Raw genomic sequence first — 72,089 nt, forward strand, 5'->3', positions numbered from 1 at the left:
GTTTTTAAATATTCATATATTTGAATATCTGTGAAATTTGTAATCAATTAGAAAGGGCCCTAGGTTGTGAATTTCTAATTGTGAAGTTTAAAAATAGGACATACGTAACCTAAGAAGAGTTTTTTAAATACCCAATTCACCCCCCTCTTGGGAATACACCTAAAATCACAAGATGGTTGATCGAATTGTGACTTACTTTCTTAGTTTTATTAAATACCATATTTAATAACATATTAATTTAATAGAATCAAGAAAAGTCAATGAATTGTTTCGAACAAAGGTCAACCAATTAATATAAATTTGAATTTTCTTTATCCATTGAACATTTATATACTAAAAAACTAATTAACATCCAATTTTATAATTTAGTTTATAATTTTTTTGATATTTTATTTTATCTTTTTTTAACACTATTTTTTTTTATAAATGCTTGAATTAAAAATATCCAACTGTGTTTTATTTACTTTATGATGTATTTAGTCATTAAATATTTATGAAAATTATATCTAACAATTTTGATATTATAATTATTAGATATTTTATGATTTATTATTTTTTATATATTTTTTCAAATTTGTTTGAAATAATTATAGAACTTTTTGTTATGATGGTCAATTGGTTGATTTAAAATAATTATACCGGATAGACTAATTAATATGAGAATCAATTAGGCTTTCAATTCTCTTTATTTTAAAAATATTATGCTGTCTAATTTTTTTTAATTTAATTTATAAATTTGGTGTCATTTTTAAATAGTCATTTAATTTAATTTTTTTATATATATACTTAATATTTGACTAACATCAACTAATAAAATGTTCGTCTTATTAAGAAAATTAAATTTAAAAAAAAGAAAATTGAATTTAAATTTTTTTTATATACTTTTTGAAAATTGAGATGGTGAAATATCATATTTAAAAAATTAAAGAGGTGTTGTGGAATTTTATTCAAAATTTAGGTTTCAAACTTAATTTATTTATCATTTATATAATTATATTAGCGCCTTGATCAACGACTTCAAGCTAGAAATGGATTTACTCGAGTTTTTTCCCGTTTTATTATTAAAATAAATTAAATATTAAATAATACTTTATTTGGGAAAAAAATTTTCAAACTGATGCTCACGTAATCTCACAGCACCAAACTGCGAGATTTAATGCTCGAGTGAATGGGTCACAAACTGCCTACGAAATCAATGCAACAGTCCAGCTGCATCCCCAGGTTGGGTCTTTCTCGGACACCTTGTGCGATTATGTCCTTCTTGATGACATATACTGCATGTGCTCCTCTTCCTACCTTCCCTTGCGTCCATCTCATTGTATATACGAGAGCTCCTTGGATAACCTTTATGTTGAGCATATGCTGGATTTGCCTGTATAGTCGGCAACAAGGATGCTGGCCAGTACGCCTCGTGCATAATCAGATGAAAATCCGCCGCATATGTCGCATAGTGCTTGGCAGTGCTCCAACATGACTCAACGTATTGCATAGCATTCAGTCGTATCTCCGCACATGCAGCGAGAAGGTGGGAGCATGGAAAGTGTAACGCTTGCCACTTCCCACATGCGCATTCGCGCCTATCTTGAATGCTCAAAGTTTGCACATTGTTTCCTTTATGGGGTCCCAACTACGCGATCGTGACATTAAAAGTACCCCTAGATCGATTGAACGTAGTCACGCGCTCTCTGGTTGCCTTCAACTTCCTTCTTTCCATCGCTAGCAATATATGAGAAGTGAATGCATTTTCTCCCGATATAGTGTTACGAGCAGCCTTCCGTCGGCTGTTGAAATAATGTGCAACGCAATAAAATGTCAGTTGCACAAGAGCCATGATTGGGAGGCTACGAGCGCCCTTTAGGATGGTGTTGAAACATTTGACGAGGTTAGTCGTCATGTTCCTATACCTTCTGCTACCGTCGTGGCACTGAGTCCACATATGAGGAGGGATTTGATCAAAAAACATCTTCGTGGGTCTATCCTTATATAATACAGTTTATATAGTTTCTGACGATACATTGCACGCACTCTCCAACTACAATCAGAGTTCTTAAACCTAACAACCCATAACAATGTGGTAGACTGCATGATATGGAAGTCATGGTGTGCTTGAGCGTAGTATATTCAAATTGTCACTATCAACTGATCTTTTGACCCGAATAGCATCCCCTTCTCAGCTCAGACGATTCATCCCAACGAGTTATCCATATAGGGAGCTCCTAATCACATGATAAATCTGCAGCATCTACGTCAATTACACCATACATAGGGAGTTCATCCATGAACTAAACGTTGTACGTGGCATCATTCGTTTCACCGGGGGGGGGGGGGAGGTGGGTTGACATCATCGGGGAACTCATTCGTCCCTTCACCAATTTCCTTCTCGTATGTGTCATCTTGTAAATGAACATCATTCATGATGTTCATTCCCTTGTCTAACGCATTGTTCGCAATGGCGAACAACGATCCTGGACATTCTACTGGAACTTCTTTGCAAACACCATGATCATTCGTGCCAAGAATAGGTCTTTCGTACGTGTGCGGCTCGAACGACGATCCCGGACATTCGTTCATATCCACAATAGGCATCCCACCAACATTTGCACTCGTGTATGGTTCAATATTTTCTTCCTCCACTTCAACCACATGCTCAACAGATGTTCCCGTCTGCCCATCCGCGGCAACACCTATGTAAGGAATGATTTCGACATATAATTGCACGGTTAAATATGTCGTCGCTACGCAGTGTGCATCAAACACAATGTGCAGACCATAATTGTTAGTTACGGGAACAGCCTCATAGAGGACTGTATCATGATGCCCTTGCATAGGATATCTTGCTGTTACTCGCAATGCATATTGATTTGGATCAATATGCAAATACTTGTATATCTTCATATACAATTTAATTAATTTACACTTATGGCCAATTCGAATAGGTCGAACTGGTGGAATACTATAACTAACACTAGTTGGTCCGATGATAATGTCCCCCCCTATGTACAACAATACCGTCACCAAAGTACTGCTTGAACTTCTTGCCATTTCGATCGACACTCGAAAAAGAAAAAAGACCTACGAAAAACAACAATTGTATGTATAAGTGATATGCTACGTCAATAGTAATCAAGAATTAATTTCACTATGTTCATGAGCATACAATCTTCCCTAAATGTTTCACTCGTCACTTTAAAACAATTGTTACATGCACGCAATACTTTTTTGGGAAAAGTCATACAGAAATTTGGCAGCATGCCGTTTATAATTTGAACATTTTCTCATTTTTACCATGTCCCTAAACGTTTGCAAACAATGTAATAATCCAGTCTGAGCATGCGAGAACCTGTAATATCTACCAGTATGTAATTCACATCATTGCATCAGCCATGTATGAGGTATTCAGATCAATATGTCACTCAAATTTATTATTAATTTTTTGTTCGATTAAGAATTAAATAAGTTATATTAAAAATAAGTTGCTTGATTTTTAATTTTTAAATGAAAGCTCTAAACTGAATAAATAATTTTCACCCCTTCACTTTATCACCTAAGTACCAACAATCTTGATACGTAACTTAAATAGATGAGAAATGAAATCTTGACAACTTTACGGAACTTCTAATAAAATTATGACATTAACATGAGGATACACAGTTCAATCAGGCATGATTCACATTCTACTTATAATTTGTCATGAAACTAGTCATTCTTTCAAACACATGTATAGAATATAATTAAGAAGAATGTGATTGAATTTGCTATTTATTTTTACATGTTTACATATTTATTACATATAAATACAATATAATTTAAAATAATTAAACTACAATTTGAGAAGTTTTAAGCCATTTATATAAACTCATTTCGAAAAATATAATTCAATTAGCACTTTATCACTTTAATCTACCATAGGATCAAACATAAGATGGAATTCATAGACACTAAAAATATGAAATATAAGATCAAACAAACTATTCAAGAAACAAAAATCCATTGGAAATGGAGTTCCTATAGTATATATATACATATGCACAAGATATGACAATCACAGTATCTAATTCATACATATAAAATATGACAATCACATGTTATATATATACATCAAGAATAAGATTATTTTTTATTACAGAATAATATATTTATTATTATCATTTAATAAAAACATTTTAATGTTAGTTAAAATAATAAGAACATAATTATCAATTAAAATTTTAATTAAAAATATTTTCAATTTTAGTGTAAAACATATTAGAAACTAATTATATATTTTAAATATTATTTATTGATGCAATATAATTCAATTTTAAAATTAAGAAAAAAATCATCTATTAATTATTGGATCTAAAATTATCAATATATCATCTCTTGATTGTTGAACTATATGCATTGGATCTAAAATTATCAATATGGAAAACTGAATAAAATTAAAATACAAACCTCAAACTGAAAAATTAAATGGAAAACTAAACAAAATTAAAATACATACCTCAAATTTGGGAGTTTGAAATAAAAACCTTCAATCAACGAATTGAAGGTAATTTAGACTAAATAATGCACACTAACAAATCAACCAATTAATCAAAGAATATGTATTTTCAATTCAAAAAATCATGAGTTTAAGGTTTCAAAGGCCTTACCCCATCTTCCCCTTTTATAATCTTCCTTCTCAAGCAACTCTTGCCAGCAACGTTCACGAGCAGCAACGGTAACCCAGCAACGTTCGCTAATGGTAACCTGCAGCGTCTGGCCTCTGCTCTCTGCTGCACTAGTGCTGATTGCTTTGCTGCACTGATGCTGGCTGCTCTGCAACATGAAGAAAATTGAAGGAGAAAGAGGCAGAAGAATGGGCGAAGCAAATCTTGCAAGACCAACTTGCGAGATTTGCTACACGTTAGCTCACAGAACTTATGCGTAGCAAATCTCGCAACTTGGTCCTATGAAATTTGTTCAGCCCCGTGCCACGTGTAACCTTCACGCTCGCTGGAGCTTTAAAGCTACGAGATTTACTCAGTCCCATGCCACGCGTCACCTTCACACTCGCTCGAGCATTAAATCTTGCAGTACCAAATTGCGAGATTACGTAAGTATTGATTTGGAAAATTTTTTCTTAAATAGAGTATTATTTAATATTTTATTTTATTTTAATAATAAAACGGGAAAAAATTCGGATTTATTCGGTTGGTTTCGATGAAAACAATGATTTGGCTTTTATTTTTTTAATCTCTTCTTTTTTTTGAAAAATTGATTTGGATTCATGAATATAATCAATATAAAATTTCAGCTTCGGAGCCTGCACCTACAATTTTTGAGACGCAACATCATGGGGCGGAGGCAAGTGGGTTTTGTCACGGATGAATGCAGTGATTTTGTGATCTTGGTGTTTGATTTTATTATGAGGATCAGACAAAGCTGGTGTTATTAACAGAGCAGGATCATGGAGATTGTCGTCTTCGCGATACTATCGGTACTGATAATCTGTCTTTTGATCACAGTTCATGCTTGTATCCTTGGGAGGGTTTTTGGGAGAGGCAACGAAAATGGGATATGGTTTACGAAAGGGGAAACTCAAGGTAAGAAGCTTCCTTGCTTTAATTACAGGGAAGGGGATGAAGAAAATGGCCCTACGGATTGTGCTGTGTGCTTGGAAAATTTTAAGACAGGCGAAGAATGCAGGTTACTGCCAAACTGCAGGCACAGCTTCCACCGTCAATGCATAGATTTGTGGTTGTTGAAGACACCCATTTGCCCAATTCGCAGAACATCCGCCATGGCTGAGAAGATCTGTGGACTTCCAGGGACAGAAAGTAGCATTTCCAGCAATGTTGGGATTGAATTGGCACAGAGGTAAACCACTTTTGTTTGGGACTGCACATCCTCGTTCCCTGTCTCTGGTGCTTCTCAATGCTGGAGCCCTGAGCTTCTTATTTTGTTCCTTGCCTTACAAATCCCATTGCCGGTAAAAGTTTTTTTGGCTTTTTTGTTTTTTACACTGTTGTTTGGGCTTTTTGTCATAGATTCAGATTAGATCTAGTGCTAGGTTGTGCTTAATGAGAACATTATCATGATTTCTGTCAAATTTTGCCATTGAAATGTGATTTTGAGAGTGAAAACTTGCCACATAGCCTCTGCCGTGACAATTTCATGCATACCCACAATGTAAAGAAAACATTCTTGAGATTTTTATAGTGCTTCTGTCCTTAGATGTTGGGTTTTGCTTTGAACAATGACTTGAAATCTGCAACGGTTTATATGATTTATATAATCACGATTACTGCAACACTAATAAAATTTATTAAAAGTAATTGTTCTCCTTTTTTGCTGCTTTCTTGAAAACCTTAGTGTCTTTGGAATTTTTGTTGTACACTCGCACACAAAAAAAGCAATTGCAGTTGTGGAAGTGCCGACAATTCCAGCGAAAAATGAATTGGAGAAAATTGGGATTTTTAAACAGTGTATCAAAATGGATAAGAAGCATTTTGAATTTCTGAGACCTGAGATGTTCTTAAATTTGAATCAGTCATACTTAGCGGTTATAATAGGAGCACTCTTCTATATAAACTTTCTTAAATAATGTTCTCATAACATTTCATTTTGACCCTTTTTTTGTTCTTTCTTTGTTGAGGTTAAATGACGTGTTGTTTCTGTGTCAATTTTAGCAATCTAAAGTGCTTGTTGGAATTTGGACACTTTTGAGGATGTTTCTTGGAAACTTTAGAATGTTTGACGTGTATGTGGGCCATTTTCCACATAGGGGCAATTTCTCACAAGACAAATTCATTATTTGTGTTTCTCAACACTCTCCATCTCACTTATGAGTTGCAGCTTTCAACTTAGTGTCCTTTGAATGGAAGCTATTCTTGCGCCACACAAGCAACCAAAAGTCATTACTCAACCATAGGAATGCTAGGGAAGCATGGGAGTCCATTCTGATACAGGATTAGCATTCATAGGATCCACCACTCATTTTCTACCAGTCTACATCAGCAGGATCAGATGCATGAACCCATAAGCCCATTGGACTGTTGACTCTAAATACTCTAATTACATGAGTGAGAACCAACTTGACCCAAAAGCTTTAGCTGTCTAGGGCCTATTCATATACATAAGCCACTTATTATCTATTCAATTTTCCAATATGGGACAAACATACCAGCGAAATTTCCTGCATTAAGAAATTCCACTTGCAAGTTTGTCCCACATTGACAAAGTGAGTGGATGATCACATACATGTGGACGTGATAGAATAGATGAAGCCTTCTCCTAATTGGAGTCCATGATGGGAAATGACTCTAGTTAAGGTGAAGCATTATTCTAATTATATCCAAAGGAATGATTCTGATTGAGGTATGACGCGAACTCTATAAAAGGCTTCGTTTAATCCTCCTCTCCTGTATGCAATTCCATAGAGAAGAGGGAAGGGAAAAAGTTATTTGTTGGGTTTGATGAGCCATATATATGTGGAGTGGTTCAGTTGGATGTCTTGGTTTGTGATCAAGTGGAATCCATGCTCAAGTGGAAGAAGGTGTTAATCTGTGGTAGTTCACTTGGATGTGTTGGTTTGTGCATGCTGCAGAGGGAAAGGGTTGCTGAAAATTCTGGGTTCAAGGGGCTGTACATGTTGTCAGCTTGTTCTTGACAATTAGATGAACTGAATGGCGAGTACTCATCTGATTGAGTTGAAATTTTAACACCATATTTGTGATTTACCCTTTTCTCTTTTTTCATTGTAGAATTGGAGTTCTTTAGAGCTAGCTAGTTTTGCTGCTGGACAGTAGCTTCTGGTTTTTGTGTTAAACCTGTCCATATTTGATTCTAGTTTGATTTTACCTTGTTGGTGATGATTTATATCTGTTTTGTTACCAAGAATTTGTTTTCTCAATGATTGTGATTGATATATGCTTCTAATCTTTGGTAGGGAAGACTTTTATTTTTGATAGCTAAAGAAAATTATATTAATGGGAAAAGAATTTACAAGAGGGAGAACAAAAAATCTCCCAAATAAAATCTGGAACAAACCAGAAAAAACAACAAAAACCTACAGAAAAAAGAAAACCCAACAAGCCAACACATTCCTCCAATCTCTTTGAATCTCCTTGAAACTATTTCCTCCAAAAAACCAAATCCAACACACTACAGTGATTCTAAGAACTGGATTTTATCCTAGAGCAAATCTCAAATTATTTTTTTCCTGGATAATATTTGTGCGTTCCATTCCATCCATATCCCCTATAAAATTACAAGTACACCACACCTCCATAAGGTTGCCCTATCGTTCCTACTATCAAAACCTGTGAAAACAATGACTAATAAATCTTCCACCGACGCAAGGCATATCTAGTTCTCCCTTATTATACCAAACAACTTATTCATGCAAAGGCGCAGTGTAAAAGGAGATGAGAAGCTGTCTCAAGAGTCCTTAAAATAGAGCACTCAAAACATCAGAAGAAAGATCCTTCAAAGGTCTTATAATTTGCAACAAGTTATTAGTATTTATTTTATTAAGCATGACCAACCAAGCGAAAACCATAATTTTTGAGGGAGCCCTAGCCTTCCAAATTATAGGAAAGAGCGGAAATGAAGAATTAGAACGGATCCAGGGACCAAGTGCGAATATCCCTCCTCATTGAAAGGTTATTTCCGTTCAATAAAGATAGCAAAGAAGACAACTCCTCCATATCCCTATCAATAAGAGGTCTCCTGAGATGAAGATTCTAGGAAACCATAAGACTACTCAAGTCCCCAACAAAAAAAAGATATGGCTCTATTTTGCTCAGCACACAAATGAAAGAGATGAGGGAAAGAAGTGGATAGAACTTCATTACCTAGCAAGGGTCTGTCCAAAAGTTGATACGTGACCCCCCTTCCTACCACTAGATTAGCGTGAGGCGAAAAGGAAGGATACATCTGAGAAATGGACTTCCACAGACTCCCCAAAGAACATCTTAGATTACTATTAGTATCCCACTCATTCTCATCTAACCAACTTGGTTCTTATCACTCGATGAATTCTTCTAGAGGGAAGCGCCATAACTGTAGGTTTTTTGAGTCTGATCCCTATTTTGACGCTGACAAACCACTAGTATCTTATGTGTGCATTTAGTGTGTAAACAGGTTTTAATTTCAGCACGAACATAAGATACCGGAAAATGGAAGTTCAGACAGGATTTAAAGCATACACACAACTTGACATATCTCATGAAGAAAGAGCAAAAGACGAAGACATTTATTGTATTTGTATATGCATTTAATTTTTTATCTTTGGTTTGTAATAATGCATGCATTTGCATGATATGTTTGAATGCTCAGTAATGACCGTAGATAGACTTTAGGGCTGACTTCGGTCTACTTTCGGTCGACCGACGCCAAATTTTTTAGGTTAAATTAAAGAGCCTTGACCTTAAATAGAACCTAGGCCCCGATATGTAACTTTAAACTCAAATCAGGCCTTAAATGCACACTTTAAGTGTGTTCGGTCGACCGATCCCGAATCACATAGAAGCTTTGGTCGACTAAACCTAACAGGGTCAGCAGGTTGACTATTTGGTCGACCATTTTAAAATGAACTTGAACTGTATGGTTGATCGAATTGACACGTGGGGAATTCCCAACGCCCTGGTCGACCGAACCTCTAGTTATAAAATGACCTGATCGACTGAACCTCAGAATTTGGTCAACCGAACTTTCCCTGGTCAACAGAACCTCAGAGGGTTCAAAATTGCTCTATTATGGTCGACTGAAACCTTAGTTCAAAAATGCCACGGTCAATCGGACTTAGTAATACGGTCGACCGAACCTTAAATATGGTTGATCAAACCTCTCGGGTTGGAAATTTTTTAGGGGCTAAAATGTCATTAATTTTTTAATTAAACTTTTCCAAAATATCGAATGTGTCTCCAACGGTCATAATTTTTGTAAAATTTATAAATACCCATTTATTTGCTTTGATTAACAACTTTGATTAACTCTAAATTTCTCTCTAATCCTTTGTTAATCAAAGTTCCCCCAAACCATTTTTTATTGCAAAAATCATTCCTTTGGGGCAAATGTTGTAAACAAACTCTCCAACTCTCTTTCCATTCACTTATTTCAAAATCACTTTGGAAGAGAGTATGCTTATTTTGGGCATTTCATTTGTATTCACATGCACATACTCTCACTTGTTATTTATTTTCTGAAAATCATTTTAAGAGTATTGCTTAGGTTTTCTTCCTGTTATTTCTTTGATAAATATTTTTGGGGAGAAAGTTATTTACAACACAAATATTTTCTTAAACTCAAATTCTTAGATTCTCCAAATATTCTTTATTTGCAAAAATATTTATAGGTGAACAATAATACTCATTTTTCATATACATTTTATTTGTGCAAAATTATTTGATAACACCTTTACTCTACTGAGCATAATGTATATCATCAGAGAGTGCATATATTTGAGTTTTAATGTGTATATCTCTGCTTGTATTTCAAAAGTATGTTTAATGTACAAAAATGTTTTCATGTATCGGTTGGATTCAACCCGTAATTGAACTGGAGAGTTTCAGCCCTGTAAGTGAGACTGGTTCGGTTCAGTCCGAAAATTGAATTGAGGTTTTCCTCGCACCGTAAAGAGAGGATGTAAACGGCTTTTGCTCCGCGTGTTTAAGTGAGTAGGTTTAGTGCAATCCTTGGGGGTATGCCCAAGGCGGGGACATAGGCTGGTTTGGCCGAACCTCGATAACAAATATCGTGTGTAGCTTTCTCTCTCTATCTATCTCATTTATTTATTGCACTTTAATTTCCATATGTGTATGCTTGCTTTTTCACTGCCACAATTATTTGCATGCACACATTTACATTAAATGAGATACACGTGTATGTCTACACATATTGCTCATTCAGTTTTACATACATGACCATAATTAAAATGGGATATGATATGTGGTGAATCGGCGAAACGTTTAAATTAGTTGAAAAGTTTTAAAACCCAATTCACCCCCCTCTTAGGAATAACCATTTAGCTGAAAGGGCGGTGTTTGTAAACACTAACTTACCTAGACGTAACCTACCCTCCTTTTTCAACTTACAAACCTTATCCCATCTAACTAAGTGATCCCTATGAACCCCTCCCCCCCCACTCCCCCAAAACTTTAGACCACAAAATGTCTCATGATTTTTTCAAGTTTACTAGCAATCCCTGTCAAAATCTTAAAAACAAACAAAAAGTAAAGGGGAATGCTTGAAAGGCGAGCCTAACTTACAGTAAGTCTTCCCCCTAAAGAGAAGATTCATTGTAATTTTGTAGTTTGATGTAGTTGAAGATTGGAAGCGAACTTGGTCCAATAATTTCCCCCTTAACACCAAAGGTTTTTTCATGCAAATCTCGGTGTCTTTTTTCTCATGTTTGTGTGTGGCTCACTTGTGTTGTTGATTGATTATCATTTGAAATATTTGGTCATTGATTATTCTACTTAGCTTTGATTTGAATAAGGGAAAAAATTTTTTGGCCTATTGTATGTTGGCCATGACCTCCATGTATCCTTGACTAGCATGAATATGGGTCAAATACTAACTTACTTTGCCATTAGATTTAGATATGAAAGTAATTTCTAAAGGCTTGTTACTTTACCCAAGGGATTTCAATATTCCTTTGTTGCTTGCAAGCAAGGACTTAAATTTCAATTTCGATGGAAATTTCGATGGTCTCAATTTACGGAAATTTCGATTTCGATTTAAAGAAATTACGGAAATTTATAGTAAATGATGGAAATTTACAATAAAACTTTAGGAAATATTAGAATAGATGATTATGCTTAATATGGTATCAAAATACATTAAAAAAAAATGCATATATGACAAGTTTTTAGTGTGTAGGATATTAAACTGCATATCGCGAAACAAACTATGAATTGAAGAACATTCAAATGATTATAAAGTTTTGAAGCTATTCCTTTAAGATTTAAGACAGCAAATTATCATTTAAACAACTACATTTTCAATAAAAATTATACATATAATGATCTAATACCACATGGACTTTCTTGGTGGCTCAAAGTCATCTCTCCTATCCCTATCATTAGGATTTTGAGGTGACATATATTGTTTACAATAATCACTCCATATCATATAATTTCCAAAATATTGAGTATAGGTGTACATGCGTTGTTGATACTCCTCCGTAGTCACTTGGTTCATGGCAGTTTCTACTCGGCTAGAAGATCTTCGTGTACTAGGATTTCTACTTGCAAGTTCTACTTGTTGTGTATGTCCATAGGATTGTTTTGCCTTTGCATACTGGTCATACTTATACCCATATTCTTGGTCTGTTTGTCCATACCTATAGGCATGTGGTTGCCAATTTCCATATTGTTGTGCCTGCTCATTTGCATATGAAAACGGTTGGTTATATGTTGATTGTGAGGAGCTGTTCTATTTAAATTCATAACCACCATAACTATTAGAGTCATGCTCTGTTCCTATACTCATAGATCCCATACTAAGGGAAAAGGTATCCTCTTCTATTTGATGCATCTTCCCTTTTCCCTTTCTACGACTGTACTGCCTATCAACTGGACGTGTTTCTCTTTGTGGATCCTCATCTTCTAGTTGGGAAGGACGTGTATATTCCACTTTTGGTCTATAATCTTGCCATCCTTCATTTCCTCCATAGTCCCCACCATCACCACCTTGCCTACTGCTACCGCCGGGGTTAGATCCGTCCCCACCAGCATCATTGTTGTCTTTATCATCATCACCACTAGAGGGCATAGTGGATGAAGTTTCATATCTAGACCCAAGATTCATTTGTGAATCATCACTACTAGATAGTACTTCTTCTACCATTACCTAATTAACATCAATGCCAAAGTCATCTTGTGCATGCTTGGCCATTTGTGGATGGGGACTTCCGTCTCGTTCATCAAGATAGGATGGCCTAATCCATTGAAAAAGTGGATACTCATCCTCATCACCCAATTCAACTAATATGTCAAGAAGGTCCAGGGGATCTTGTTAAGCCATTTTGTCCATTTCGACCTCCATATCTCTTATTTGAAACTTTATGTTGTAATAACAAAAAACAAGTTGCTGAAGTCTGGTGTAGGCTAGTCTATTTCTTTGCTTTGTGTGAATGAGTGCAAATGTGCTCCAATGTCGTTCACAAGCTAATGAAGATGTGGTTTGTGACAAAATGCGCAATGCTAGCTTTCTTAGGATTGGAGCACTTGATCCATACATCATCCACCAATCAGCTGTGCAAGATGTTTTAAGAACACAAGTTAGTACTTAGTAGATTGTACTTGAAGTTTGTAACTTTGTATTGTACATTTATATAAATATATATATACTTACCAAGTGCCATGGTTGCCTTAAGCAGCTGCTTCTCTAAAGCTTCTTTTAGCATCTCTAAATAGAACAATCTAAAAAAAAAATTGTTATTGAATAATTAAACATGGATTAAGACTTGTTTTATTTAAATTTTATTTTAAAAATATACCTCATTTCCAATTTGATCCAGGCCTGAGGAATGTGGCTCAAGGGTGTTGAAAACTTTGTGAACTGCATCAAGAAAATAAGGATCTTCCTTAACACCTTCTTTGTATTGACATTTTGGATTTAAGAAATAAGCTGTCAATCAAATAAAGTAAAATATAAATATATAATAAGTGTTTTGATATATGAATTTCTTGAAATTTATAAATATTTTATACTTGCTGCATGAAGAGGATGTTCAAGGGTTCTTTCCCACCAGTCATTGATTACTTTGAGAACCTATCTTGCACTTCTTGCACCTACTTCAATGGCCTCTTTCATCATCCTTATTGCTTCAAACACAACTCCTAATGTTGGCCACACTTCACTATCAATTATATGCAATACTCGATATATAGGCTCATAAATGTTACAAACTTTTGCCACTCTATCCCAAAATTGATGGTTAAGAACTGTACTTTCAATTTCTCTACCCATTTTTGTTGGACTAAGAGCATGCTCAGCCCATTCTTTAGATGTGAATAGAGATTTTAAACCTACTTTTTTTTTTTTGTAGGCTATCAAGTGCGATATAGTTTGTAGCAAATCGTGTGCCCCCTGGACGCACAATATCCCCTTGCTAGTGCTCCCTCATTTTAGCAAGCAACCATCCATGATTATATATAAAATTAGTGATCTGTCTCCCCTGCAAGATCACTATGCTTATTGCCTCTTTTTTTCCGATCTCTTCAGAAATGAGATCAATACAATGGGCGGCGCAAGGAGTCCAATGCAAGTTGAATTTTTTCATTAATTTTAGACCCGCTTTCTTGTAGGCACTACCATTATCGATCACCACTTGGACAATATGTTGCTTTCCTACCTTTTGCACAACATGTTTTAATAGGGAATATATGTATTCATAGTCTTTTATTTTGTCAGAAGCATCTACTGACTTTAGAAAAATTGTGCTTCCTTTTGAGTAAATCATGAAATTTATGATGGATAATTTTATAGGGCCTGTCCATCCATCACACATTATAGTGCAGCCATACGTGGCTCACTTTTTCTTCACTTCTTCTACGTGGTCTTCTATTTCTTTTACCTCTAAATCAAGGTATTTTGTTATGATTTCATATAGTTTCGGTAGATCGACTCCTGTTCTAGCTGATTGGCAACCTATACCATGTTTTTAAAATGAGGTGATTTTTCCTTCTCAGGTGGAACATTATCATATATAAAAAACTTTGAAATCAACCTATTCATTTCTTCTTTTATTTTACCTCCTTTGAATAAATTTTTCAAGCATTTTTGTTTTGCTGCATCTGACTTGTAATATTGAGAAGACTTTAAAATATATGACTCTATTTCTGACTCTCTCACACTTTGAGATCGCCTCATCGGAGGTTGCTCTCCACTACTACCAACCCCTAAACTGCCTCCTTGTTAGCCATCTGCAAACTTACGAGATTGGTCTCTTTCCCATTCCTTCTGTTTTGAAGCATAAAATGCTTGACGATATGTAGACCTTTCATAAGAAGACATTTCATGCGGGTATGCAATATCGTCAACATCATCAACTTCATCAATTTGTTATGGTTGCATCAAGTTCCCACGCAATTCATTTTTTATTTGATCCATTCTTTCTATTTTTTTGGCCTTCTATTTTTTCTTTCTTTCTAAAACAATTCTCATTTCCTGCTTAACTTCTGGAGGTACTTTGTCGCAGAATTTTATATTATGCTGCAGGTCGTAATTTGTTAGGTGCATTTTTAATCTTGATGCACCACCACTCTTCATTTGTATTCTGCAGTATTCGGAAATAAATCCATTCTTTACATTGGGCATTGGGTACCCATGTTCCCATGCCGGATCTTGATTTCTTCCTTCAAACATTTTTGTAGATAATTTTACTTTCCTACAAGGTAACAATGAATCAAAAATTAGGTGTTAAATTAGTCAACAATTTTAAAATAAAATTATTTGAGATGTTTTATTATCAATATAATATTAATAAATAAGACAAACATTAAAATATTAAATTAAATTTACAAAATTTAATGATAATGTGCAAAATTACTAATAAATTATGGAAATTAAATTAGTTAAATAAATGAAATAAGTTAAATTATATTAAGCTAATAAGTACTTTAATTTATTTAATTATTAGGCTATAATGATTAGGTGTTAAATTACTCTAAATTTGTAAAAAAAAAAAATTATTTGGATGTTACTCTACAATTTTAAAATAAAAATATTTAGATGCTAAATAAAGATAAATTAATAACTAAGAGAAATATTAAATTATTAAATTAAAATTAAAAAATTAATGATAATTTTTACAAAATTATTATTAAGTAATAAATTTTTAAAATGAATATATTTAAATAAACGAAATAATTTATTTAATTATACTATAATAAGACAATAATAGTAAATTATTCTAATTTTATTTAGTTACTAAATTTACTAGTTATTAACTTATTATTTACTATACTAGCAAAGTAGTAACACTAACTGATTAAGGGGTAAATACCATAAATGGGAGAGGAGGGCATTGGCGTAAATATATTGGGGGCAAGGGAGATTTTAAGTAAATAAAAAAACTTAAAACATGTTATTTAAAACATAAATCACAAATTGCCTTTAGTTTTCAGCCCTTTTATTTCGTGGAGCTAGCAGCTTCTCGTGGAGGGAGGGGCGACAGTGGACTCTCGTCTCTTGTCTCTCTTCTCTCGGTTTCTTGCTCGCAGCTCTGCGAGAGCCTCAGCAAAAAGGAAGATGGCAGGTTGGAGTTCTTGCTGCTAGCTGCGATTGCGAGTGTGCTACAACAACGGAGGTGGTGGGTGAAGCCGAAGGCTAGAGGCAGAGGCTCGAAGGGTCAAAGCTAGAGGGGATCCGAAGGCTAGGGCTTTTCGGAATTCGAACTTCGAAGGTGGAGATAGGAGGCAGCAGAAAATTTGGAATCTAGGGTTTTTTTTTTTTTTTTGTTTTTTAAGTTTGAAGATGGAAGAAGAAGGCTTTGAGAGTTTGAGGTATGTATCCGAATGTTACATGATGTTAATTTATACAAATAAATTGTGTAGTGGTAGCAGTGGAATTATTGGGTTGAATGATGGATCTGCAGAGTATCTCTGCGAGATTTTTGCTTTTTATTATATACACTCACGGGTTGCACAACGTGCATAATCACGTGGGAAAAGCAAAATAAAATCTGAGAATACACAGAACAACACTGAAATTCCTCCCTCCAATATTTTTTTAAATTTTCGAAATTTTAGAAATTTCGAACGAAATTTGCTAAAAGCTCGAAATTTCAATTGAATTTTTCCAAAACCGAATCTGTCTCTCAATTTCCTTTCGGGACCCCTCGAAATTCGAAATTTCGGTGGAAATTTCGACATTTCAACCTAAATTTAAGTCCTTGCTTGCAAGTGATGTCCTTTATTTAGTGACTACCTTCCTCATTGGCTCACCTCTGATGTTGTCTTCGTTGTTCCACATGAAGGCTGGTGAGTGTTGAAGCATAGGTTATAAGCTATGAAGGTTTGAGGTCATGGTTCTTTTGTTGAAGGCTCCACTCATCACTTGCTTATGGTTTCTTGAAGGTCATTCCACTTTGTCATTTTGCTGCTTCATTGATATTGTTCCATCAGCCCATCTTATCAAGTAGTAGTTATAAAATCATTCCAAAACTTAAGGTCAAGTATTCTCCAATCAAGAGAGAATGATGTGGAATAAGAAGAAAAACTAGTGATGCATGTTCAAGGGCATAAGGGATTTTTGGATTTTATAGGAATTTAATTGTTTTTGGTTAGGGATTATTTTATCCTCGAGGAATTTGAAAAATCAAATACCCTATTTTTCAATGATTTTATGCATTGTATCAAAACCCAAACAAAAAAGAAAAGAGAAAAAAATTTTATTCAATCACTGCATACATCATATGAAACTTTTAATGCAATAAAATGACAAAAAAGTCCTACTTATCGGGGTTTTCTTTGTGCAATCTTTGGGACTGAATTATTGTTTTTGGAATCTATGAAATATTGAGGTTATGTGTGATTTGTTGGGGCTAAATTTTTTAGAGTAGTGGGATTATAATAAAAGAATTTGATAATTTATATGAAATTTATATTATTATTTGGAGGAGGGAAAATGACCTTCATAATTTTGAAGGTGGGGGAACACCTTGACATTAAGGGTGCCACTTAAAAGCAATTATGAGTAGGTGATGAAGGGATTATAATTCTAAACAAAGGGGAAAATAAAGAGGCATTGACCTTTGTGGGTTTATAGCTCTGAAAAATTAAATGAGCCAAGTAATGAATGTCAAGAAGAGATTTTTGAGGAAGGTAAGGTAAGGATCACATTTTTTATACTTTTTTCATATTTACTTTTACTTGGTTTTTGACTTGAGCATTAAAAAGAAGTTACCCTTAACCTTATCCTATATAAGTGTGATCTTTGTCCTGACCTTAATGTGATGAATGGTTCCAAATGGGTTAAAAGAAGTTAATACAACAAATTTTCCCACAAACATCAAGTGGTCTTGCCACTTTATCTAACGTTTATCGAATGCCTTTGGAAGTCGAGAGTTCTCTTCTTTTGAAGTACCTAGACTTGTCTTTAGTGGACCATGAGATTGTTGATGCTTCTTCTAGCATAGAAATGGACTTTATAGTAGACACTTCTAGTGATATATATGAAGATTTTCCAACTACTATGGTAAAAATATTTGTTAATGACTCAATTCTAGATCCACAATCTCCTATTCTTAAGATTGTTCATCATCTCTATAACATAAGTCCACGGTCCAAAATGCTTGTGTCTCCTTCTATTGACGATGTTGCTCCATCAATCACTTGCCTCTTTTCCCTTTATATGCTTTATGACCAAATCTGATGAAAATTTCTTGCCCTCCACGAATTGTTGGGATAGGGAGGTTTGGAGGTGATGACCAAAACAAAATAGCTCACAATAATCCTTTCCGTTGTTGAAATCAACTAAAAAGTAGAATAATCAATGATCAAGTTTAACAAATCATCAACAATCAGCAACAGAAGTCATCACATAGACATGTAGAAAGAGGACACCAAGATATACATGAAAAACTCTTTGGTGCAATGGGAAAAACCAGACTAAAGTTTGCTTCCAATCTTCAACTTTTGAAATAGAAAAATTAAAATGAGTCTTCCTTAGAAGAAACTAAAGGCATACATTGATCATAATAATTAAGAACAATAAATTCATGGCACCCAACACAATACAAATTATCCCAAACAACTTAGAATCAAAACAAAATCAAGTGTGGATATATCTCGCCCAAAAACAGAAGCTGCTGTCTTTTTAACAAAACCAGCTCTGGCGAGCTTCAAATGACAATCACACCATCCACAATGATCAAGGATAAATCATGAATATGTGTCATCCATTAATATTTTGGCTGAATTGGACAAGAAATCACTATTTGATTCAAGAACAAGGAACAAGCCCTTTCATCACGAAAGTTTGGACAAGAATTTTTTGTCTCCCTTTCATGCTTTTCTTGGTTGTCCCAAGGAATACACACACACACCAAATCATCCAAGGGGCTACCACCAAAATTAACTACAATCTTCCCCTTGACCATGAATTTCACTTGGGCATAGACAGAGACATTCAAGCAGATCACTCCACATATGTGTGGGCCATCCTCCACATAGGAGGCAAATCCAACAAATAACCTCCTTTTTCCTTCTCTATCCTCTATGAAATTCAAGAGAGGAGGGGGGACCTAGAATTTTATAGAGTTTAGAGTCACGCCTCAATTAGAATCATTCCCATCATGTATTGAAATAGGATAACACTTAACCTCAATTAGAGCCCTTCCCCATCATGGACTCTAATTAGGATAAGGCTCTTACATCTATTCTATTATATCCATATAGGCCATCTTCCTCATGGGGAATTTCCAAACTCACAAGTTGAATTTCTCAACAATCTTTGTCTCACTTATGAGTTGCAACTTTCAGCTACTCTCTTTTGAATGGAAGCCATTCTTGTGCCACGCAAGCAACCAAGAGTCATTACTCAACTTTGAGAATGCCGCATGGGAGTCCAATCATATACAAGATTAGCATTCATGGATCCAAAACTCCTGTTTTACTAATTTACATCAGTGGGACTTCATGCATGAACCCCTAAGCCCTTCAAACTGTTGACTCTAAATACTACTTTTGACATTGCAGAAATAATCACAAGTGTGCTTGATATGCTTAAGCGATTGGTGTACATAAGCCCCTTATTCTCTGTTGAATAATTGGGTAAAATGGAAGACTTAAACTTAATGATAGGTCTCTCCCTCTATTTATAATATATGTCAAATACAATAGGAATGACCATAATAACCTTACTAACTTACACTTATTACAAACCAAACTCTAATGAATAATAATAATGCTAAATAACTAAATAACCATTAACACTCCCCCTCAAGTTGGAGCCAAGGACTTAAATTTCAGTTGAAATGTCAAAATTTCAAGGGGTTCTGAAAGGAAATTGAGAGACAGATTCGGTTTTGAAAAAATTCGACCAAAATTTCGAGCTTTCGGCAAATTTCGTTAGAAAATTCTAAAATTTCAAAAATTTTGGCTATTCTTCCTAAATTTTTTGGAAATCATGTGGAAAAAAAAAATTTGGAGGGAGGAATTTCAGCATTGTTCTGTGTATTCTCAGATTTTATTTTGCTTTTCCCACATGATTGTGCACATTGTGCAACCCATGAGTGTATACACTAAAAAGCAAAAATCTTGAGATACTCTGCAGATCCATCATTCAACCCAATAATTCCACCGCCACCACTACACAATTTATTTGTATAAATTAACATCATGCAGCATTCAGATACATACTTCAAACTCTCAAAGCCTTCTTCTTCCATCTTCAAACTTAAAAAAAAAAAAAAAAAAAAAACCCTAGATTCCAAATTTTCTGCTGCCTCCTGCCTCCACCTTTGAAGTTCGAACTCCGAAAAGCCCTAGCTTTCGAATCCCCTCCTGCTCTGACCCTTCGAGCCTCTGCCTCTAGCCTTCGGCTTCACCCTCCACCTTCGTCATTGTCGCACACTCACAGTCGTAGCCAGCAGCAAGAACTCCAGCCTGCCATCTTCCTTTTTGCTGAGGCTCTCATAGAGCTGCGAGCAAGAAACCGAGAGACGAGAGACGAGAGTCCAGAGTCCACTGTCGCCCCTCCCTCCACGAGCAGCAGCCAGCTCTACGAAATAAAAGGGCTGAAAACTAAAGGCAATTTGTGGTTTATGTTTTAAATAGCATGTTTTAAGTTTTTTTATTTACTTAAAATCTCCCTTGCCCCCAATATATTTACGTCAATGCCCTCATCTCCCATTTATAGTATTTACCCCTTAATCAGTTAGTGTTACTACTTTGCTAGTATAGTAAATAATAAGTTAGTATAGTAAATAATAAGTTAATAACTAGTAAATTTAGTAACTAAATAAAATTAGAATAATTTACTATTATTGTCTTATTATAGTATAATTAAATAAATTATTTCATTTATTTAAATATATTCATTTTAAAAATTTATTACTTAATAATAATTTTGTAATTTTAATTTAATAATTTAATATTTCTCTTAGTTATTAATTTATCTTTATTTAGCATCTAAATATTTTTATTTTAAAATTGTACAGTAACATTCAAATATATATATATATATATATATATTAACAAATTTAGAGTAATTTAACACCTAATCATTATAGCCTAGTAATTAAATAAATTAAAGTACTTATTAGCTTAATATAATTTAAATTATTTCATTTATTTGAGTAATTTAATTTCCATAATTTATTAGTAATTTTGCACATCATCATTAAATTTTGTAAATTTAATTTAATATTTTAATGTTTGTCTTATTTATTAATTTTATATTAATAATGAAACATCTCAAATAATTTTATTTTAAAATTATTGACTAATTTAACACCTAATTTTTGATTCATTGTTACCTTGTAGGAAAGTAAAATTATCTACAAAAATGTCGGAAGGAAGAAAACAAGATCCAGCATGGGAACATGGGTACCCGATGCCCAATGTAAAGAATGGATTTATTTGCAAATACTGTGGAATACAAATGAAGAGTGGTGGTGCATCAAGATTAAAAATGCACCTGCACCTAGCAAATTACAACCCGCAATATAATATAAAATTCTGCGACAAAGTACCTCCAGAAGTTAAGTAGGAAATGAGAATTGTTTTAGATAGAAAAACAACAGCTAAAGCCAAAAAAAAAAGAAAGAATGAATCAAATAAAAAATGAATTGCGTGGGAACTTGATGCAACGACAACAAATTGATGAAGTTGATGATGTTGACGATATTGCATACCTGCCTGACATTTCTTCCTATGAAAGGTCTACATATCGTCAAGCATTCTATGCTTCAAAACAGACGGAATGGGAAAGAGACCAATCTCGTAGGTTTGTAGGTAGCCAACAAGGAGACAGTTCAGGGGCTGGTAGTAGTGGAGGGCAACCTTCGATGAGACGATCTCAAAGTGTGAGAGAGCCAGAAATAGAGCCATATATTTCAAAGCCTTCTCAATATTACAAGTCAGACGCAGCAAAACAAAAAAGCTTGAAAAATTTATTCAAATGAAATAAAATAAAAGAAGAAATGAATAGGTTGATTTCAAAGTTTTTTTTTATATATGATAATGTTCCACCTGGGAAGGCAAAATCACCTCATTTTAAAACATGGTATGGGGTTGCCAATCAGCTGGAACGGGAGTCAATCCACCGACACCCTATGAAATCAGAACAAAATACCTTGATTTAGAGTTAAAAGAAATGAAAGACCATGTAGAAGAAGTGAAGAAAAAGCGGGCCACGTATGGCTGCACTGTAATGTGTGATGGATGGACAGACCTTACAAAATTATTTATTATAAATTTCATAGTTTACTCAAAAGGAAGCACAATTTTTCTAAAGTCGGTAGATGCTTCTGACAAAATAAAAGACCATGAATACATATATTCCCTATTAAAACATGTTGTGCAAGAGGTAGGAAAGCAACATGTTGTCCAAGTGGTGACCAATAATGGTAGTGCCTACAAGAAAGCGGGTCTAAAATTAATGAAAAAATTCAGCTTGTATTGGACTCCTTGCGCTGCCCATTGTATTGATCTCATTTTTGAAGAGATCAGAAAAAAAAGGCAATAAGCATAGTGATCTTGTAGGGGAGACAGATCACTAATTTTATATATAATCATGGATGGTTGCTTGCTAAAATGAGGGAGCACTGTCAAGGGGATATTGTGCGTCTAGGGGGCACACGATTTGCTACAAACTACATTGCACTTGATAGCTTACAAAAAAAAAAGAGTAGGTTTAAAATCTCTATTCACATTTGATGAATGGGCTGAGCATGCTCTTAGTCAAACAAAAATGGGTAGAGAAATTGAAAGTACAGTTCTTAACCATCAATTTTGGGATAGAGTGACAAAAGTTTGTAACATTTATGAGCCTATATATCGAGTATTGCATATAGTTGATAGTGAAGTGTGGCCAACATTAGGAGTTGTGTTTGAAGCAATAAGGGTGATGAAAGAGGCCATTGAAGTAGGTGCAAGAAGTGCAAGATGGGTTCTCAAAGTAATCAATGACCGGTGGGAAAGAACCCTTGAACATCCTCTTCATGCAGCAGGTATAACATATTTATAAATTTCAAGAAGTTCATATATCAAAATACTTATTACATATTTATATTTTGCTTTATATGATTGACAACTTATTTTTTAAATCCAAAATTTCAATACAAAGAAGGTGTTGGGGAAGATCCTTATTTTCTTGATGCAGTTCACAAAGTTTTTGACACCCTTGAGCCACGTACCTCGGGCTTGGATCAAATTGGAAATGTGGTATATTTTTAAAATAAAATTTAAATAAAATAAGTCTTAATCCATGTTTAATTATTCAATAACAATTTTTTTTTTTTTAGATTATTCTATTTAGAGATGCTAAAAGAAGCTTTGGAGAAGCAGCTGCTAAAGTAGCCAAGGCAACCATTGCACCTGATAAGTATATATATATATATATATATATATATATATATATATATATATATATATATATATAAATGCACAATACAAAGTTACACACTTCAAGTACAATCTACTAAGTACTAACTAGTGTTCTAAAACATCTTGCACAGCTGATTGATGGATGATGTATGGATCAAGTGCTCCAATCCTAAGAAAGCTAGCATTGTGCATTTTCTCACAAACCGCATCTTCATCAACTTGTGAACGAAATTGGAGCACATTTGCACTCATTCACACAAAGCAAAGAAATAGACTAGCCTACACTAGACTTCAGCAACTTGTTTTTTGTTATTACAACATGAAACTTCGAATAAGAGATATGGAGGCTGAAATGGACAAAGTGGCTGAACAAGATCCCCTGGACCTTTTTGACATATTAGTTGAATTGGGTGATGAGGATGAGTATCCACTTTTTCAATGGATTAGGTCATCCCATCTTAATGAACGAGACGGAAGTCCCCATCCACAAAATGGCCAAGCATGCATGAGATGATTTTGGCATTGATGTTAATTAGGTAATGGTAGAAGAAGTAATATCTAGTAGTGATGATTCATAAATGAATCTTGGGTTTAGATATGGAACTTCATCCACTATGCCCTCTGGTGGTGATGATGATAAAGACGATGATGATGCTGGTGGTGACGGATCTAAACCCAACGGTAGCAGTGGGCAAGGTGGTGATGGTGGGGACTATGGAGGAAATGAAGGATGACAAGATTATAGACCAGAAGTGGAATATACACGTCCTTCCCAACTAGAAGATGAGGGTCCACAAAGAGAAACACGTCCAGTTGATAGGTAGTATAGTCGTAGAAAGGGAAAAGGGAAGATGGATCAAATAGAAGAGGATACCTTTTCCCTTAGTATGGGATCTATGAGTATAGGAACAGAGCATGACTCTAATAGTTATGGTGGTTATGAATCTACACAGAACAACTCCTTACAATCTACATATGGCCAACCGTTTTCATATGCAAATGAGCAGGCACAACAATATGGAAATTGGCAACCACATGCCTATGTGTATGGACAAATAGACCAAGAATATGATTATGAGTATGACCAGTATGCAAATGCAAAAAAATCCTATGGACATACACAACAAGTAGAACCTGTAAGAAGAAATCTTAGTACACAAAGATCTTCTAGCCGAGTAGAAATTGCCATAAACTAGATGACTACGGAGGAGTATGAACAACACATGTACACCTATACTCAATATTTTGGAAATTATATGACATGGAGTGATTATTGTAAACAATATATGTCATCTCGAAATCCTAATGATAGGGATAGGAGAGATGACATTAAGCCACCAAGAAAGTCCATGTGGTATTAGATCATTAAATGTATAATTTTTATTGAAAATGTAGTTGTTTAAATGATAATTTGTTGCCTTAAATCTTAAAGGAATAGCTTCAAAACTTTATAATCATTTGAATCTTCTTCAGTTCATGGTTTGTTTCGCGATATGCAGTTTAATATCCTACACACTAAAAACTTGTCATATATGCATTTTTTTTAATGTATTTTGATACCATATTAAGCATAATCATCTATTCTAATATTTCCTAAAGTTTTATTTATTTCCATCTTTTACTATAAATTTCCGTAATTTCTATAAATCGAAATCGAAATCGAAATTTCCATTGAAATTTCCGTAAATTGAGACCATCGAAATTTCCATCGAAATCGAAATTTAAGTCCTTGGCTGGAGCATATATATAGAGGAAAGTAAAAGAGAGAATTATACAAGAGGAAGTGAATATTACTTGATGTACTTAGCTTACAACTTTGAGATGTATATATAGCTATATAAGAGAGTGAGGTTATCCTAACATTTCGATGTGGGACTAAAAACTATACACTATGTTCAATACTCCCCCTCAAGCTAAAATGAAGATGTTGACAAGTCGAAGCTTGGAGAGAGCAGTCTGTAATAAACCTGAGCCAACAAACTTGGTGAAGGCATCAGCAACTTGGCCTTTGGAGGAGATAAAGTAGGGAGAGATTATCCCAGAACGAACTTTTTCCTTGATGAAGTGAATATCCACCTCAATATGCTTGGTCCTCTTATGCAGAATTGAATCAGAAGAGAGAGATATAGCAGACTTGTTGTCACAAAACAACAAAGAAGAGTCTGTCATAGGAAAGTCAATCTCAAGTAGGAGAGAGCGTAGCCACAGGATCTCACAGGTACCTTGTGCCATAGAACGGTACTCAGCCTCAGCAGAAGAACGTGAAACCACCGCCTGCTTTTTTACTCTTCTAAGAAAGAAGATGATCACCCTTGAAAGTACAAATACCTGAGGTAGATTGTCTGTCAGTTGTGGACCTAGCATAATCGGCATCAATAAACACGGAAAGACCTGGTTGTATTCCAGATGAATAGAATAATCCTTGTCCAGGTGAGGTCTTCACATATTGTAAGATGTGATAGATGACATCAAGATGTGATGTTGGGGAGAATGCATGAACTGACTTACTAGGCTCATTGCATAGGTCAAATCAGGCCAAGTGTTGGTCAAATAGATGAGGCGACCAACAAGTCTCTAATGCACCAAAGGGTTTGTCAATAGATCACTGTACAAAGGGAAATATTAGGATCCAGGAGCGTAGAAGTAGGCCGACATCCCAACATACTAGTGTCCATAAGGAGATCTAGGGCATATTTCTGTTGAGAGAGGGAAATGCCTTGGAGGGAGCGTGCTATCTTAATGCCCAAGAAATACTTGAGGGGTCCTATATCCTTGACGTCAAAGGTGTCCCCCAAGTCCTTTCTAATCTGAGCAATTCCAGACAAGTCATTACCTGTAATAATAATATCATCCACCATAAGCAGAGATAATGGTGCAAGGACCATAGGAGAGACGCCTAATAAAGCAAATGTGGTCTGACTGGCATTGAATAAATCCTATAGAGAGAACCACATCACTGAATCTTTTGATCCATGCACGAGGTGATTGCTTAAGCCTATATAAGGACTTGCACAATTTACACACCTTTCCAGAATACTCTCCCTGAGTAGAAAAATCGGGAGGGGGATCCATGTAAATAGTATTAGTAAGATCACCATTCAAGATGGCGTTCTTGACATCAACCTGATATAAAGGCCAAGTGAAAGAAGCTGCTAAAGAGATCAGGAGGCGAACAATAGTAAGCTTCGCCACAGGAGCAAATGTAGCCTGAAAATCCTAACTTGGAATCTGTGTAAAACCCTTGGTCACCAAGCGGGCTTTATACTTGTCAACAATTCCATCTGCAAGGTGCTTAACTGTGAACACCCATTTACAGCCCACCGTGCGTGCACCTGAAGGAAAGGGAACAAGATCCCAAGTATGCTGCTGCTATAGAGCTTTCATCTTAGTACGCATGGCTGCAACCCATTTGAGGTCCTGGGGGGCCTTATGATCTAAGCGAGGTATGATAATAGCATCAACCTGTCCTAAAAAGGCTCGATAACTCGAGGAAATATCCTGATAAGAAAGATATTGGGAGATAGGGTAGTCAGTAGAATAGGCTAAAGAAAGTCTATCAGAAGCTCGACGAATTCGAGAAGGATACTGTGAAGAGGGAGTAGAGGATCAGGGACTATAGGAGACATACCTAAGCTTGGTGAAGATGTTGGCAGAGGCTCCAAAAGGCACTATTGGCGAGTGTAAACCTATGGAATGAGAGAGATATGGATCTGCCCAGTGCGGACAGAGGTAGGAGGCTTAGAAGATGAAGACAGAAGAGGGCACTCGTACAGATGGGAGAAAGATAGGCTCAGGTCGAGAAAGTGGAGATGGCATTGGCAGAGATATGGAAGGAGAGGAGTCAGTGTGGAAGGGGGTAGACTCATGGGATGTGACATTAAGAGAATGATAAGTGTGCCGACCAACAGAATCATAACAATGATATCCCTTAGAGATAGAGGAATACCCTAGAAAAATGCACTGGATGACCTTATCATCAAGCTTGGTTTGGGAAGGACTCCAGTCATGAATAAAGCAGGTGCATCCAAACACTCTAGGGAGAAAGGAGAAAAAGGACCTATCAGGATGTAGAAGATGAAGTGGAGTAGAGTTTTGTAATGCACGACTCGGGGTACGATTGAGAAGATAGGCTGCAGTGAGAACGGCGTGAGGCCAATAAGACTTGGGGACTTACATTCCTTGAAGAAGACAACGGACAATAGACATGACGTGGCAATTTTTGCATTCAGCCACACCATTTTGTTCTGGAGTGTAGGGACATGTTAGCTGTTGGAGAATACCCTGTTAACACAACTCAGCACGAAACTCATTACTGAGGTACTCACAGCCATTGTCAGACCTCAAGATACGAACCACGGTATTGTATTGAGTCTTAATCATTTGCAGGAAAGCCTGAAAATGAGTGAAAACTTCGGATTTATTTTTTATGAGGCAGACCTGGGTACAACGGGAGTAATCGTCAATAAAGGTGACATAATATTGATGTTGAGTGAGTGAGGAGACAGGGGAGGGACCCCTGACATCACTATGAACAATATCAAAACCTGCAAGAGAATGGTGCATACGAGACGAAAAAGATGAACGAACATGCTTAGGTAATTTGCAAGTAGCACGCTAAAAATTAAAATTCTTGCAAGCTTTATTAAATTTTGAAAACAGCCAACACAAACATTTAAAATTTGCATGTCTCAAATGAGCATGCCACAAATCCAAGGTTTTTAAAAAGAAAATAGAGGAAATATCAGAAGGCAAATCAAATGCCTGAAAGCCATAAGAGGATGCAGGACAAGAAGGCGGATTGCCAACGTAGTAGAGCTCGTCCCTTTCAAAGCCCCTGCCAAAAATCTTCCTCGAACTCAGGTCATGCAAGTAACAAGAGTTGGGTAAGAAAACCACAACACAGTTATATTGTTTGGCTATACGACTAACATATTACAAATTATAGGAAAATTGTGGAACATAATAAACAGGGAATAATGATGGAGTCGAGGATAAACAAGCAGTGCCTTGGGTATAAATGGAACGAGAGGTACCATTGGCAATGCAGACAGTACAAACCAATGAAAAGACCGGGGATGTAATCAAAGATGCCTCACCAGTCAAATGGTTGTTTGCCTCTGAGTCCAGTATCCAAACGGGTGTGCCACCAGGCATGCCAAACTTACTTAAAAGGACAGTAAGGTCACCTGCAGCAAAGGTGGCAGCAGAGGCAAGGAGGCTAATCTGAGCCTGGAGCTGAGAGAAATCTGGAGCAGCACCAGGTGTAGGAGTAAGAGAAGTTGGAGGTGCAAGAAGAGATTCTGCAACAGCTCCAATGTTAGAAGGTCCCCGACCTTTGCCATGGCCACGACCATGAGAGGCCTGTTTAGAGTAACGCTCCTGTAGCTCAGGGTGGAGAATGAAGCAGCGTTCAATGGTGTGATTATTCCGTTGGTAGTGCTGGCATAATTGAGTTTTGCGGTCAACAGACCTAGCATTAGTAGGGGCTGCAAGGGCAACCTGCTCGGGCACACTAGAAGAAGCAAATCCAGGGAGAAAGCGTCGTTGCCAATCATCACCATCAATCATTGCAAGTGCCTCGTACAAAGAGGGCACTAGGGATGTGTTCAAAATCTGAGTCCGAAGTGATTCGAACTCAGGTTTTAAACCCATCTAGAACTGATAGGTATGCCGACAATCCTGGTGCTTTCTCTCAATAGCTGTTGCCTTGGTAGGAAACTCATAAATAGGCTTATACTGGGCGAGCTCCACCCACCGAGATTGGAGATAGCCGACAAAGTCAGTCATAGATAAACCCAAAGAAGCCTGGGTCACTCAAAAATTCGAGCCTCACACCTTTTGTGGGTGAACATTTTGGTCAAGGAAGACCAAAGGCTATGAATAGTATCGTGAAACATGAACATCCTGTAGAAGCGATCTTCCGTAGAAGCAAATATCCAACCCAGGATGACTTAGTTGTCAATGGACCACTGTTGGTGAGCCGGATCAGTATTAGGCTATTAGCAGGGCGACACTCCAATCCTAACAACCACTCAGCCTTGCCACGACCCCCAAGATATAAGCGAAGGGACTGTGAATAGGCGTGAAAGTTGCCGTCATTCAAAAGAATCCTGGTGACCTTTTGAACAGGACCAATTTGAGCTCGAGATAAGTCAGGGTGTGGAATATCGCCGTCCTTGGTAGCCATTGTAAATAAGAGGAATAGGTTGCAAAAGTATCAACATAGCAAAGCAAAGCAAGTTGCCGGAAAGATTGACGGAAGATGTCGGAAGCTGTTGGAAAAAGGACGTCGGAAGCTGCAGAGTCACCAGGAAAGCCGCTGGAAAAGCCGCTAGAAGGCACCAGGAAAGTCGCTAGAAGTCGTTGAAAAAGGGCGTCAAAAAGTCGCTGGAAAAGTTGACGGAGTTATTGGGAAAATAGTAGACTGAGTTTTCTGGCGTACAAGATTCACTAAAAGTGGTACGTACAGAGCATATGACTTAACTTACTATCAATAAAGCTTTTTGATGCACAAGCTTTACATCTGTGGCAAGTGCAGAGCATACGGCTCAATTGAGAACTCGGACCTTAAACAAGGAACCCAACCTTGCTCTGATAGCAAGAAGAAAGTAAAAGAGAGAGAACCATACAAGAGGAAGTGAATATCACTTGGTGTACTTAGCTTACAACTTTGAGATGTATATATAGCTATACAAGAGAGTGAGGTTATCCTAATATTCCGATGTGGGACTAAAAACTATACACTATGTTCAATATATATCATATGCTTCTAGCTTGTTACAAATGAATTTCACATGAGCACCTCCCAAGGCTTTAGTGAACAAATTAGCAAGCTGAAACTTGGACCTCACATGAGTGGTTGTAATGAACTTCTGTACAAGTTTTTCTTGAATAAAATGACAATCAACTTCGATTTGCTTTGTCTGCTCATGGAAGGGTTGGAGGCAATATGAATAGCAGCTTGATTATCACACATCAACTCCATAGGCCGAGAATGTGGAAAACCTAGTTCTTTCAACATGTTTTTCAGCCAAACAAGTTCACATGTAGTGTGCGCCATAACCCTGTATTCTGACTCAGTACTTGACCTAACCACCACAGTTTGTTTCTTACTTTTCCAAGACGCCAAATTACCACTGACAAAGATACAATGCCCGGTTGTGGATCTTCGGTCAGAAGGTGACCCGACCCAATCTACATCTGTGTATCCCTGAATATGAGTGTGACCTCGATCCTGATATACCTCTCTTTGGTGCACCTTTGAGATATCTCAAAATGCGAATTATTGCATCCTAATGACTTGTTCTCGAGGAATCGAGAAACTAACTTATAACACTTGTTGCGAAGGATTTATCTGGTCGGGTGATGGTGAGATAATTCAACTTTCTAACAAGTCTCCTATACCGACCTAGATTAGGTAACAAATCAACCATATCTTACTCTAACTTTTTATTGGGTTCCATAGGTGTATCCACAGGTTTGAATCCCAACAGCCTCGTCTCATCTAAAAGATCAGGAACATACTTTCTTTGTGACAATATAGCTCTTGTACGAGATCTCGGTACTTCTATACCCAAGAAGTACTTTACTAGTCCGAAGTCCTTGGTCTGAAACTTATTTTGCGGGAAAAGCTTTAGGTCTTGGATGCCTCAATCATCATCACCAGTGTTCACAATGTCATCCACATACACAATAAGCAAAATCTTGCTGGATGGAGTATGACGATAAAAAACAGAGTGATCTACTGCACATTAGTGAAGGTCAAACTCAAGTACTACAACACTAAAAACAGCCAAACCATGCCCTTGGAGATTGTTTTAATCCATATAATGATTTCTTAAGTTGACATTTTGAGCTTGACTCCTCCTGAGCAACAAACCTAGGTGGTTGCTCCATATATACCTCATTAAGATCACTATGTAGGAAAACATTCTTCACATCTAACTAATGTAGAATGACAAGTGGTTGCTAAAGAAATGAACAAATGTACTGAGGCTAGTTTAACAACCAGAGAGAATGTGTCTGAATAATTCAAACCATACACCTAAGTATACCCCTTAGCAACAAGGCGGGCCTTCAACGAGCCACAGAACGATCAGAAATGATTTTTCATAGAGTGCACCCAGCGACAACCAACCACATACTTATCAAGAAGAAGAGTTACCAAATCCCAAGTATCATTATCATGTAGTGCACACATCTCTTCAACCATTTTTATTTTCCACCCAGGATGGGATAGGGTTTCAGAAATAGATTTTGGTAGAGCAACGGAAGACAAAGTACTAACAAGACAGTAATAATAGGGTGACAAGAAATCATAACAAACAAAATTAGAGATCGGATATTGGGTACAAGTGCGTTTACCTTTTCGAACATCTATAGGAATTAGGAAGATCAACATCATTGGAAATAAGATCATCCGACGAGGGAACTAGAGGCACAATAGTAGAAGCTGAAGGAGGCACTTCCCCTTTGAGTCGCCATATGTATACCTGCAAATTGGGATTATCCAAGGACGAGGAAGAGACTCATTAAGGTCAACAAAACTCAAGGAATCATAGTATGGTGTAGACTCAAAGAAGGTGACATCAGTAGAGACAAAAAATTGATGTAAAGTAGGACTATAACATCAATTTCATTTTAAGTATAGGAATAGCCCAAAAAGATACATTTGATAGCACGAGGATCCAACTTATCCATTCCTAGAGTTAACTGATGGACAAAGGACACACGATCGGATATACAAGGAGGAAGGGAGAACAAAGAACAAAGGAGCCTTAGGGAAGATAACTGAATATAGGATTTTGCCGCCAAGGATAGAGGATGGCATTTTATTGATAAGGGAGCAAGCTGTTGGCTCAACATCATTCCAAAAAATTTGGGGACATTTATTTGATACAATAGGGTACGAGTGACTTCAAGAATATGTCTTTTTTTTTGCTCGGCAACCCTATTTTGTTGTGGAGTGTCAATACAAGAGGATTGATGTATTATACCAGAGCTAGTCATACAAGTACCAAATTGGGTACTAAAGTACTCCATAGCATTATCACTATGAAGTATCCTGATTGGCATATCAAATTGAGTCCTTATTTAGGAACCAAAGGAACAAATAATATCGAATAACTAGGAACAATCTTTCATTAAATATAACCAAGTTATCCTAAAGTAGTCATCAACAAATGTAACAAAGTACTGAAACCCCAACTTTGATGTGACATGACTAGGACCCCAAATATTAGAATGAACTAGCATAAAAGGACTAACCACTCGTTTGTCGACCTGGGAAGCAAAGGGAACACAATGATGCTTGCTCAATGACAAGACTCACACTCAAGATTAGATACATAACTCAATGGAGGAATTAGCTATTTCAACTTGTTCAAGGACGGATGACCAAGGCGACAATGGATTTGAAGTGGTGTAGCAGCGATTGTGCTGGCAATGAGTGGAAAAGGCGACTTAAAGTAGTGAAGTCCACGAGCCTCACATCTTGTGTTAATTGTCTTTCTCGTCTTCAAATCCTGAATAGCAATAAAATTAGGAAAGAATGTGTCAGAACAATTTAGTGACTTTGTAAGCTTACTAATTGACATGTGATTGAAAGGAGATTTAGGAATGTGTAAAGTAGAAGAAAGAGAGATGGAAAGAGTAGGTTTTACTGTTCCTATCCCCTTAATAGTAATAGTGGATCCATTAGCAAGGGTAACTTGAGGTACATTTTTAGGATACTGTAGATCAAAAAAGAGGTTGGTTGCCCCTGTTATATGGTCGGTAGTAGCAGAATCAATAACCCAAGGACTAGTAAGTGTCAATAGAAGGCCATAAATTATGCCTTGTTAATAGCTATTAATCGAGGCTGTATATACTTTCATAAATAGGAGAGGAGATTTAGCTTACCATGTATAGCTTTCTAAAATCACTTTGTGTAATTAACATGTGGAAATTTAAGTTTCCTCGTATAACTGGCAGTCTTGCCTATATAATGAAAGACCTTCTCAAAAGAGAGGACAATTTGAACCATTCTGTTATGGTATCAGGGCCATTCTCTAAGAAATCTCAGTCCTAGTTTTCTCAGTCATAGCCTTGATACTTATGGAGAAGTCAGATAATGTTTGTGTCAGATTCACTGGCAAAAATTATGCTGCTTGGGAGTTTCAATTGGAGACCTTTCTCAAGGGTAAAGAGCTGTGGGGACATATAGATGGCAGTAGCAAAGGGGAATCTACTGTGCAAAGGTCTATGGCCGACAAGGCAGCTTGGGATGCCAAACATAATCAAATCATGTCCTAGATTTTTGGTTTTATGGAGCCACTCTGATTTTGATCGAGTCGTAATATCACCATTGTTCAAGGTTCTTGCAGCTGTCACAGTTGTTGTTTTTGTCTTTTTCAACAGATCTTCATCTTCTTTTGGTTCTCTCTTAGTTTGATCGAATCTTAACCTTCATTTACGATGAAGGCTCTCACACGGCAACGACATAATTTTCTTACTAAAAAATTGATGCTTATGGATAACTTGCATCAATTTGAGGGGGGATGTCAATAGAAGGCTGTAAATTATGCCTTGTTAATAGCTATTAATCTAGGTTGTATATACTTTCATAAATAGGAGAGGAAATTTAGCTTACCATGTATAGCTTCCTAAAATTACTCTGTGTAATTAACATGTACAAATTTAAGTTTCCTTGTATAATTTGCAGTCTTGCCTATATAATGAAAGGCTTTCTCAAAAGAGAGGACAGTTTGAACCATTCTGTTAGTAAGCATACTAGATGACATACAGACTGTAGGATTACTTTTCTGGGAAAAAGACACAATGTGAGAAAATGCTTGCTAAGACGACTGATACTATAGAAACCTTGAATACTCCTCTAATAGGTTCACTCAAACAAGTGATTAACGAAGGAACCATACTTTTGGGATTTGCAAACATCATCCCAACATTCACAAACTCAGATCAATGACCATAAGATTAATTGTTGGAACAATCGGAACAATCACGAACAAGGTGACCAACCATGAACAAGTCACAAATAAATTAGTACAAGAATGCCATAGCACCAAGAAACTCAAACACAGCCCCAAGAAAGCAACTCACAGCACTAAAACAATTGGAGAAGTGAACCACTGAAACTACCATGTAAAAATCACCAACCAACTTATATAACACTGCCATAGGCTCACAAAAAACTGCTTATGAGCACTGTCACTGCTCCAAGAAAGTCACCAATGACTGTTACTAACACTGAACAACAACTGACAAATTACCATGAGTGCATGGTTAAACAAAGATTGGATCTTTGAGCGAAACACATGTCCAACAGCTTGATATTTTGATAGATGGAAGGAATTAGATCATTGAATCAAAAAACAAAGCAAATCCTATTGTTTCAGACCCGTTAAACTCAATAACCATTGATAAACTGATTCACGAAGTACCAAACAACCATTCTTTGGGTCCCACACTAGAGCAATTAAAAAAGGTGAGATCTCTGGGCAGAAAACATAACGAAAAAACTCCAAAAACATGATAATAGAGAGATTGGATCTCTACTGGATCATTTCAGGTCAAAACCATGCCTGAAAGTGGCTTCGCGCACTGGTGCGTGGGATCAGTTCTGGCAACCTTCATCCGGCGTGTGAGGGCGCATGGGACACTGCCTGGAGCTGGGATTTCATGGGGAGCAGAACGACGGTGTCTGTGGGTGGCTATGATGTTGGTTTTTTTTGACAAATCTATAGTGGATTTGATGTTCTCGAACTGGCAGTGTCGCAGATCGGCAGTGTCTGTGGGTGACTGCTGTTCGTTTTGACAAATCTATAGTGGATTTGATGTTCTTGAACTGGCAGTGTCACCCAGAAAATTCCAGCGACTGGTCTGAATTTCTGCTGCTGCAGGCTGTTTTCTAGGGTTATAGTATCGCTGGAAAATATTCTATGATGATAGACATGCAGCAGATTTTAGGTTTCAGGTTTCGATTTGATGGTGGTGGTAACACTTAGGGTTTAGGTTTGAGAAACATGCTGTGATACCATGTTGAATAATTGGGTAAAATGGAATACCTAAACTCAATGATAGGTCTTTCCCTCTATTTATAATATATGTCAAGTACAATGGGAATGACCATAATATCCTTACTAACTTACACTTATTACAAATCAAAATCTAACAATTAATAATAATTCTAAATGACTAAAAACCATTAACATTATCCATTTAATTTTTTAGTGTGGAACACAATCACAACTTGAATTTCCAACATTAAGAAATTCCGCTTGCAAATTTGTCCCACATTTAAAAATTGAGTGGATGATGGTTCACATACATGTGGATGTGGTAGAATAGATGAAGCCGTATCCTAATTGGAATTCATGATGGGAAATGACTCTAAATGAGGCGAAGCATTATCCTAATTATATCCAAAGGAATGATTCTAATTGAGGTACGACACTAACTTTATAAAAGGATTGGCCCAATCCCCCTTTCTTGTTTGCAATTCCATAGAGGAGAGGGAAGGGAAAATGTTATTTATTGGGTTTGATGAGCCACATATATGTGGAGTGGTTCAGTTGGATGTCTGGTTTTTGCTCAAGTAGAAGAAGGTGTTAACTTGGTGCTCACTGGGATGTGTTGGTTTGTGCGCTGTAGAGAAAAAAGGTTGCTGAAAAAATTCTGGGTTGAAGGAGCTGTACATGTCAGCTTGCTCTTGACAAATCAGATGAATCGGATGACGATTTCTCATTTGATTGAGTTGAAATTTGAATAGCATGTTTGTGATTTCCCTTTCTTTTCCTCTATTTTTTTTTTCAATCAGTTGTGGAATTTGAGCTCTCTAGAGCTAGCTAGTTTTATTGCTGGACAGTGACCTCTGGCTTTAGTGTCTAACCTATCCATTATTTATTCTAGTTTGATTTTACCTTGTTGGTGATGATTTATATTGTGTTGCTACCAAGAATGAGTTGTTCTCATTGATTATGGTTGATATATGCCTCTATTTTCTAGTAGGGAAGACTCATTGTAATTTTGTTGTAGTTTGATATAGTCAAAGATTGAAGCAGACTTGGTCCCATGGTTTTCCCATTAACACCAGAAGGGTTTTTCATGCAAATCTCAGCGTCTTTTTTCTTATGTGTGTGTGGTTCACTTGTGGATTTTTTTTTATTTTTTATTTATTTATTTTTTTTATGATCCTTTGAAATACTTGAGCATTGATTATTCTACTTTTTTTGGGCTATTGTATTTTGGCTGTGATCTCCATGCATCACATGCCTACCTCCATGCATCCCATGCCTAGCAGGAATATGGGTCAAATACAAACTGACTTGGTTTGCCATTAAATTTGGATCTGAAAATAATTTCTAATCCAGGAGGCTTGTTACTTTACCAGAGGGATTTGAAGATTTCTTTGTGCTTGTAACTGATTTCTTTTATTCAGTTGCTGCCTTCCTCATTGGCACACCTCTGATGTTGTCTTCTTTGTTCCACATGATGTTGTCTTCTTTTGTAGAAGGCTCCACTCATCACTTGCCCATGGTGCTTGAGGATCAAGCCACTTTGCCATTTTGCTGCTTCACTGAGTCCGTCTTGTCAAGTAGTCGTTATAACATCATTCCAAAACTTGAGGTCAAGTTTTCTCCAACCTAGAGAGAATGATGTGGTATAAGAAGAAAAACTAGAGACGCATGTTCAAGACATAAGGGAGTTTTGGGCGAGGGATTATTTTATCCTCAAGTTTCTTTTTGCCTATAAACATAGGCTTATGCATGTGTCACAATTAGCTTTTGATAACAACAACAAAACCAAGCCTTAGTCCCACTAAGTGGGGTCGGCGATATGAATCTTTTTTCGCTAATTTATGCGATCATGGACAATTTCTTTTGATAGATTCAAGGATATTAAACCTTTACTCACTATCTTCTCCCAAGTTATTTTAGGTTTTCCCATACCCCTTCTACTGCCCCTTACAGTAATTAAGTCACTCTTCCTCACAGGTGCACTATCTGGCTTACTACGTTGCAAGTGTCTATACCATCTGAGTTGTCTCTCTCTTATCTTATCTTCTATAAGAGCTACACTTAACTTACCACGAATATGTTCATTCCTTAATTTATCTTTCAATGTTATCTTTCACAATTAGCTTTTCATGAATTATTAAATGTTTTTCTAACCTCATGTCTCTCTCTCCCCCCAGTCTTACTTTTTTCTGTCTTGCTCCGACTTTCTCCCCTATTCCCTTTACTCCTATTTCCCTTCTATTCTCTCTCTCTCTCCAATGTGCCATGTCAACCAGTCAATTTGTTTTTTGTTTTTTTTTTGTTTTAATTTATTATTATTTTTTTAATAATTCTGAAGTTATGTAGCTTTGCATGAATGCCATTGAAATGCATGTGGGATTTACAAAATAAATCTGCACTGTCATGGGGTTACTCCCTCCCTCCCTTTGCCGTTGAAACTAATGGGTTAGACAGACTCACTCTCAGACGGCACATTAATGTTATAGAACTGATTCTCTCTTATACATGCCTTTGAGATGCCCTCTGTTGATGTTATTTCGAATTGAGATTTAAAATAACATTCCTAAAAATTTTCATTGGTATTCTTTTTGAAATTGTGTGTCTGATATTGGATAAAATGCAGAATTCAAAATGCACTGGCAGGACCAAGGGAATGCCTCCACAGGCTAGCTATTTAAATTCATTTCTCTCTTCCCACTTCTTTATTGCTTTAAGGGTGGAAGAGACTACTGATGAAGAGAGTCAAAAGGCATAACTGAAGCGCACTTCAGAGATGACGACGAGGACACGAGGATGAAGATGAAGATACCTTCCAGTTTTGAACAGGAAGATATGATTTCCTGTCTTGCTCAAGCTTAAAAATCCAAGAAGATATGCAGTCTTCCTGGAACTACAAGCATATCATTTTGGAATTGCTTCATAGTTTCTTGCTTGTATGACCTGAATGAACTTGATTTTTTGCTTTAGAAGCAAGAAAATAATTTGAAAATGTCAATGAAGAGTGCCATTAGTTTGCCTACAGATGCAAAGATACTAACTACATGTTTGGTATATAAGATTGGAATAAAATTTGATGGAATGTAATTGAATTTATCACTTTATTTCAATCTTTATTCAAATTTTATTTTATTCCATTTGCAGCCCATTCTGTTTCAGAAACTAAACGTGACAGAAGTCCCTTTGGCATGCCTAAAACACATGCTGTGGTTTTGGTTACTGAGTTACCAGGGATCTGGGCAATCGAACGGTAAGATTTGATCAATCTGAAATGAGTGTAGAGGAGGTAAAGAAGAAAACAAAAAGAAAAAAAAAAGAAAAAGGAAAAGAAAACCATCTCCAAGAAAAAAAAAAAATCATCTCCAATTTGCAGATAATACAATGAAGAAATATTTCCCTTTTGACTGAAAAGCACAAATCCTTTGTGTTAAGGTCTAACCCCACGGTGGTAGTGTAATGAACCCACTTGAAATGGAATCAACTCAACACAATTTGTAATGAACTCACGTGAGTGATAATTCCTTGATTGAATGAATTACTTGCAAGGGAACGAAATTACAGAGATAAACTGAATTGAATACCTCAATGCATACAAGGAAATGGAAATAAGAAAGAACAGGTTGGCTGGTTCGAGAGAGCCACTCTCCAGAAATAGAAAAACAAATTGATTCCCAATTTTCTACTCTCCTCTATTCCCGCTGACCCCCAGCTTTATACATAACAAACTCTAACTACTATTTTGGAAATACCCCATGTGCTCTACTGCAGTTCGGCCCAGCCCCAGCCCTGCCATGCCTTGGCCCAGGACGACTCGGGCTGCGAAGAGCTGACCCGCAAGTGGCCGACCCGCCCCAGCTCCCCACTCGGTTCGGCTTCTTCTACCAACCTCAGCTCCAACCCCTCAGTTCGAGCTCCCCTGCGCCCACTTCTGCCAATCTTAGCCGAGCTCCCTTGCGCCCTCTTCTGCCAACCTCAGCTCTGGACTCTTAGTCCGAGCTCCCCTGCGCCCACTTCTGCCAACCTCAACACTAAACCCTCGGTCCGAGCTCCCCTGCACCCAGTCATTTCGTCCGAACCCTTACGCCTTTCTGTTCGAGCTCCCCTGTAGCTAACCACCTCATCCGAGCCCTTCGATCTGCTCAGATTACCTTATGGCCGGTATTTCCGACCTTATTCATGACAATACCCTCCCCTTCAGAGCACCTTGCCCACAAGGTGAGGGAATTTCTCCTTCATCATGTGGTACCACTCCCATGTCGCCTCTTCTTTCTCTTGTCCCTCCCATCGAACTAGTATCTCTGTTGCTGGAAGGTTCCCCCTTTTTTTCATACGCCGTTCTAAGATCTCTTCCGGATCTGGGCTGAGGGTTCCATGGGAATCTGTGGGGGGAAGCCGTGGGTTTACGCGAGCAGATGCCCCAAGATGTGGCTTGAGCTGAGATACATGAAAAACCGGATGGATCTGGGTTTCCTCTGGAGTTCCAGTCGGTAGGCTACTTCTCCAATTTTTTGTACCACCCGAAAGGGTCCGTAGAATCTTGGTGACAATTTCAAGCTCCGCCGAACTGCTACGGTTGTTTGTCGGTAAGGTTGGAGTCGAAGGTACACCCAGTCGCCTTTTGAAAACTTTCGTTCCCTTCTCTTTAGGTCAGCATACTTTTTCATTCGCTGCTGCGCTTGTTGCAAATTATGTTTAAGGAGATCTAGGGTGACCTCCCTATCCCTGAGGTACTCATCTACCATTGCCACCTTGGTGGTCCCCGGGATATAGCTGATCAGGGATGGTGGTGGTACACCATACACAATCTGGAAGGGGGTAGTTTTCGCCGAGGTGTGGTAAGATGTATTGTACCAATATTCAGCTAATGGTAAGAGCTTCACCCAATTTTTTGGCATATCTCCCACAAAACACCTAAGGTACCCTTCTAAGCACTTGTTCACCACCTCTGTTTGGCCGTCTGTCTGTGGATGGTAAGCCGTACTTAATTTTAGTTGGACTCCTTGTAGACTAAAGAGTTCTTGCCAGACTTTACTTAAAAATGTGGTTCCCTTGTCGGAGATAATTGATCTTGGCATGCCATGTAACTTGAAAATGTTCTGAATGAAACTCTGTGCTACTTGACTTGCCGTGTATGGATGACTTAAAGGTAGGAAATGAGCATACTTAGAGAGCCGGTCTACCACGACTAGAATGACATCTTTTCCATGTGAAGGGGGTAAACCTTCTATGAAATCCATGCTGTGATCTGTCCACACCTCTCCTGGAATAGGAAGTGGCTGTAGTAAGCCTGTGGGGTAAGTATTTTCTCCTTTCATTTGCTGACAAATGGGGCATTCCTTGATGAACTGCTTAACTTCTCTCTTCATGCCACGCCAATAGAAATCTCTTCTGGCTCTTTGGATTGTCTTTTCATATCCCTCATGTCCTGCTACTGCATTGCCATGAACTGTTTGTAACACTTGTTGCTTGATCTGTTCGTTTCGGCCTATAAAGAGCTTACCTTTATAAAATAATAATCCATCCCTCAGAGTGAACCCTTCTACTGGTGTGCCCGAATGGATTTGTTGCTGGACATTTTGTATTTCAGCGTCATCAGCATATGAGGCTTTTAAATCTTCGATCCACCCAAGCGTGGGGATAGAAATAACCATTATACTCACCTCATTGTTTGTTGCGTGATTGTCTGTTGGGTTGAGGGTGTCACCTTCTGAATCTTTTCTAGACAGAGCATCTGCTACTCGATTTTCTTGCCCCCTTTTGTACTGTACTATGAAATCATATCCCAGTAGTTTAGTGATCCACTTCTGTTGCACAGGAGTACCCATTCTTTGTTCCAACATGAATTTTAAACTCTATTGATCTGTTTTGACAATGAATGGCAACCCTAAGATATATGGTCTCCACTTCTTAACTGCTGTCACTAAAGCTACCAATTCTTTCTCATAGGTTGACATGAGAAGGGTTCTGCCCTTCAGGGCTTGACTGAAGTATGCTATGGGCTGCCCTTGTTGCATGAGTACGGCCCCAATCCCCTTGCCTGATGCATCACATTCAATTGTGAATTTCTTCGTGAAGTCTGGTAGGGCTAGAACAGGGGGAGTAGACATGGCCTCCTTTAACTCCCTAAAAGCCTTCTCAGCTTCCTCGTTCCATTGGAACCCATTTTTCTTAAGTAATTTGGTCAGAGGTGCGGCTATGGCTCCATACCCCTTAATGAATCTTCTGTAATACCCGGTCAGACCTAGGAACCCTCTTAGAGCCTTGAGAGTCTTAGGTGAAGGCCAGTCAATCATAGCTTGTAATTTGTAGGGATCTCCTCTCACCCCCCTACCCGATACCAAATGTCCTAGATACTCCACCTCTCGACAGCCAAATTTACATTTACTTCTTTTGGCAAACAGTTGTTGATCAAGTAGAATTTGTAAGGTCATTCTTAGGTGGTTGAGGTGTTCTTCCATAGATTTGCTGTACACCAAAATGTCATAAAAGAAAACCAGAATGAATTTTCTAAGATGTGGTCGGAATACCTCATTCATCAAACCTTGGAAGGTTGATGGTGCATTGGTCAGTCCAAAGGGCATTACGAGAAACTCTTAGTGTCCTTCGTGTGTCCGGAAAGCGGTCTTAGGGATGTCCTCTGCCCTTACCCTTATCTGATGATACCCGGATCTTAGATCCAGTTTTGAGAAGACCTCAGCCCCATGTAGCTCATCCAGCAGCTCTTCAATCACAGGCATAGGGAATTTATCCTTAATGGTAACCTGGTTCAGAGCACGATAGTCCACACACATTCTCCAGGTGCCATCGGCCTTTCTTACCAACAAAACAGGAGAGGAGTAAGGACTATGGCTCGACCGTATGGTTCCTAACTCCAACAGCTCCCGAACAATCCTTTCTATCTCCTCTTTTTGAAAATAAGGATATCTATAGGGTCTTACACTGATGGGAGAAGTTCCCTCCTTAAGGGTGATCCCATGGTCACATGACCTAATGGGTGGTAATCCCCTAGGCTCTGCAAAGACTTGCTGAAATTCCTCCAATAGGGAGGTTAGAGGCGGGGAGATGCTGTCCATTGCCTCTTCTTTTATCCCTTCCAATGGTTGTAGCAGGATTCCCTTTCTCTCCAAGCAAGAGAGTTTTCCCTCCACTCCTTCTTCCACTAACGCCTGGGAAGTGAGTCCTTTCAAACAAACAGTTTGGCCATTAAGGTGGAACTTCATAGTAAGTTCTACAAAATTCCACATGATTTCGCCCAGCATACTGAGCCACTGAATTCCCAATACAATATCACAGCCCCCTAAAACCAGGGAGTACATATCAGCTTCAAATCTAGTCCCTTGCACCACAAAGCTTACTGCTGGGCATCTTCCCTCACACCGGATCTCTTCTCCATTGGCTACTTTCACCTTCACCTTCTCCCCACTATCCAAGGTCAGCTTAAGTCTCCTGACCAGAGTTGGATCAATAAAATTGTGAGTGCTTCCTATATCTACCAGTATCACAAAGGATTGTCCCCTAACACAACCAACCACTCTCATTATTTTAGAGTGAGGGGATCCCGTCAGGGCGTGTAGGGTAATTTCCACTTTGTCCTCTCCCGGTTGTTGCTCCACCCCTGCCTCTCCCGAACAATCATGCCCTACGAACTCAGGGGATTCCTCCTCCTCGTTAAAACAGTTGAGCTCATTTCCTTCCAACAAGAAAAGTTTAGCAGCCCCACATTTATGCCCTGGATGCCATTTGGCATCACAATTAAAACATAACCCCTTGCTTTTCTTTTCTCTTATTTGCTCCGGGGAGTATTTGTGGACCTGAGTGTTCGGTTTGGCTACTGGTTTGGTCACAGCCAGGTGATGAGATGGGGCAGAGTGCTTGGGTATGATATACTTCTTAGTCGCTAGGAGGTTTTCTTCTTGTATCCGTGCCTTGCCATAAGGCATGTGAACATTGATCGGGTTCAAGAGTTTCACTGCCCACCTGATCTCCTCCTTCAATCCCCCCATGAACAAACTGAGCCGGTGGCCTTCATCAAGGTCTCTGACTCTATTGGACAATTCCTCGAACTGTTCCTTGAATGAGGTTACAGTAGAGGTTTGTTTTAGGTTGGATAACTGCTCCAACGGGTCGTCATAAGGAGCGACTCCAAACCGGGTGTGCAAGGCTCGTTCGAATGCCTCCCAGCTCGTTAATAGACCAGACCTCTCCAGGTCCTGGAACCAGATTAAAGCCTTGTCCTCCATGTGGAAGGAGGCCAACAGAACCCTTTGATGGGGTGGAGTTTCATGAAGCAGGAAAAAATGATTGACCCTATAGAGCCAACCTGCTGGATCTGAACCATTGAATCTAGGGAAATCAACTCTCACCGTTTTAGTTTGAATACCTGCTTTGTGTTGCCCCCCATTGAAGCTCTTATGGTGTTGGTATCCAAAGTCGTGGCTCGATGTCTCTCTTGGCCCTTCCTGGTCGATTTTCTGCTTGCCGAGATTCTTCACAGCATCGGAGAGAGCTCCCAACTGTTGAGTCACGATGTTGAGTAGCTTCTGCTGTTCGGCTTGAGTGATTTGCTGCTCTTCTTGTGATCTCCTCAGGGCAGCGATGGACTCCAACATCTGGTTCATACGAGTTCCCTCTCCCATGGTGGTAGGAGTTTGGCTCTGATACCAATTGTAATGAACCCACTTGAAATGGAATCAACTCAACACAATTGTAATGAACTCACGTGAGTGATAATTCCTTGGTTGAATGAATTACTTGCAAGGGAACGAAATTACAGAGATAAATTGAATTGAATACCTCAATGCATACAAGGAAATGGAAATAAGAAAGAACAGGTTGTCTGGTTCGAGAGAGCCACTCTCCAGAAACAGAAAAACAAATTGATTCCCAATTTTCTACTCTCCTCTATTCCCCCTGACCCCTAGCTTTATACATAACAAACTCTAACTACTATTCTGGAAACACCCCATGTGCTCTATTGCAGTTCGGCCCATGTGCTCTACTGCAGTTCGGCCCAGCCCCAGCCCTGCCATGCCTTGGCCCAGGACGACTCGGGCTGCGAAGAGCTGATCCGCAAGTGGCCGACCCGCCCCAGCTCCCCACTCGGTTCGGCTTCTTCTACCAACCTCAGCTCCAACCCCTCAATTCGAGCTCCCCTGCGCCCACTTCTGCCAATCTTAGCCGAGCTCCCTTGCGCCCTCTTCTGCCAACCTCAGCTCCGGACTCTTAGTCCGAGCTCCCCTGCGCCCACTTCTGCCAACCTCAGCTCTAAACCCTCGGTCCGAGGTCTCAGATTACCTTATGGTCGGTATTTCCGACCTTATTCATGACAGGTAGCTGAGGCGGCAGCCAGGCCTTTACTCTTTTTAGGGCTTCTTTTGGTGCGTTGGAGGAGAGAAGGCATATCCTTTTGGGTTTTTGGTGATGTAGACACCGTAATATTTATCAGGCCTTCTTGGAAGGATTTGGTATGGTAAAATTGACTTTAAGTCTAATTGAAGTCCCGATTATTTTCAATTTCGAGTCCTTTCGAGTATTAGAATCCCATTTTGAACTCCCTATTATTTTGTAATCACAAGTCGATTTTTTTAACACTGTAGGAAAAATTTGTTTCTTTAAACTAGGTCTTCATAAGCTTTAATTCATCCTTGCCATCCTCTTGTAATAAAAATAATAATAAAAAGTCCTAAACGTTTGAGTTGAGTCTTGGTATTTTAGGAAGATCTTCATTCTTTTGATTTTCAGTCAAAGTCCTTTTTAATCTAAAATTCAACTTTTCCAAACTTTGAATTTCAAAATCAAATACTGTTTTATTGAAAGTCGAACTAATTTGTGAGATTGATCCTTTCAAACTTTTTATTTAGATTAGTAGGTTCTTTATTTTTAAATCGGGATTTTTGTTTTTATGTCAAAGTCATATTACAATTACCGGTTCTTTAAGTCAAAATTGGTCAAGAGGACGTGTGACTTGGGAGCATGAACATCAACACAGAGTGTACGTGTGTGTGCACAGGAGCATGCAGGAATGTAAATATGCCAAAGGAAGAATGCTGGGAGCATATGAGATAATAAATATTGCAAATACAAAAGAATGTTCAAAAGATCACTCGGGTGTATACATCAGTACACATACATCAGAAAGGAAATACAAGATAAAAATCAAAATAAAAAATGTTGAACCCTCCTCTCCCTGCCAGCCATCTGGAGGTATCTTCTTTTCTTGATTTTCCATCCCAATGATTGCAACAAAGGGCATGAACTCTTCCGAGTATTGGATTGCCCTGGTCTTGAGGGAATACCTATATAGTATTTTCATTCTTTTGATTTTTGGAAGGGAGTAATTTTCAAAAGCTTATTAGATTTATTTTGTGATAATTTTCAATTAATTTGGTACTGTTCGTAGGAACGGGCGCGTAGGGGGTGCTAATACCATCCTCTCGTGTAACCGTACTCCTGAACCCGACTTTGATAACGCAGACCGATTCTATCCCTAACGAGGTAGCAATTAAGTGTTCTAACCGCACTCTAAAAGGTTAGTAACGACTCCATACACCATATTTTCTACGAAAAATATTTTTCAAAATACACATCCATTTTTTCTAGTTTGCAGCCGCACCCATTTTTGCGAGAATGGTTTTCTGGTCGGGTTCGAGACGTCGGGATAGGTGAGATAAGGGTCCTAATTGCTGATTAAAAAAAAAAAAAGTCAAGTGTTTTAGTTTATGATTCTTGACAGTGGAATCATGCGATAAGGAGCTAAATGATCAGATAAAAAAAAAATTTATAATCAAAAGTAAATGCAGCATGTGGTTTGTGTTCTTTTTATTTTTTAACTTGCGTTGGAAGGAGGAAAGAAGGAAAAAGGAATGAAGGCAAAGGAGAATGGAAAATCCTTTTCTTCATATTATGTCTATAAAATGAAATTATATAATGAGATGCTTCCCTACTCTTTGTAATTTTTTGTTTCTGAATTTCAAATACATGCACTCACTTAGAAGACTGCAAATGAATCTTAAGCAACCTTTGCGTAGCAGGAACTGAATTTTCTCCCAACCCAGAAAGGCTTCATTTTTAACGTAAAAAATTTTTGAAAAAAAAAATCGAAATAAATCATTTTTCCATGCATAATAATAATAATAATAATAATAATAATAATAATAATAATAATTTAATGAATAAGATTTGAAATTTTCATGTTATTTTTTTTAAAAGTTTAATCATTTTAAATAAAATTTCATTCTTAAAAATGTTAAATATAAAGAGAAAGTATAACAAAACGATCAATTTTATTTTATTTAATAAAATTATTGCTCCTATAGTAGCCTAATCTAATCACACTCGCAAACTTGTGATTTCTCCAATTCCAAGATTAGACAATCAACATCACACTCGTCCGCAATAATTTGTCCTCTAACTAGGGATGTATTTAGATCATTAGTGCAGGAACGAGAAAATCTATCCAAGTTCATGAGTGCATTTGATAGGGGCATTGAAAAGTTTTTGGACTTTTGTTAGGTTTCTTTCCAAAAGTATAAGCTGTCTTTAAAAACATTTCCACGCACAAAGTTTGAGACTGTGTCTCAATGCCTTGTATCACCCAAGCCTAAAGTGGATACTTCCAATCGACTTGAGTAAAAAAAAAAAAAAAAGAAATTAAATGCAAATTAGTTGTAGGGATCCATCCCAAAATTGGTAAAATTTTAGAAGATAATGAGGGAATTATAAATAAATGTTGAGAGTTTAAAAGTGAAATAATTTTGTTATCACTTACCTGTTCATGGTTTATATATGATGAAAATATTATAATATGTAGATTTTAGAATTTGAACTTTTAATTTAGACTTGTGCGAATTTAAACTAAATGAAATTCAAAGTTATAACGAATTCCTTCAAACCAGACAAGTTCAAATTCAAGGCTCCAAATGCACGACGCCGAACACAACTTAAGGGTTCGTAGGAATAATGAAAAGGAAAAATGTTGATTGAAAACTAATTACTTTTTCTTTAATTAATAATAGAGATACGCTTGATAACTTCACCATACACAAAATTACAAATTAAAAAGCTTGTAGTTATATTAAATTTGTTTGAATAAATGAAAGAAAAGGAAAATAAGGGTATTCAAAATTGTTGTTTATGGTGTGACTCTTATACTTTATGGGTTTATAAACAAAGAGAAGAAAAACATATGAATGTGTTCTTGGTGCAGAGCAGCAGTAGGGACTCGCCGACGAGTGCCCTGTCCTTGTCGATGAGAAGATCCAGAGAGCAAGAAAAACTCAAAGTTTCTGAGATATCGAGAGCAGAAAATGGGCTCGTCGACGAGTGGACAAATTAGTCTACGAGTGTCCTTTTTTGTTTTTTTGACGAATCATTTGTTCTCGTCGACGAGTAGTTTTGGGTTGTGAGCAGTTTTTTGAATTTTGAATTTTAATGTTGGGGTGACTGGTTAATTGGAGGGAAACCTCTGAGGGACTGTTATATATGTCATTCTGGGCATGTATTGACAGTGAGTGTGATCATTTGTGAAGTGTATTGTGTACTTTGATATTTTCTTAGTAAAATTATTGTGTCATTGCTTCCGTGGATGTAGATTTTGCTGAACCACGTAAATCTTATTGTTGCGTTTGTTATTTCTTGTTTACTAGTTGTGATTGATTTACTTGTTGTGTATTTATTTCGCTATGCATCTTATATCCGATCCTTATTCACAACAAAAATGAAAAATTATTTTAATAAGATTAACAATTAAGAAGAATCAAATATTAATTATATTGATCTACTACATATTTTACTAATAGAAACTCACGCTATATATGAGATATGGTTTCAAAATAAATCTTAAATAAAATCTCAATATTATAAATTTTTTAAAGAATAAGAAATTTCAAATTTATGTTTTAAATAAAAAAAATTAATCATATAATTAGAAAAATGCCTCAATACTTTGGTAACATTTTCTTTAGACCTAGAAACCTTTAGTATTAGGTTGTCTTTTTTCAAAATTATTCTAGTTAATTTGAAATTGTCTAATAAATTTATAACAAACAAAACAACAAAACCAAGCCTTAGTCCCACTAAGTGGGGTCGGTTATATGAATCATTTTCCACCAATTTATGCGATCATAGACCATTTTTTTTAATAAATTCAAGGATATTAAATCCTTACTTACTATCTCCTCCCAAGTTATTTTAGGTCTACCCTTACCCCTTCTGCTGCCCCCCTAACAGTAATTAAGTCACTCTTCCTCACAGGTGCACTATAAGGCCTACGATGTAAGTGTCCATACCATTTGAGTCGTCCCTTCTTTATCTTATCTTCTATAGGAGTTACACCTAACTTATCACGAATATGTTCATTCCTTAATTCATCTTTCAATGTTATACCACTCATTCATCTAAGCATTCTCATCTTGGCAACTTTTACTTTTTTGGATATTATATTTCTTCGTCGCCCAACATTCCAATCCATATAGCATAGCTGGTCTTATAGCTGTCTTATAAAACTTTCCTTTTAATTTTAAGGGTATTCTACGATTACATAGTACACTTGAAGCACTTCTCCATTTTACCCAATCTGCTTTAACTCTATGCATTACATCATCTTCAATTTCTCCTTCAATTTGCATAATAGATCCAAAGTATCGAAATCTATAAGTGCTATTTATTTCTTCATCATCAAGTTTAACTTTGTCTCCAATATTCCTCCTATCATTACTAAAATTACACTTCATATATTTTGTTTTATTTCTACTTATCCTAAAGCTTCTAGATTCCAAAGCTTCTCTCCATAATTCTAACTCAGCCTCTACTCCTCCCTAGTTTCGTTAATTAATACAATATCATCTGCAAACAACATATACCATGGAACCTCCTTTTGAATACTCTTAGTCAATTGGTCCATCACTAAAGCAAAAAGATAACGACTCAAAGCAAATCCTTGATATACACCTATGGTAATTGGAAATTCTCTAGTTTCTCCATCAATAGTCTTCACACTAGTCATTACTCCATCGTACATATCCTTAATGACATCGGTATACCTACAGCATACACCTTTTTTTTTTCTAAAACCCACCATAGAACTCCTTAAGTATCATATCATATGCTTTCTTAAGGTCAATAAATATCATATGCAAGTCTCTCTTCTTTTCCCTAAACTTTTCCATTAATTCTCTTAAAAGATAAATAGCTTTTGTGGTAGATCTCCCAAGCATAAGACCAAATTGATTTTCTGAGATCTTCTAACTTTAATCTTTGTTCAACTACTCTTTCCCATAGTTTCATCGTATGACTCATAAGTTTAATTCCACGATAGTTATTATAATTTTGAATATCTCCTTTATTTTTATATATAGGTATTAAAGTTCTTTTCCTCCATTCATCTAGCATTTTCTTAGTTTTTACAATTGTATTAAATAAATTAATTAACCATATAATTCCGTTATCACCCAAGCATTTCCAAACTTCAATTGGGATGTTCTCTGTTCCCATAGCTTTCCCATTTTTCATATTTTTTTGTGCAAACTTAACTTCGTTAATTCTAATTTTGCGAATAAATCTTATATTTTTAGTTTTTTCCTCATTTGACAATTTTAAGTTTAAGCTTTTTATTTGGTTTTCGTTAAACAACTTACTAAAGTAACTTCGCCATCTTTCTTTAATATCTTCGTTCTTAACCAAGACAATATCATCCTCACTTTTTATACATTTTTCATTTCCCAAGTCATTGGTCTTCCTTTCTCTAACTTTAGCAAGTTTAAATATATCTCTTTCCCCTTCTTTTGTACTTAACTATCATACAAACTATTAAATGATCTATATTTAGTTTCACTAATGGCCCTTTTTGAATCTTTTCTTGCGTCCTTATATTTTTTAAAGTTATCTCTGTTTCTACATTTTTGCTACATTTTATACCAAATTCTATTTGTCTTTATAATTTTTTGTACATTTTTATCCCACTATCAACTTTCTTTGCTATTCGAGAATCTTCTCCTTGATTCACCTAAAATCTCTTTTGCTATCTTTTTAATAGAGCTAGCTAATCTATTCCAAAGAGTGTTTGTATCTATCCCATCCTCTAAGGTCCAATCCCCATCTTTGATCATTTTATCTTTAAATTTATTATATTTTCTCCTTTTAGGTTCCATCATCTAGTTCTCCTACACTAGTTTATTTTGTCCTTTTTTTTTTTTCTATTTTTTAATACATATATCTAACACTAAGACTCTATGTTATGTGATTAGGCTTTCACCTAGAATAACTTTACAGTCCTTGCATGATAAATGATCTACCCTCCTAGTTAAAAAAAAAAATCTATTTGACTTCTATTGTGTTCACTTTTAAAGGTTATTAAGTGTTTTTCTCTCTTCTTAAAACAAGTATTCATTGTACTAAAATCATATGACATAGCAAAGTCTAAGATCATCTCCCCATACTCATTTTTGTCTCCATATCCATATCCTTTATGTATCCTCTCATAAATTTTATTATCTCTTCTAACGTGTCCATTCAGATCTCCACTTATAAATATTTTCTCACTCCCTAGTATGCCTTGTATAATACTATCCATATCTTCCCAAAATTGTCTCTTAAGATTTTCTGCTAAGCCAACTTGAGGAGCATAAGCATTAATGATATTTATTATCTCTTGTCCTAATACCATCTTGATTTATATAATTCTATCCCCTGCTCTAGTTACATCCACAACACTATCTTTTAAGTTTTTTTTTCTATAATAATGCCTACTCCATTCTTATGTTTTTCTTTTCCAGTGTACCAAAGTTTAAATTTGTGCATTGAGATTGTGAGCAGGAATATTATTTAGCGTGCATGAAAGGTGAATGAGTCATGGAAGTCGCGAGGAGTAAAACATATACACTTGGCACAACCCATGGAAATAAAAGCTAAGAAGGATGAAGGAACAAGCTTCTATTTGAAGACTTTAATGGGAATTGGTATCTAGATTTGATGTATTTACATGTCATATGATATATTTTGAAGCTCAATTACCTCTTATACTGACCTTAAGACTCATGTATCTCATAAAAAATTTATTTGAAATAGTTTTAAGTTGAAATGAAATTTTTGAGGCAAATTATTAGAGGCCTTGTTGATGAACCCCTTGGTCTTGTCGACGAACATATGAAGGCCACTCGGCAACGAAGACATTGTCTCATCGACGAGAAAATACCGAGAGCACTAAAATTTCAGACAGGGCTCTCGTCGACGAACTCATAGTCTCGTTGACGAACGTACCCATTTGTCGATGAATGTCAGGGATCTGACTTACGTTCCAAAGTAGACACAGACGAAAAATCAAGTTTTTAATAGATCCAATGGTTAGGATTCATCCTAGGGCTGAGAACACATATAAATATACTTTCTAAACCCTAGAGCACCACTTTTTGCATAGCATTGGGAGCATTGAGCCTATTTTGACAATCTTGTGAGAGTTGTGAATTCTATTGCTAATGTTGTTGCTTGCACTCCAAAGGATTGATACTTGTCTCGGCATTTGCGTCTTCAAGATCCAAGCACACTTTTGATAAATCTAAGGTTGATCTTGAGGTTTGAGTAACTTTTCATTGACCTTTCAATATTTGATTAAAAAATTGTCTTTTTCATTATTTGTGCATAAAGAAAAATCATTTTTGGGAACAAATAACTGATTTTCTTATAGTTGTTTATTTGAAATATTTGTTGAGAATTGTTTTCTAAGGTTTGAACTCTTGCTACATTCAAAGTTATAATTTTATTCAAAGAGATCTATTGTAGTAGTGCAAAAAGTATTTTTGAGAAAAATAATATTTTTGATACACTCAAAGTTACACTTTTATTCAAAGATTTAATCTTATAAGTGTTTTGATAGCTAGAGCTTAGATATGTGTAATATTCAAGACTATATTTCTTTAAAGATCCTATCTTATATCTTTGTATAAAGTTTTTTAAAAATAAACCCTAAATTCTCCAAAGCTTTGATTTATTAACGTTATTTTTGGGAGATATTGATAAAAGGATAGTTTTGTGGACTGTTTCATTCGTATCATAAAGATCACATTTTCGCATACATACCGAGCTTCAAGTTGTTATCATATGATTATGTATTAGGACTCATTGTACTCACAACTAGTTTTTTTAGAAGCAATATTTGAGTGTTTTTGTATAAATTGTATTCATTATTTTTGTTTACATGGTTCGGGTTATAAACCGGGATTGAGGAGGAAGCTATGCCTCTAGTAAGCAGCAGGTTGTAAGGGAAGCTCCGTCCCAGTTAAAGGAGCGGATTATTTTTTAGTGGAATCCTTGGGTGGGTTACTCAAGGTGAGGATGTAAGCTGGGGTAGGCCGAACCTCATAAAAATCGAGTTTGTTTCTCTCTTCCCTTACTCTTGTTAATTTTCGCATCACGTCTCATTACTTATTTTGTATGTGTGTATGTTGAATAGACCTACAAGTACTTGGTAATTAATTGTACACAATTGAATATATTGTATGACTGAATTGAATTAATTTCAAGTCCTTGTGATAGAGTTGGGTCAATATGAATATAGGGACTATCTGATAGAGGAAAATCAAATACTTTTAAAATACCCAATTCACCCCCCTCTTGGGATTACACCGTAAATAACATTATCAACAACTGAGTCAGAGTATATGACAGTTGTCGAAACTACCAAGGAAGAGTTGTGGCTTACAATTTTAGTCAAGGAGTTGAGCATTCAGTAAGGTGGAGTTCACCTACATTGTGATAGTCAGAGTGTCATTTAGAGAAGAACCAAGTGTATTAAGTGAGAACCAAGCACATAGATGTGAGGTTCCACAGGATCTACGAGTTGGTTTCTTCTGGTGAACTTGTACTTACGAAAGTTCACACTTCTAAGAATGCAACAGATGTATTAATGAAGCCCGTTACCACGGATAAGTTTAAGCATTGTTTGGACTTGCTTAATGTCTCCAGGTTCTAGACGGGAGGCGGTCCCAACCTATTGTCCTAGGTGGAGCAGTGGGTTATGTTTTCGATTTTTTTCTCCTAAGGGGTGTATATTCGCCAAGGTGGAGATTATTGTAATATGTGGCTCATATCTTGAGTGGAATGCAAGTACAATGAGAAAATATAGTAGAAACACATGAAGTTGGCTTGCAGGAAGAAACTGATAATGGTTTGCTGAAATCGTCGATGATTTTGTCTAGGTGTAGAAGAAACAGTCAACGGATTTGCAGTGTTACATCGACTGTTTGCTCTCGGCTTTAAACCATCGATAGTATATCTAAAACCATCGACGATTTTGCTTGGTTACACAACGCTGGTTTTCATATTTTGAATTGGGAAGTTGTATAGGTTGGGTTTTGAGGGGAAAACCTTCAGAAGGGTTATGTATACATGTTATGTGTTGTAATCCTATGAAGTTTGATGTCTTTGGACACAAGATAGTGAAAATTTACTATCGTTTGCTCCCATGAATGTAGGCTTTGCTAAACCACGTAATTTTTCGTGTCATTGTTTTATTACTTTCATATAATCTTTGTGATTGTGTTTTCTATATATTTCACTATTGTTTGCTACATTGTGTGATTCAGTATTCCGCTGCGCATTCATTTGCACAACAAAAATGAATGAGACAAAATGCTTATATGTCATGGTAAATTCTAACAAATTAATTATTTAATATTTTTAAGCTAACCATGCAACTATATATAGACTTTGAAATTTCATCAACATTTTTCATAATATTCGGATAATTTTTTCTTGAACTAACTTCATTAAAAACATTAAGTATCATAATACTTTTTCTCGAAATTATTTTTAATATTTGAAAGTGTACAATAAATTTATAATTTAATAAGCTAATGATAATGCACTTGAAGGTGATCAAGTAGGGAGTAATTAAGATTTAAAATCTGTGCAGATATTAGTTCAACTAATTAATCCTTTTTCGTGTGGATATTTTAGTATTCCTTCTTGCATCTTTTGTTAAAAACAAATAATATAAAAAATATTTTGCATAGTTTTAGAAACATAGGGGAGTTTAGCAATGATAATGAAATGACAAGGTATTTGCTTCTCTTTGAGTCAAACCATTGAGGGGTTTACTCCAACATTAAAGCCGTAGGTGGTCACAGTAAAGAAAAAAAATTTATTTTTATTTATGAATTTACCTTGTATTTTTAATTTGACTAAAAATATATGAATCATATTAAATTATTTCAAAAATAATTTATAATTATAATAAATATATTTATCTATCATATCAATAGGTGTAACATATAAAAATAACTTTTTGGTTATAATATTATAATAACTTATTATTAAATTGTATTCAATTTATTAGAAATTTAAAATATATAATATTATATATTTTATTTATCAAAACTAATATAAATACTTATATTACATTAATATACAATTTAGTGTTTAATATATTAAAATTTATATATAAATATTTTTATGAAAGTATAATTTAATAATATAAAATTTTAAAAACATTTATTATTAATATAATTTACAATTATTACAATTAAATAAATATATTTATCTATATTTATTAAATTATATAATTAAAATTTTATAAAAAAATTAGTAATAATTTATTGTGAAAGTATGAGTTTACCAAAATTGAACGATATACCCAAAATTACAAAATTGCCACTATATAGTAAAAAAAATATTTATGAAATGTATATCAACACTCGTCTTAAGGGGGCATTTGCTTCTTGGAGTTGAAAAAACATTCCCATGGAATGACATTATTAAGAATTTCGTCCTTGTGAATGGGATGTCAACCTTTTGAAAATATTTTTATTTGGTACACATTATAAAATTCTTAGGAATGTAGACATCATGCCTATGTGTCATGAGCTGAATATTTCACACCTTTGTTAATGGACCATGCGACGCTAACTAAAACCTTTTTGTTTAACTAGCCAGCCTAACGTTTATCACAATTTACCAACAAGACACTGAAACCGAATTCATTCAATTTCTAAAAAGCAATGTAATTCATTATCAACACCTCCGTTGACAATGTGTGTCTAGCGAGGGTCACAAGTAGGCTAAATATATTGATAATAGAAAGTGAGTTTTACAAGTTGATGAACACTCACCCTTCCTTAAAAAGCTTTCTATGCTATTCTCATTCTGGCACTAGGAAACATTAATATGACCGAGGAGTCATAGCCCTTTTTATCCTAGGGAAAGACTATATCTGAAAAATAACCCTATACTAGTATTTACATGATGGAAATCTATGCCAAATGCACGAGACAAGCGGTCATAAGCAAGCATAATGCCCTGAACAAGCTTAACTTGTGATGTTATCCACTTATGTGGTCGATGTCCTCGTAGACTTTGATGTTAGGTACACTTCCACTTTGTCCAAGAATGGTTGCATATCTTTTGCAGAAACCCAGATGATTTATTTGTCACCAAGGTCTTTCCACTTCACTAGGAACTCCTGCCACTTCTTCATTGAGGAGGTGAACTCTCAATCTGCAATGATGTTTTCAACTTCTTGTTTGTCGAGTTGTACTGTCTTCAATTCTGCTCTGATTAGTCGACTTCTACTTGGATCTTCGATATCAGCGTTGAACACTTGAGACAATTGATGTGAAAATGGGATGCACTTTCATCCAAGCCAGAGGGTCAATTATGTAAGAAGCCTTTCCGACTTTAGCCAAGATGGGGACTTGTCCTTCATATTTACAAAGTAATCTCCTATCTCATCCCCTTAATGACATGATTTGTTTAGGATTGAGCCTAACAAGCACCACATCACCTATGTTGAAGTGTTGCAGTCTTCTCCCCTGATCTGCCCACTTCTTCATTTGCTTAGAAGCTTTCTCAGGTAGGTTCGGGTAATCTCCGCATTACGTATCCATTCTTTGGTGAAGATGTATGCTCAAGAACTGTTTTGTTGGAATTGGTGAATTCCCAACAGGGGGGTGAATTGGGTATTTAAAAATTTTCTCCTAGGTCAATTCAGATTTCACAAACAGTATTACACAAACCTAGGGTCTTTCCATATAATCATAAACCTAATTGAATATTCAAAAAATTAAACACAAATATTCAAGTGATGAAATTTAAATTGAGAAAATTAAAAGCAGGCACAGGAAATGTTATCGGGGTTTGGCCAATACTGCCTACGTCCCCGCCTCAAGCTAAGAAGTAAAAGGATTCCACTATGGCTCGCTTAATGGGTGGAGCAACACCTAATACAACACCTTACCAGGATGGTGCACCTAGTTATCTTAATCAGGTTTAAACCAGTATGGTACTATTCATAGGGCTAGTCTCCCTCTTCCGACCATATGTCAGGAATACAACAGAAAATCAAATATTTTTTTCGTACAACTAGAACGCTTCTATACTAAGTAGATGTGTACACAATGAGCACAGAAATACACTCACGTATGATATGCAAATAAGCTTAATGTGAGTATGTGATTTTCACAAAAATAATCGTTGAATAATATGTGCATGATGAGTGTTCAAAGATTTTATGCCCAAATAAGAAATTTTTCCAAAAATATTTCTCTAAATAAAGTGTTGGAGAATCTAGGGTTAATGGCTCAAAAATATTTCTGCAAGCACAAGCTAATGAGTCTTTGAATCTCGCAATGGATGTGCAAGATTCACAAGCAAATAATATTAACTCCCAAGAATATTTATCAAATGAAAAATGTGGGAGAAACTAAAATAATACTTTCAAAATAAGATAAAAATAATATATGCAAGATGAGAGTAAAAAACAATTTAGATTTGTAAAGCAAATGCCCAAGGATGTTTAAAGTAAAGCTCTCTTGAAAGATTTAACAAAATAAATAATAAAGAGAGTATATCTTGAGTATAAAATTTGAGAGAGTTTTTTGGCTAATCCACTTGCTAATTATAAGTAATGAGGGGGTACATATAGACTTGGATGAAAATATGACCATTGGGAACACGTTGGGTATTTTTAAAAATGTTTAATCATGTTTAATGAAAAATAACCCTCTTTAATTGTGGCAAAAATCTGAACAACCCAAGAGGTTTCGATCGACCGTATTATAGGTTTGGTCGACCATGTTACTATGTTCTGTCGATTGTGGCATTTTTGAATTAAGGTTTTGGTCTACCAAATTAAGGTGATTTTGAACCCTCCGAGGTTTGGTCGACCAGAGCATGTTCGGTTGACCAAATTCAGAGGTTCGGTCAATCAGGTCAAATTTGAATTAAAATTTTGGTCGACCAGGGCGCTGGGAATTCCCCACGTGTCAATTCGGTCGGCCATATGTGCCCAGTTCATTTGAAAATGGTCGACCAACCAAAGTCAAAATGTTGACTTTAGTTTGGTCGATCGAAGCTTCTATGTAGCTTTAGGTTCGGTCGATCGAGACCACTTAAGATGTGAATTTTAACCCTGTTCATCAACCCAAAGTACTTATACATAAGGCATTTTAGGCTATATGAGTGATGATTTCAATGGTTATTCTAAGGCCTAAGCTTTTAAATTAAGCTCAAAAACTTGGCGTCGATCAACTGAAGGCCGACTGAAGCTTTTGTAAACTTCGTTTTCACCTTACTTTTTGACCCTAACCAATTAGTTATTTAAGAAAAGAGTTTCTGTGAAAAGGGCTAGTCGTTAGGGTCAGTCTACGGCCATCCTGAGCTTATCATCCATATCATGTATGCGATGCATTATATTACAGACCAAATATAAAAACTAAAATGCATTTACAATCAGAATAAATATCTTCTTCTTTGCTTTTCTGTCTTCTATGGAAAACGTCAGCAGATGTGAGCTTTAAGGTCTTTTGCCTTCCACTATCCTTTTCTTTATGTGTGCACTAATGAATTAAGCCTACTTAAACACTAGATACACACATAAGAAACTTGTGATTTGTCATTATCAAAACCAGGGAGAGTACTCAAAAAGTCAAACATTTTTCCTCTATACAATTCATCCGCTGTGTGAGGTAGCAACGACTATTGGCCTATAACAAGCTCAAAAGGACTATTATTGGTTGAGCTATTTTGGGCATTGAAATAGAATTGAGCCACATCAAGTAGTTGCACCTAATATTCTTCTAGCCGGCATTGACAAAATAACGCAAGTACTCTTTGAGTAGCTCTTTGAATCTCTTCATCTATCCATATGTCTGTGGATGGTAGCTTGAAGAGATGTCAATATGTGAATCAAGGATTATGAAAAATTCTATTCATATATTGCCAGTGAATCTTGAGTCTCAGTCACTAATTATATCTTGAGGAGCACCCCAATACTTCAAAATATTCTTAAAGAATAGTTGTGATGTCTCCTCTACTGAATAGTACTTTGGTGCGGGTATAAATGCACTGTACTTTGAAAACCTATCTATAACCACAAGTATAGACCCTGCATCTCCCATTCTGGACAAGATGGTGATGAAGTCTTGTGAGACACTTTCCCACAATCTAGATGGTACTAGTAGGGGCTTCAACAACCCTGCAATCGTTTTTCACTCCACCTTGTCTTATTGGTAGGCGAGACAAGTCCGAGTATAATCAACTACATCATCACACATGTGCGGTCAATAATATCTCTACTTCAGTAATGCCAAAGTGCACTGCCATCCTAGAAGTCTGACCCACATGGTATCATAACACTCTCTCAACAGTGTCTTCCGCAGATCTCTAACTTATGGCACAAAGAGTCGGCTACCATGGGTCATCAGCAATCCGTCTTCCAACCATAACTTACGTGCTTTACCAAAGCTTTACCAATCCCATAACGAAGGAAAATGAATTCATGTAGCAGCTAACCAAGCTCTGATACTAGGCGTCACGGGCCAAATATTTCACACCTTTATAAATGGACCGTGCAACTCAAGTTAAAGCCCTCTTGTTTAACTAGCCAGCATAGCACTTACCATAATTCACCTTTATGAATAAACCGATCTTTGTTTTGATGTTGACGAAACATAGTGAACTTGTGTGTGTGTTTATCATGTGAACATGTCCATATTTGAGATCACACATAAGGGACAGGGAAAATGTGGGTCAAGACAAATCTTAATGCACATATACCTGGTGTACCCCATGAAGTGAAGAGTAAAAGATCGAGAAGAAGACATTTTATTGTAATCACATTTAGCTTATAATTTGTGGGTCTATAATATGGTTTGTAATCATGTAATGCATTACATGCATGAGGGTTGCATAAGCTCAAGAGGCCTTAGATTGACCTTAGGACCCCATGCACATAAGTGAAAAGTTCCTTTGGCTAAAATTTCACATTTATACAAATAGGGATAAAACTTAGAGTCAAAATTATGTTTTTGAATAGGCTCGGTCAATGGAACCCTTATACTAATAACCAGCTTGGTCGACTGAACACTTTGTGGCTAAAAAGTCAAAATGTTGACTAAGCTACGGTCGACCAAACCATTGGTAGTATAAATGCCACGGTCGACTGAACCGGTCAGAAGTCAACATGTTGACTTCGCTCAGTCGACCGATCTGCTTTTGAACATATCGCCCCCGATCGACCAAAGCATAAAAAGTATGGCACTCCAACAACTTGGTCGACCGTTTGTGTAGTTCAAATTGGCCACGGTCGACCGAATCTAGATGAGCGGTCAACCGAACCTTAGCTATGGTCGACTGAACCTACGAAGGGTTCAAAATCACCTTGAGACGGTCGACCATTTTCGTAGTTAAAAATTGTTATGGTCAACCGAACCTTGAAAATGGTTGAATGAACTTGTCGGGTTGGCAAAATTTTTACCGAGGTTAAACTGGGTTAATTTTCACAAAACATAATTAAATAATTTTCAAAATACCCTTGATATCCCCAACAATCATATTTTGTGGGAATCCTATATATACTCCTTCATTTTTCCTAATTAGCACAAGATTAACATTTTGATTAGCAAAATTTTCCTCTTAAAATTTTTGTTGCTAAATCTTTCATACTCCAAAGCATATTCCTCTCATATACTTTTGATTATATTTTTTCAGAAAGAGTATATTTCCTCACCTTCTTCACTTGCATATTATTTGCACTTCGAAGTTAGGTTGAGTGTGCATTTTTGTGAGCAAATCTCATAGTACTTACAAGCTTAAACTCTCCCATACTTGCATTTGATTGTGTATTGATTTCATGAGAGTAAGCTAAAGTTTTCCCATTGTGTTTTCATTCATAAATATTTTTTGGGAAAACTCTACATATGCTTAAGAACTTGCATCCTTATTGCAAGTTTCATAAGCTTGCTTTGTGTTTTGATAAAAATATTTTTAGCAAGCTTAAACCCTAATATCCATTGTGCTTGATATTTGAAAAATACTATTGTGATATTTGCTTAGGGTTGTATAGACTATTTGAATATTCATATTGCAAATATATTATTTTGAAGTCAAAGGTCTCACTCTCACATATACATATTGATACACACATTGTTGAGAGTTAACACAATGGTTAACGAAATCTCACTTGAGCTTAAGATCATATCATCTGTGAGTGCATTGATTAGATTGGTAGTATTGGTACATATCTGCTTAGTGTAAGAAGCATTTGTTTGTATACAAAATTATTGATTATTTGTTGTATTCCCAACGGGTGGTCGGAAGAGGGAGACTAGCCCTGTGAATAGTCCCGTATTGCTCTGACTAGGTTAGGAGAGCACCAGACTAGTTCAGACCCCATTAGGAGAATTAGGTGCACCATCCTGGTAAGGTGTTGTAATCAGTGTCGCTTCACCTATTAAGTGAGCTTTAGTGGAATCCTCTTACTTGTGAGTTTGAGGCGGGGACGTAGGAAGTATTGGCCAAACCCCGATAACATGTCGTTTATGCACTTTATATTTACCAATTTATTTTTCACACCTATATGTTGTTGTTTAATGCTCTGATTATTTTACATATCCACTTTGACTGTTTGTGAATTACTGAGCCTACTTACTGCTTTGATTATTTGCTTGGTTAAATTTTTGCGGGTATTGGAATATGTTTAGAAAGACGCTAGGTTGTGAAATACTACTAATATCTAGTTTAACCTAGGAAGAAGTTTTAAAGTTACAATTCACTTGCCTTCTTGGGAATACACCAATTCCAACAATTGGTATCAGAACCTCATTACACTAGACTTTAACGTTTTTGCAAAAGATCGCAATGGCTAAAATTGGTGTATTTCCATTTGGTGAGGGACAGTCACCTTTTAGGTCTCCTATATTTTGTGGTGTCAATTATGCCAATTTGAAAATAAAAATGAGCATATTTATAAATTGAATGGATTGGAGGGCCTGGCAAATGATTGTTATAAGAAAATGCATGCAAATGATTGTTATAGGAAAATGATTATAATGTAGTTAATTTAAATGGCATGGATATGTTATACTGCGCATTAGATTCTAATATTATTCTTGAAATCATGGCATGTAAAAATGTGAGGGAAATCTGGGAGAAGCTTGAAAGGAAATATAGAGAGACCCAAGAAAGGGATACCACCACTTCGGAAAAGTCAAGCTTAAATGTTAAGGAGGTGGTAAATCATGAGCTAATAGCATTAGCTGACAAAGAGGCATATGTACTTAACTTTACCTCAATTGATGATTCTTTTGTTGAATATTGTGATATATCATATGTTGAATCATCAGTTGCCTCTAATGATTGCTTTGATGATAATGCATGTATTAATTCATGTGATGTTTATTGTGACGATTCTTGTGCCAAAACCCGTGATAAACTATATGGTGAATCATCTATTGTTTTTGGTAATAATATTATTAATAATGCATGCATTGATTCATTTGATTGTTATTATGATATATCTGATGATGAATCATGCAATGAGTTTAATGATAATGACATGATCTTAAACAAAGAACTAGAATGTACTTTATTTAAAATGCATAAACTTTTAGTTAGGATGTCTAAATAGAAAAAGGTCTTGAGGAAGCAAAATAAAAGAATAGGAAAGCAATTAGAAGATCTAAAAGAATATCACGCAATCCTTGAAAAGATATTGAAAATTATCTACCTTGAGGCAGAAATAAATGATTACTCTAGAACTATATTCAAAACTAAAAATAAAAAGAAAAATCATAATAAACCCTTTGGAATGAAAAAGAAAGATATTTTCAAAAGCAGTCCAGGCTTGATTCATAAATCCCATAGTTATTCATCTGCCTCTTTTTGTAAAAATAAAACAAATAAGCAAAATCTTTCACGCATATACCAAATTTGCATATTTTGTAAAATGATGTGGCACATTCGATTCATTTATCTATGTAGAAGTGCTAGAAGCTTAGATAAAAGAAAAAATAAAATGATGTGGCTTGTCATGATGGCGAATCTCGTAGGAGCAAAGGAAGATCTAATCTCTATAGAAATTACATAAATGTTTTTTTTTTTTTTTAAATTCATCCTTAGTTCTTGGGGTTAGGGTTAGTGGTGACTAAAAGGCTTAGGAAGTGGTTTAAGCTTAAAATGTAAAAACTTAGTATTCGCATCCACTTCCAAATGGACACGACATCTTTGCTAGTTGAATAATTCTTAATGCTTAACCAATGTCTAAGTAGGGATATCTTAAGTTAAGAACATTTTGTCCTTCACACAATTTTGTAGTTTAGGGGATCCATTTTACAACATATATCATTTAATCCTAAACTCACTTATTTGTCATTAAAGTCTTGATTAAAATTCAGTCATCACTCCAAGTTTAAGCACTAATGATCATAAATGCCTATTATTTAAAGTGCTTATTCAAAATTCATCCTCCTTGTAATCAAAATTAGAGGCAACCACTAAGGGATTCAAGTTTTATTGATTAAATCAAAATATTGCCTTTGAACTTAAAATATAAAAATCCTCTAATTTTTGCTCTTTTCTTTCATAGGAAATCTTTACCATACTACGATAACATCAGGTTAAGATTTTGCTTATTTCTTGGGGTGTATCCTTGTTTTAAATCGTGATCATGTCTTAAGGATACTTTCCATTCTCCAAAGAGCAGGTTCAAAAATTTATATACTCATAATTGTTCTTTGCCCAAGCCAGGACATACTAGCTTGCACGAAAACATTTTGAATTGTGTCCTGCTTCTTATAAATACTCTTATGAACTAAATAAAAAGTTATTCTTTAAGAGTATTTATTATACTTCCTTTTCACAAGCCTTCAAACCTTAAACTCAAACCGATTAGAGCTTCATTTTCCTCAAATTAAGTTGAATGGCTAATATGATTGCACTAGGTCTCAATCTAGATGAATGCATAAAATTCAAGTAGATCTATGCACGTGCATTTTAAATCGAAAGCCATTCCAACTTGTGCCTCTCACACATATTGAGTCTCATAAGAAAAGAGGCAAACATTGTCTTATCTCCTTAACAAATATTCATTGTGACTTTTTGGTCCGATAAACCTAAAGCATTCATCGCTAAGATTAAACCATTGAAAATCTTAAAAACTTTGGCTAAATATTTAGAGACGAAAAAGGCATAAAATGATTAAGTTCATAACTCAGGGGGAGCATTTATCTTTTATAATTATAAATTGAATTGTTCTCTTGATCTTATATCATATTATATGCTCATATGCCTTTATGGAAATTGAATTGTACATTACTATCCATAGTGCACTGATTGATAAAAACTGTTGGATAGTTTTATTTTACATGATTTGTATTTGAGCTACCTGATTGCATGCTTGTATTGAATGCCTCCTACATGGAAGATGCAGTGGATGTAAATTCTATGTTAGTAGTGGATTATAGGTTGTTGCATGCTTGAATTGTTTTATCTATTGAAAACAACCACATTTTTAAGTACAAGTTTTGTGGGAAAATGTCAAATTTATAGACAGCATGTTGCCGAAATTTCGACAAAATTTTCATAAATAAAATCATGTACAAAGATGATTATGTTAAAATAAATGATAAAATATTTTTGAAAGGATGAGTGAAAATAAAAAATAAATTGAATATTAAACTTCATCCTAGCATAATCATCAAATGTTTAGAAAGGCTAAGATCCATCCCTATAGGAAGAGCATAAATGACTTATATGCATCACTTTCGTTTATTGAAATATTGAGGCTCTTCAGAAAACCATGAACATTATATATAGCACTTAAAGTTTCATAATATGATATGAACTGTTCTTGGTTTATGAGCATCATATCGTGCCTCAATATCACTTTTCTAATGCATGTGTGCATTATAGGGATAATTATATTGGTTGCAATTTCTGAAATGAGTTAATCAATATCCAGTATAGTTATGATAAAATATTTAAGAATGTGTGCTTATACTCTTGACATACTTAGTGAAATTAATCTTGATGAGTATAAGTGGTTTATTTCATCTAAGCCTGGATTCAAAATTCACAGGGGGGGCGGGCATCTAAAATTAAATTTTCATCTTGTTTTGCTCACTAACTTTTGAGGCTTAGATCTTTGTTGTAATTCACTGTGATATGTACTAAAATGTATTGACTTTATTGAAAAGTTTAAGTTGAAATGTATTGCCACACCCAAATTTTTTTAAAAACAAACAAAAGGGGAGTTATATATTCAAAATGCTATATCGAAAAGGGGGAGAATTTTTTAAGCTTAATTGCTTAACAAATGGAAAGTTTTTTAAAAATGGGGAGTTCTCTTTTGCTTTGTCCATCTTAAATGACCAATGTTTTACACTTAGCCTAACCCTTTTGCTGATGCCAAAAGGGGAGAATTTTTTCTACGAAAAATGTGTGAAAATGTTTTTAAAGAGGGGTAAGTATTTTCATATAGGGTAAACATCAGAGCTGCATGCATGTCTATGCCTTAATGCCAAAACTAAGTGCATATGATTTTAAAATATGTCTCCTTTCCTGCATATGCCTGAACTACAATGTTTACTTTTACGATATGTATATTTTTAAGGGGAGCCTTTTTAGGTTGGACCCATTTTGCTCATGCGTGTTTGTCATCGTAAAAAAGGGGGATATTTTTGATTGTTTGAGTCCGATCTTTGTTTTGATGATGACGAAACACAATAAACTTATGTGTGTGTTTAGAATGTGAACATGTTAATATTTGAGATTACACATAAGGGACAGGGAAAATGGGGGCTAAGACGCACATACACCTGACGTACTCCATGAAGTGAAGAGCAAAATATCGAGAAGAAGACATTTTATTGTAATCGCATTTAGCTTATAATTTGTGGGTCTGTAATATGGTCTGTAATAATTTAATGCATTACATGCATAATGGTTGCATAAGTTCAAGAGGCCTTAGATTGACCTTAGGACCCCATGCACATAAATGAAAAGTTCCTTTGGCTAAAATGTCACATTTATACAAATAGGGATAACACTTAGGGTCAAAATTATGTTTTTGAATGGGCCTAGTCGACCGAACCCTTCTAGTAATAACCAGCTTGGTCAATCAAATACTCTATGGCTAAAAAGTTAAAATGTTGACAACGCCATGTTTGATGAAACCATTGGCAATATAAATTCCACGGTCGACCGAACTGCTCACAAGTCAACATGTTAACTTCGCTCGGTAGACCGTTCTGCTTTTGAACGTATCGCCCCTGGTCGATTGAAGCATAAAAAGTCTGACACCCCAACAATCTGGTCAACTGTTTGTGTAGTTCAAATTGGCCACGGTCAACCGAACCTTAGCCATGGTCGACCGAAGCTACAAAGGGTTCAAAATCGCCTTGAGATGATCAACCATTTCTGTAGTTCAAAATTGCCAAGTCGATTGAACTTAGCAATATGGTTGACCGAACCTTGAAAATGGTCGGCCGAACCTCTTGTGTTCGCGAAATTTTTACCGAAATTAAACTGGGTTAATTTTCACAAAACATAATTAAACAATTTTTAAAATACCCTTGATATCCCCAACGGTCATATTTTGTGGGAACCCAATATATGCTCCCTCATTTGTCCTAATTAGCACAAGATTAGCATTTTGATTAGCAAAATTTTCCTCTCAAAATATTTTGTTGCTAAACATTTCATGCTCCAAATTTTTACTAAGTATATTGTTTAAAACTCTCTCATATACTTTTTATTATATTTTTTAGAAAGTATATTTCCTCACCTTCTTCATTTGCATATTATTTACCTTTGAAGCTAGGTTGAGTGTGCATTTTCGTGAGCAAATCTCATAGTACTCACAAGATTAAACTCTCACATACTTGCATTTGATTGTGCATTGATTTTTTGAGAGTAAGCTAAAGTTTTACCATTGTGTTTTCATTCATAAATATTGTTTGGGAAAACTCTACATTTGCTTAAGAACTTGCATCCTTATTGCAAGTTTCATAAGTTTGCCTTGTGTTTTGATAAAAGTATTTTTAGCAACCTTAAACCCTAATATCCATTGTGTTTGATATTTGAAAAATACTATTGTGATATTTGCTTAGGGTTGTATAGACTATTTGAATATTCATATTGCAAATATATTATTTTGAAGTTAAAGGTCTCACTCTCACATATACATATTGATACACATATTGTTGAGAGTTAACACATTGGTTAACGAAATCTCACCCGAGCTTAAGATCACATCATCTGTGAGTGCATTGATTAAGTTGGAAGTATTGGTATATATCTTGAAAACTAAGATGTAGTCCCAAGAGAGGGAGGGGGTGAATTGGATTTTTAAAAATTTCTTTTAATTCCTTTTAAGACTTCTTAACCTCTTTTATTTCTTTTAACCAATCCTTGACTTGGTTAAAATAAAGAGTAAGGGAAAGAAAGAGTGAGATCGGGATTTTTATGAGATTTAGCTTATACCTAGCCTACATCCTCGCCTTTGGAAAACCACCAAAGGATTCACTAAAATCAGTTCCTTTTCCGGGCGGAACAACACCGTTTACACACTTCTTTAGTAGGCTAGAGCCTGCCTCTTCGAACGATGTACCCTCATTCGGTCACTCCTTTAATTAGGCCAGAGCCCACCTCTCTAAGCGGTATCCCCATGCTTAGCCAATGATCCAAATAACCTTGAACCTTCAATATCTACAAGATACAAATCAAATATATGTGTACAAAGAATGCTCTCACAAAGAGCTGATTAGTACAAGTTAAATCTATATACTTCAATCAAATTCACAATATGGAAATATGGAGCTCAAGAAGATATCACCGTAAGCCTTCTTTCTAGGTTGAAAGAACTAAGATTAGACTTAGAATTTTCTTAATAAATTCACAACAAATCTCAATAGTGAAACTCAGAAATTGATTGCACAAGAGAGCTTTTAGAGAATTAGGAGATTTGAGAGCAAGAAAGCTTGTTTGCTATATTTTCTTGGTGTAATTAATCCTTAGCCATGGGGGGTTATTTATAGATTAGAAATCAAGTCTATTTCATATTTCCCAAGTGACTTGGAGTGTTTCCTAAGTTTATAGAAAGTTTGGAGCACAAGAAATATAAGTTTGAATTTTAAAACTTTTAAAAAATATGACTGTTAACAGTGTTCAGGCACCTGAGGTCTCGGGATTAGTCGTCTGAAGTTTTAGAAAATAGTAATTTTTAAAGTTAGTATAGGTTCATGTGTCTAAACTCACAGGGTCAGTCGTCTGAGGTTGTTCTGTCTGCTATTCAGTCTTATGAAGTTCTCCGTGAACAGTGTTCAGTTTGCTGACAATTTTGACCTTGCTTTAGAATTATAGTCATAACTTTTTTTATACAACTAAAAATTAGGTTTTATTGGTTTCATAATAAAGTTAAGAGAAAAGCCTACAATGTTTATGTTGAACACTTTTTAAAATAAGGAGTTTTGGATATAGAAAAATGCACCTCAATGCGGATGTAGAAAAAATGACAGCATTTGGAAAAAAAAAAAAACTCTTTTTGGTGCTTTTCATTCCAAAAATAATTTAAACCTTTTTGAAGAAACTTTTGACCTTTTAAAAATATTTTCCAAGTATTTTAAAAGGTATCTAGGTCTAAGAAATTAACTTAAGAGCTTCTTGTATCCATATTGAAATCGAATGAAGTACTTACATAAAACTTCCTTAAGATTCCTTCAACTCTTGAAGTCTTCATGTATGTCCTTACTTTGAGTCCATCTTTCCTTCAAGCTTTCAATGTACTTTAGGCTTTTAGCAAGTTCAATTTAATATGCATGCTCTCATAATCTTCAAGCTTTATTTAAATTATCTTTAAATCCATGCTTTAACTCTTTTAAGCTTCATTTGATCCTTGTGAGCACTTTGACCTTGCTTTCACATATGTGATCCTTGTGAGTTTTGAAATATCACCACTCAACCAAAAATGTTATGTTCCACTTGTTTGTTAGCATCAAAACAAGATTTTAAGCCTTGTAAGACCAACAATCTCCCCTCTTTTGATGATGACAAACAAGGAGAAAAAATTTGAGTAAGCCTTAAAACAACTCCCCCTTTCAATAAGCATCATATTGAAAAACTTAACAATATCATAATCAATTTCAAAAACTCTTTTACTATCATGCTATCACATTATTCAATATCAATATTAATCAATATCAAGTACTTCTCCTCCTTTTGATATATCATTTCAATAAGCTTCCAATTTTTAATATCATGCTCATTTTTTGCCTAAAACTTCTTCCCCTTTTGACATCAATCAAAAAGAGTAAGACTTTAAGTACTAAGGGTATGAGCAACCCTAAAAAGTATAGTACTTTAAACTTCAGCATACATAATAATTCATGATTGAAATTACGAATAGCTTCCTAAGAGGGGGGGGGGGGTGGTTTTTTTTTTTTTTTTTAATTGTTCCTTTAGAATTAGTTCTTTGAAGTTGTAAATCTTAGAAACAATCACAATCAACACAACAAGATCAAATTCTCAATTTATGTAACAATATATGTGAAAATTTGCTGCACCCAATATAAGCCCTGTATCACAATTATTCTTCTTCCCAATGTTCAGTTTTTTTAAATAAACTTTTAGATTAATAGGTTAAGGATAATCAACCAACGTAGTCCCTTTCGGTTTCCGCAATCAATGCTGATTTATCCAAAATGAATTACCTTCCGGTCTATTTAACAACCAAACATTCAGAATTGAAATTTAAAGCAACCACACAGATTATATCCTTGAAAAATAAAGAGTAAAGTAGAGAAAGAAGAACACAAGGATTTTTACGAGGTTCGGCTTCAACACAACCTACGTCCTCGCCTTTGGCCAAACCACCAAAGGATTCACTATTACCGTTCCTTTATCAGCCGTAACAAAACCAATTATAAGCATTCCTTGGGTAAGGCTAGAGCCCACCTTCTCCAAACAATCTCCCCTTGTTTGGTCTAATGATTCAATACTCAAATCGTCAACAAACCCTGTTACAAAGATAGAAAAACAATACGTACAAGAACTTGCTCCTTAAAGAGCTGATTAGTACAAATTTAAAACACTTATGCACTTCAGTAAATTCAAAATATGAATTTCAGAATGAAGCTCTTAGAAACTTATCACCGTGGGTATCTTTTAATGAAAGAATCAACAACTCAATGATCAAACACAGTGAGATTCAGCAAAAACTTCTCTTAATTTTGAGCAAGGATGAGAGCAATTTGAAGCACTTTCAAAAACTCAGAACGAGAGAGAGTATGATAGCAGATTGTGAGTTCTTAATGATCTTGATGATGAAATCCATGTGTCTTAGAGATATTTATAGATGTAGAAAACCTTCTTGCTTGTTCCCCAAAGGATACTCAGACTTGTTTCCATATATTAAACTTATTTGAGTTTCCAAATATTTGAATTTCAAAAATTATATCCATTGGAAAATAGAAAAATGCCGCGAGGCAGACGACTGTGAAGTCTTGACAGTTATCTGTTTATTTAATATACCTATAAAAATCATAGGCAGAAAGGTAACAGTCGTCTGTCCCTTGAGTGGCAGACGTCTGTCATCAGAATATGAGGTAACAGTCATCTGTCCATATGGTGACAGTCATCTATCCATGTGTAATTTTAAGCCCTTCAATAACATAGAGGGTGGATAGTCGATTGGTGAAACATTCACAGTCTTCTCACTTTTCACTGACAGTCGTCTATTGGAGCCTTGACAATCGTCTGTCAGCCTTCTGTGTTTCAATTTTAAGCCTTGTTAATTTAGCTAGTCGTCTGTTTATTAACAGACAGTCATCTGTCTACTGAATGATTTTCTTTTCTAGTCACATTTTGATTTCTCTCTCATTGTTGCTTGGAATATAGATTTGTTTTAACTTTGAAAACATGTTCCAAGTTATTATCTTAAGGTCTCTAATTCTATTTGCCTATTGAGCTTCAAAATGAAAACTTCATACTTGAATAAACATAAAGTATTTACAAAGACTTGTCCTAAGTACTCAAAAATTCTTTTTTGCTCTAAACTTTCTTTGTTACTAGTCTCTGATCTCTCAGAATTGTATGATCTTTCATCTCTTTAAACCCTATTGATATTTCTTCATTAATTCAGACTTTGAGCTCTCATGTTGATCTTCATTAATCATCATGCTCTTATGGTCTTTAGACTTTGATCCATACTATCAAACTTTGATCCATGCTACATGAGTACTTTCAATATGGATTCCTGAGAAAACACAACACTCAATTGAAGCATGTTAAGTCCTACTTGTTTGTTGGCATCAAAATGGAGTATTAAACCTTGTAAGGCCAACAATGATACTAATTATTTATTCCATGATTCCAATTTAATAATTAGGGAAGAAATATAATACAAGCAATAAGTCATAATACTTCCCCTGAATTTAATATATTCATATTTGATACCAATTATGCTTTTAAGTTTATTATTCATACTTCATATATTGATGCATATCCTATATGTTCTCATGAACACAATCATCAAATACCAATATCATGTTATCATCAATATCATAACATGCTCATGAGTTCAATTATGCTTATCATTATTAAATATCAATTTGTGATACTAATTAAGCTTTTTAAATTGTGATACCAATTAAAATTTTTAAAATGTGATACCAAATATACTTTATAGATATCAAAGCTAATATCACATCATGCATACTTCATGGATATCAAAAATATCATTCATAACTCATGGATACCAATATAAAGAGCAGCAAAAGAAAAATTTATCCACTTGATTCATTATTAGCATGCATAGTCAAAAATTAATATTATATTAAGATTCATGCTCATGCTCAAACTCCATACTTCTTATGTAACGACCCGAAAAATACTGATATTTAAATATTAAAGAGAGAGGAAAATAAAAATAGGAACAGAAAGAGGCAGTAGACTTCATTGACGAATGCTCTGCGTTCGTCGACGAGAAAATACCGAGAGAGGGTCTAGGGCAGTCTGAATTTTGTCGACGAATACAGGGTTTCATTGACGAATTTACTAAAGGATTTGTTGACGAAGTGACGTGTCTCGTCGACGAATCTGCCCCTATAAATAGTGGAAAACCGGGATTTTTATCACTTATCCGCGCCCCTTTCTCTCTCTATGTCCCCCTCTCCCTTCTCTCTTCGATAACGGCCCCACCAGTTGCTGGATCGAAGATCCAAAGCTACCACGACGCTCCTGGAGGAATTCTCTACAAGTCTGCCGGAGCGGATCGTCTGGAAAACAAAGT

General features: G+C 35.9%; 1 protein-coding gene across 2 annotated transcripts; it reads left to right on the forward strand.

Moving 5' to 3' along the window:
- Positions 1-5,218: 5,218 nt before the first annotated feature.
- LOC131146799 (RING-H2 finger protein ATL74-like) lies at positions 5,219-38,649 on the forward strand. 2 transcript variants are annotated; one of them, XM_058096587.1, is made up of 2 exons: positions 5,219-5,841; positions 38,166-38,649. In XM_058096587.1, the coding sequence occupies exons 1-2, from the start codon at positions 5,432-5,434 to the stop codon at positions 38,218-38,220; spliced, it is 465 nt and encodes a 154-aa protein (XP_057952570.1). In that variant the 5' UTR covers positions 5,219-5,431; the 3' UTR covers positions 38,221-38,649. The 2 variants fall into 2 exon arrangements, with proteins under 2 accessions (XP_057952570.1, XP_057952571.1); XM_058096588.1 differs by having other exon boundaries at positions 5,267-5,841; positions 38,258-38,649.
- Positions 38,650-72,089: the final 33,440 nt, after the last annotated feature.

Source organism: Malania oleifera, chromosome 13 (genome assembly GCF_029873635.1).
Source record: "Malania oleifera isolate guangnan ecotype guangnan chromosome 13, ASM2987363v1, whole genome shotgun sequence".
Taxonomy (NCBI): domain Eukaryota; kingdom Viridiplantae; phylum Streptophyta; class Magnoliopsida; order Santalales; family Ximeniaceae; genus Malania; species Malania oleifera.

What these genes read in the sequence shown, in the direction of transcription:
- LOC131146799 (XM_058096587.1), top strand. Translation starts at nt 5,432, where the DNA reads ATGGAGATTGTCGTCTTCGCGATACTATCGGTACTGATAATCTGTCTT. An exon ending in GGGATTGAATTGGCACAGAG is followed by an intron (nt 5,842 to 38,165) that starts GTAAACCACTTT and finishes GATAAAATGCAG; the next exon opens with AATTCAAAATGCACTGGCAG.